This window comes from Engystomops pustulosus, chromosome 4 (assembly GCF_040894005.1).
Source record: "Engystomops pustulosus chromosome 4, aEngPut4.maternal, whole genome shotgun sequence".
Taxonomy (NCBI): domain Eukaryota; kingdom Metazoa; phylum Chordata; class Amphibia; order Anura; family Leptodactylidae; genus Engystomops; species Engystomops pustulosus.
Genome location: NC_092414.1, coordinates 200,398,087 through 200,467,864, shown reverse-complemented (window position 1 = coordinate 200,467,864; position 69,778 = coordinate 200,398,087). Strand labels below are relative to the sequence as shown.

At 43.3% G+C, this 69,778-nt stretch overlaps 1 protein-coding gene and 1 long non-coding RNA gene across 2 annotated transcripts; one reads left to right on the top strand and one right to left on the bottom strand.

Moving 5' to 3' along the window:
- Positions 1–16,808: 16,808 nt before the first annotated feature.
- On the top strand, positions 16,809–30,602 carry LOC140128051 (uncharacterized). The gene is made up of 3 exons (XR_011855108.1): positions 16,809–17,184; positions 17,423–17,468; positions 30,319–30,602. It is a non-coding gene; the product is annotated as an uncharacterized lncRNA (long non-coding RNA).
- On the bottom strand, positions 21,076–60,135 carry LOC140128050 (zinc metalloproteinase-disintegrin-like protein H3). The gene is made up of 25 exons (XM_072149412.1): positions 59,982–60,135; positions 49,826–49,908; positions 46,851–46,927; positions 43,925–44,003; positions 42,352–42,428; positions 40,651–40,822; positions 38,943–39,005; positions 38,538–38,609; positions 35,054–35,223; positions 34,826–34,910; positions 33,931–34,061; positions 32,997–33,174; positions 31,437–31,526; positions 31,152–31,347; positions 29,409–29,511; positions 28,956–29,100; positions 28,255–28,335; positions 28,092–28,167; positions 27,441–27,534; positions 26,817–26,901; positions 25,587–25,655; positions 23,972–24,013; positions 23,666–23,698; positions 23,499–23,573; positions 21,076–23,202 (listed from the first exon to the last, which is right to left on the bottom strand). Exons 1-25 carry the CDS (start codon positions 60,037–60,039, stop codon positions 23,176–23,178), a joined length of 2,361 nt encoding a protein of 786 aa, XP_072005513.1. The 5' UTR covers positions 60,040–60,135; the 3' UTR covers positions 21,076–23,175.
- Between the last annotated feature and the right edge of the window lie 9,643 nt (positions 60,136–69,778).

The following is a 69,778-nucleotide window of genomic DNA, read 5'->3' as shown; positions in this document are numbered from 1 at the left end:
TCTTCCCACATGTACATCACAAAGTTGGCAAGTATGCTCACTAGCGCCTCCCTGCTGGTACACGCAGATATAGCATCATAATGGTGGTCATTTACTAAGGACCCGATTCACGTTTTCCCTACTTGTTACCCGAATATTTCCAATTTGCGCCAATTTCCCCTGAATTGCCCCGGGATTTTGGCGCACGCGATCGGATTGTGGCGTATCGGTGCTAGCATGCACGCAACGGAAATCGGGGGCGTGGCCGAACGAAAACCCGACGGATTCGGAAAAACCACCGCATTTAAAAAAATAATAGTGTCGCAAGACTCATGCTTGCCTTCACTAGGAATAGGCCGGTGAACTTGAGTGCATTTCGGCGGGCCTCGGCGAACTACAGCGTAGCAGCGCCACCTGGTGGACGTCGGAGGAACTACCTTAGTGAATCCCGGCCGGACCCAAGTCCTCCGCAGAGAACGCGCCGCTGGATCGTGAATGGACCGGGTAAGTAAATCTGCCCCAATATATCCATAGAAAAGTGCAATCACTATAAAAATAACACCATAAGCAAATTATATTAATAACATTTATTTATTGTAACAATCCTAGACAAAGAATAGACGCCTCCCTCCACCACCACCATTGTCTCATTGTTGTCTGTAGGGGAAGATTGTTTCCATGTTATTACCACGTCCGCAGGGTCCTCCGGGGATGTTCTACAGGTGTTTGTGATGTTCCCTTGTCACCCATTAGTCAAAGTCATTACCTAATTAGACTGTATCTAACTGTGTGGCATCTGGAGCAGTGATGGAGAACCTTTTAGACACCGAGTGCCCAAACTACCACCAAAACCCACATATTTTTCACAAAGTGCCAATGTGACAATTCAGGCAGTAACTTATTACTCCCTGCTCTGTCACCTGAGGACACCAATACAGTAATAATTAACCCCTAGGCGCACCAGGACGTTATAGTACGTCCCCGGGGCTAGATGCTTAGCGCACGGGGACGTTCTATAACGTCCTGCTTCTGGCACCGGCTCACGAACGGAGCCGGTACCAGAAGCAGCGGCTGTCAGCTGTCTAGTACAGCTGACAGCCTGCGCTAACACCCGCGATCGGAGCCGGCTCCGATCGCAGGTGTTAACCCCTTACACGCCGCGGTAAAACATGACCGCGGCGTGTAAGGGTGTTTGCGCTGTGGATCGGATCCCCCGTGCCGCTTAGCGGGGGATCCGATCCACTTCTGGGCAGCTCCGAGGACTGGCATGTGCCCCGGAGCTGCCCGGTCTCCATGGCAGCCAGACCCCTTCCGGGTCTGGCTGTAAACTGTCTGAGCATGCGCAAGCTTGCTCAGACAGTTTACACTGCTCTACAATAAAATAGTATTGTAGAGCAGTGTATTGAACTTAAACCAGTGATCAGAGCATCACTGGTTTAAGTTCAAGTATGTATAAGTAAAAATATGCAAAAACACTTAACACTACACATTATAATAAATAAAAAATAAATACATAAAAATATAAGCTCCTAAAATGTCACTTTCCCATAAAAACACTTAATAAAGTATAAAAAACACAAAAACACAAAAAACCCCGCATATTTGGTATTGCCGCGTCCGTAACAATCTGTATAATAAAACAGAATCGTTACTGGACCCGCACGGTACACGCCGTAGAAAAAAACCCGCAAAAACGTTCCGAAAAAAGATAATTTTTAATTATACCCTATCAAAAAATGCTCTAAAAAGTAACTTAAAAAATGTTATGCACTCCAAAATAAGCCCACTAAAAAGAACAACTCTTCTCGCAAAAAATAAGCCCCTAACCAGATTTGTCAGCCGAAAAATAAAAAAGTTATGCATATGAAAAGATGGTGATGCTAAAATGAACAAGATTTTCTCCAAATTGGTTTTTATTCAGTACAATTGAATAAAATACACAAAACCCCCACATATTTGGTATCCCTGCGTCCGTAACAATCTGCATAATAAAACAGAATCGTTATTAGTTCCGCAAAGTGAACCCCGTAAAAAACAAAACAAAAAAAAGCTCCAGAAAAAAGATCATTTTCAATTAATACCCTATAAAAATGCTCTAAAAAGGGATTTAAAAAATGTTATGCACTCTAAAATAAGACCACTAAAAAGAACAATCCTTCTCCCAAAAAATAAGCCCTTAAACAGATTTGTGAGGCAAAAAATAAAAAAGTTATGCATATGAAAGACGGTGATGCTAAAATTAACAACATTTTTGCCAAATTACTTTTTATGCAGTAGAAATGGGAAAAAAATAAAAAAATCTATATAAATGAGGTCTTTTTGTAATCGTGGCGACCCATAGAATAAAAATAATATACTATTTTTATGGTATGGTAAACGGGCAAAAAAAAACCCCATAAAAATCTTCCTGAAAAGTGATGATTTTCATTTCCTCCACCAACAAAGAGTTAATAAAATCTCACCAATTAGCCTATAGATTCCCCCAAATTACGTACCAGAAAAGTGCATCTCATGTGGCAAAAGAAATAAGCCCCTATAGGTCCACATTAAAAAAAAAGAAAAAAATTATAGCCTGTACAATGTGACATAGAAAATCTGCTCTGGATGGCGCCTCCTTCCCTTCTATGCCCGGCCGTGCGCCCATACAGCAGGTTACCAGCACATATGGGGTATCCGTGTACTCGGGAGAAATTGGGTAACAAACTTTGTGGAGCCTTTATTCATTTAATCCATTGTAAATGTTTAATTTTCCACCCAAAATGGGTGTATTGTGAAAAAATATTACAATTTGCAGACTGCACCTCCATTTTGTTTTAACCCCTATAAAACACGTAAAGCGTTAACAAACTTCTTAAAAGTGGTTTTTCATACGTTGAGGTGTGTAGTTTCCACAATGGGGTAATTTACGAGTCTCGCTATTATTTAGGCCTCTCAGTGTCAATTAGAAGTTGAGCAGGTCCATCTAAATGCGGGTTTTGGTGATTTTACAAAAAATGCGAAAAATGATACCTAAATTCTGAGCCTCATAACATTCTAGTAAAATATGTGGAATCTTAAAAAACCATGCCAACATAAAGCAGACATTTGGGAAATGTAAGTTATGAATTTATTTGGGAGCTATGACTATCTGCATCAAAAGTAGAGAATTTAGAACGTTGAAAATAAAGAATTTTTCCAAATTTTTTCCAAATTTTGTTTTTTTTCATAACTAAACACAAAAGATATCATCCAAATTTTTAAACTAATTTGAAGTACAATGTGTCACGAGAAAACAATCTAAAAATCCCCTGGATATCTCATAGCGTTCCAAAGCTATAACCACTTATAGTGACACAGGTCAGATTTGAAGAATGGGGCCGCGTCCTTAAGGCCAAAATAGGCGGTGTCCCCTAGGGGTTAATAATAACAACTTTATTCATATAGTGGTCAGAGCATGCTAGATCAGTTAGTTAAGAAAAGGAGAAGTTGGGATTATCATTGTAGCTTCCTTCCAGGGTCCTGAGCTGCCTTGAGTCCTGTTTGGCGAACTCTGTGCTGGGATGAAGGCACGAGTGCCCATACAGAGGGCTCTGAGTGCCACCTCTGGCACCCGTGCCATAGGTTCGCCACCACTGATCTAGAGTGTACACTGTACACCTGCACTTTGGGACACTGGTAACATCTGAGCCGACCACGGGAAGGGGGTCTTTGAGCTAGTTGTGGATTGCAAGGGTGAACCAACATAAATCATGTATTTATGACACATCCTTCATATATATAATATATATGTACAGTTTTTATCTACATAATTTTAATTATAGGCCATAGCCCCATATACTACAAAGTCATTCATGTCGAGAACTCCGAGACTCCATGGAATACGACAAACAATCCTTCAAAAAAATCCAAGGGCTAATGGATACATGACATCAAAATTGAAGGCTGATTGTTTACTTTAATTACATCCTGGTAATCTCCTTCCATCCCGATGCTGTGTAGATGTACATCTTCCCATGTGAATGTTAATAATTAACATCTGTCTTCGTTTTCTGTAGTCATCAATTGTGTCATTAAAGGGATAATAACTGGTGGAAACATAGAGGATTCCTAGCAGACGGCGCGCCCCCAACTTCACTGTAGTCATAAAACTTGACCCTATATTAAAGCTGACAACATAGATGCAATTATACGGGACCAGGCCATTGCCTTATAGGGGTGTTTCAACTACAACCAGTGACATCATATTGCTAGGATATGCCTTTATTTGCTGATTAATAGAATCTGATTGTAGCCCCCAATCGGAAAAATGGGGCCATGTGGTGCTGATTCCATTATCTGGATGGCACCCAACTGGAGAAATGTAAAAAAGATTGTGACCCATTCCTTCTAGAATATCCCTTTAAACCTATTGATCTGCTGCTAATGGCATATCCTAGTTATATACTCTTCCTCCAATCAGACCACTTTTACTCAACTATAGAATAATTCGCTAGTAGGGCTAATAATGAGGACTCTTTGCCTCCTTTGGAGAAGTCATGGTTGGCCTCTGGCTTTAAAGGGATAATCGGCAGACAAATGGAGATCCCACCACTGAGACGCCCAGTTATAGGGCTATAAATGTCAGTCTCAAGTTCCTGCTGAGGACTCCATATCACTTGGCACATGTGAAATAAGCAACAGATCATTATCCTAGCTGGAAAAGAGTGAGTCTCCGCTTCTGGTTGCATCTACATGAGTTCTTTTGTGTGTCTGGACACATAAGACAAGACAAGGCCTCATCTTCCATCTGGCCTCAGGCGGCAGAATGCAGAGCCCTTTAGGAGCGGCAAAATTTGCTGCTCTAATATGGACGGTTAATCGCCCACCGAATAAATAAATTGCACCTGTCTCTTTAAAGGGAACCTTTCACCAGAACACTGTTTTTAGGTTCTCCCACATGCCAACAGTCATTACCAAGCATATCTGAAACCAGTTTTCATTAGATTTCTGGCTTGTTTCTTTCAAGCAATAACTTTTATAAAACTTTACCTGGCTTCCTGCCTAGTCGCCCCCCTGGGTGTGGTCATTGTTTCTCAAAGTAAGTGCCCCCTCCACAAACAGCTCGTCCTCTTAGATTTTGAATTAAGAAACCCCTCCCTCCGCTACATTGCTTCTTGCTCCGCCTCCCTGCATACTCTCGCGGGTGGAGCAAGTGATTCGAGTGGTTACGCTATCCACATCAAATCGCAGACATGCGCAGATAGGAGTGTAGAAGCGATGACAGTCTCCACTCTATCTGCGCATGCGCCAGGTTCAGCACCCGGTTGGTAGTCAGTGAGGGGGATGCAGGTATGCAAACTTCGTTGGGAGTTGTGTAGCCTCTGCAACCCTGTGTTCAATTAATTGAATGAACAGGTCCGTGAGAGTATGCAGGGAGGAAACAATGTAGCGGAGGAAGGAGGGAGGGGTTTCTTAATTCAAAATTGAGGAGGACGAGCTGTTTGTGGAGGGGGCACTTACTTTGAGAAACAATGACCACGCCCAGGGGGCGACTAGGCAGGGAGCCAGGTAAAGTTTTATAAAAGTTATTGCATGAAAGAAACACGCCAGAAATCTAATGAAAACTGGGTTTGGATATGCTTGGTAATGACTGTGGGGACGTGGGAGAACCTAAAAAACAGTGTTCTGGTGACAGGTTCCCTTTAAGACACAGGTGCGATTTACCTGCGGAGCGACACATGCGGCAGATGATGACGTGGCCTGTGTCTCTGAGCGGAGCCGCGGCTGACAGAAGCACCCTGAGGTGTGGGAGAACACTGCCTGCCGGTGAGTATAAGTTTTATTATTTTAGCTGCCCAAATATTGCTGAAAGTGAGGGGAATATATATAAACAGTATATATATATATGGTGGATGGAGACTATTTATACTGGGGGGGGGGGGGGGGCGCTGTATATAAATGAGCTTGTTGGGGGAAGATATATGTGCCGGATATAATAAAATAAATTGGAGGTGGTTATTTAGGAGGATGTATATATATAGCAGGGGAAAAGAGGTAGGCTACTGAAGGATTAAGAAGGGGGGGGGCGCTTTTTAATTTTCGTCTCAGACAGCAAATGTGCTAGAATCGGCCCTGAGACAAAAACCTCTCATGGATTTTTTTTTTGCACAAAGTTTATGAATTTCTTCAAAACAAATTCTGCATCTTTATATTTAAAGGAACATCTGGGTTCCCTTTAAATTTAAATAAAGGGGATTTATGGGTCATAAATCAACGCAACACTCAACGCAAAGGAAGACGAGGAGACAAAATGATCATTTCCTGCCGATGCCGTTTTCGAAGCTGATCCCGTTATTATATAACTGCGGGATAGGAGACAAAGTGATTGGAACCAGACCTGGCTTCTTCCAAAAAAACACACAGAACATGTCTTCCCCCCGTTCCCCATCGCGGTATGATTATTAGAGCTGACACACATCTGTCTGAGCTCATTTTCAGACCCATAAATATTTGCCTCGCGAGAGGCCACATGTTATGAGTCAGCAGAATGAGGGTCTGCACGCAGGAGGCGTCCATGTCACGCAGGATTGGTGTCCTTCCACCACCATCTATAGGCCTTATGTTGTGCACAGCTATACACTGGAGATCCAAATTAGAGAACACCACACAATTTCCTGATTTTCAAGGTCATTGTTTATTCTCATGTAAGTATATCCTAACATGAGTAATAGATCAGTATTTTAAGCTTATTTCATAAATTCTGCAGCACAGAATAAAAATGTAAATGAGATACCATATATACTCAAGTATAAGCCGAGTTTTTAGCACAATTTTTGTGCGCCTCTTCTTTCTTCAAGCCGTATATATACTATATACTACAGAATGGCAGGCAGGCTCTATACTACAGGGGGGCAGGCAGGCTATATACCACAGTGGGAGTAGGCAGGCTATATACTACAGGGGGGCAGGCAGGCTAAATACTACAGGGGGCTGGCAGGCTATATACTACAGGGAGCGGGCAGGCGATATACTACAGGGGGCAGGCAGGCTATATACTACAAGGGGCTGGTGACTATATACTACAGGGGGCTGTCGGACTATATACTTTAGGAGCTGGCAAGCTATATACTATAGGGGGCAGGCAGGCTATATACTACAGGGGGCTGGAAGTCTATATACTACAGGGGGGCAGGCAGACTATATACTACAGGCGGCTGGTAACTATTTATTACAGGGGGCTGGCAGGCTATATACTACAGGGGGCTGGAAGGCTATATACTACAGGGAGCGGGCAGGCTATATACTACAGGGGGCTGGTGACTATATACTACAGGGAGCAGGCAGGCTATATACTACAGGGGGCTGGTGACTATACACTACAGGTGGCTGGTGACTATATACTACAGGGGGCTGTGGACTATATACTTTAGGAGCTGGCAAGCTATATACTATAGGGGGCAGGCAGGCTATATACTACAGGGGGCTGGAAGTCTATATACTACAGGGGGGCAGGCAGACTATATACTACAGGTGGCTGGTAACTATATATTACAGGGGGCTGGCAGGCTATATACTACAGGGGGCTGGAAGGCTATATACTACAGGGAGCAGGAAGGCTATATTCTACAGGGGGCTGGTGACTATATACTACAGGGAGCAGGCAGGCTATATACTACAGGGGGCTGGTGACTATATACTACAGGGGGCTGTCGGGCTATATACTTTAGGAGCTGGCAAGCTATATATTATAGGGGGCAGGCAGGCTATATACTACAGGGGGCTGGAAGTCTATATACTACAGGGGGGCAGGCAGGCTATATACTACAGGGGGCTGGTAACTATATATTACAGGGGGCTGACAGGCTATATACTACAGGGTCTGGCAGGCTATATACTACAGGGGGAAGGCAGGCTATATACTACAGGGAGCAGGCAGGGTATATACTACAGGGGCTGACAGGCTATATACTACAGGGGGCTGGTGACTATATACTACAGGGAGCAGGCAGGCTATATACTACAGGGGGCTGGTGACTATATACTACAGGGAGCAGGCAGGCTATATACTACAGGGGGCTGGTGACTATATACTACAGGGGGCTGTCGGGCTATATACTTTAGGAGCTGGCAAGCTATATATTATAGGGGGCAGGCAGGCTATATACTACAGGGGGCTGGAAGTCTATATACTACAGGGGGGCAGGCAGGCTATATACTACAGGGGGCTGGTAACTATATATTACAGGGGGCTGACAGGCTATATACTACAGGGTCTGGCAGGCTATATACTACAGGGGGCAGGCAGGCTATATACTACAGCGAGCAGGCAGGGTATATACTACAGGGGCTGACAGGCTATATATTGGGACTGTGATCAATGCATTTCCCACCCTCGGCTAATACTCGAGTCAATAGGTTTTTCTAGTTTTTTGTTAAAATAAGGGGTCTCTGCTTATACTTGGGTCGGCTTATACTTGAGTATATTCGGAAATTGTAAAAGACACTGATCAACATTCAAAACACTTTTAGATACATTCAAGTTATTGGTGTTAATCTGGCACATGATGCTAATTTCCTTAATTATCTGACAAACCCTTTGTAACTGGCAGCCTGACTTTCCTGTTTTCACTGACTGAAAATGTTGTGCCGTTCCAAAGTGACTGAAACCCTTCGGCAACAGGTTGTACAAATGAAAGCCGAAGGGGTGACCCTATACGCCATTGCAAGAGAAGTTGGTTGTACCAATTGTTGATTTCTACAATATTGCATCTTTACAACATCACAATCTCATTCAATTCCCCAAAGAAGGCAGGTCGCCCTGGAAAGACAAGAGAGGACATGATAATGCGGAGAATCTCCATGGGTAATCGTTTCATCACTGCACCTGGAACTGCTCACCAGTTTAGCACTGAACAGGGTAAGGAACTGTCTCTTTACAGAGTACAGAGTCTCTTTTACCAGAGTAAAACGCTAATTAGCAGAAAGAAATATTTTTTGAGGAGCATGTTGTGTTCACAGAGGAGTTGTGGTCCACAGTTCATTTAATGGTGAAGGTACACTTATTTGGATCTGATGGGAAACAATGGGGCAGATTTACTTACCCGGTCCATTCGCGATCCAGCGGCGCGTTCTTTGCAGAGGATTCGGGTTCTGCCGGGATTCACTAAGGCAGTTCCTCTGACGTCCACCAGGTGTCGCTGCTGCGCTGAAGTTCGTCGGAATGCACTGAAGTTCACCGTCCTATCGTGGGTGCAGGTAAGCGCGTGTCAAGCGACGCTTTTTTTTTTTTTAAATGCAGGGGTTTTTCCAAATCCGTCAGGTTTTCGTACTGCCACGCCCCCCCGATTTCCGTCGCGTGCATACCGTTGTTGATGCGCCACAATCCGATCGCATGAGCCAAAATCTCGGGGCAATTGAGGGAAAATCGGCGCAAAACGGAAAAATTCGGGTAACCCGCCGTAAAAACGCGATTTGGGCCTTTAGTAAATTACCTCCATTATGTTCGTTCACAAACTAGGAAAAGACTGAACCCAAAGTGTGTGAAAAAGTCAGTGAAAGGTGGTGGAGGAAGTGTCATGGTTTGGATAATGTTTTCTGCAGTGCGAGTTGGACCTCTGATACAGCTACAACACGTGGTTCCTTCATTGAGTTCTTCATTGCTGTTCTCTAATTATCATCATTATCACATATTCTGCAAAATAATAGTTTTATGTTGAATCACTTTGGTAATTTTGTAAAACTCTTACAAAAAATCCATCAAATGTTCATCAATGAAGATTACATTATTTCTGAAATAATCAAGTGAGCGTACATTGTTCTGTAACTCTGATTTCCAGTGTATGGATTATCATTCTATACTAGTACATTGTATAATATTGAAGAACTTTCTAACAATTCAGGCAGTGGTCCCTGTATTGTCTCCTTCTACCCAAATTCCCCAATAAAACATGGACAATATTATCAGCCACATGGGAATAATGACATGGGTGGGGAATAAGCCCTTTCTCAGTACAGGCAGTCCTCGGGTTACGTACAAGATTGTTTCCATAGGTTTGTTCTTAAGTTGAATTTGTATGTAAGTCGAAACTGTATATTTCATATTATTTCAATAATTTTTATAATTGGAGTTTGAAAATTTTTTTCTGTAATGGAACCAAGGATTATCAATAAAGCTTCATTACAGACACCTTACAGCTGATCATTGCAGTCTGGGACTATAGTAAAGCATTCAGAGAGCTTCACCAGAGGTCACAGGGGGCAGTGGGGTCCGTCTTTAACTAGGGGTCGTTTGTAAGTCGGGTGTCCTTAAGTAGGGGATCGCCTGTATTTGGTTATTGTGTTACACTGTATATGGTGATCAGTCCTGGATACATGTTCCATCAATCTCTGATTCTTTCTAGTGGTAATGAGAGAAGCGTGAAGACAAGCGGCAGAACATGTGGTAATATTTAGGAGGTTTATTACTTGATACTGGGGTCCCGGATCCTGGAGGGTGATGTAGGATTCTGCTGTGAATGGCCGCCTCTTCACACCAGTACAGGCCGGAGTTTATGTTATCTACCTCCCACACCGCGGTCTGATGTTACCCATCCGTCTTGTTTTCTTGGGATGATGCGGTAAATTCCATAGCGCATGCTGGCGCTACTACAAGATAAAAATCTGTGTTTTCTATGAATCTATATTCCAGCTCAACTATTTTAGGTATTGTCCCTGGAGATCTGTGTAATCATACCTTTGTGTGTGATCTTCATAGTAGCAGGACTACTGAGTTACAGTGGGTGCAGAAAGTATTCAGACCCTTTTAAATGTTTCAGTCTTTGTTTCATTGCAGCCAATTGGTAAGATGAAATAAGTTACTTTTTTGCTCATTAATGTTCACTCTGCCCCATCTTAAAAGAAAAAACTGAAATGTAGATATTTTTGCAGATTTATTAGACAAGAAAAACTGAAATATCATATATTAATAAGTACACTGCGCTGTGATACTCATGTTTAACTCACATGCTGTCCATTTCCTTCTGATCCTCCTTGAGATGGTTCTACTCCTTCATTGGAGCTGTGTTTAATTAAACCGAATGGACTCGATTAGGAAAGTAACACTCTACTGTCTATACAAGACCTCACAGCTCACAGTGCATGTCAGAGCACATGAGAATCATGAGGTCTAAGGAACTGCCCAAGGAGCTCAGAGGCAGAATTATGGAAAGGCACAGATCTGTCTGAGGTTACAAAAGAATTTCTTCAGCACTGAGTATAGTGACGTCCATAATCCTTAAATAGGAGAAGTTTGGGACAACCACAACTCTTCTTCAACCTGGCCGTCCAGCCAAATTAAGCAATCTTGGGAGAAAAGCCTTGGCGGAAGACATAAAGAAGAACACTGGACCTCAGACTGAGCAGAAGGTTCACCCCCAACAAGACAATGACCCTAAGCACAACTAAAATAATAAAGCAGAGGCTTCAGAACATCTCTGTGACCATTCCTGACCAGTCCAGCCAGAGCCCGGACCTAAACCCAATTGAGCATCTCTGGAGAGACTTGAAAATGGCTTCCACCAACATTCACCATCCAACCTGAGGGAACTGGAGAGGGTCTGCAAGGAAGAGGCAGAGGATCCCCACATCCAGGGGTGAGGAACTTGTTGCATCTTCTTAACAAGACTCATTTGCAACATCCCCACCAGGGCCTGAACTTTTGGGCTTGGGGGTAGCTGGATTCCCTTGGTAGCTGAGTGGCTGGCTTGAGCGCAGCCTAGTGCTCGACTGGGTCACTGTCACTTGTAGATGGAAGAGGCCTTGTCAACGCTGAGCAGGTGGTTTTCAAGAATCCTGCTAAAAATGTTTACTGAAATAATGGGGCAGATTTACTTACCCGGTCCTGTCGCGATCCAGTGGCGCGTTCTCCGTCGAGGATTCGGGTCTTCCGGTGATTCACTAAGGTCGTGCACCCGATGTCCACCAGGTGTCGCTGCTGCGCTGAAGTCCGCCGTAGTTCACTGTCCTATCTTGGGTTGCTGGTAAGCGAATGTCAAGCGACACATTTTTAAAAAAAATCCGAATCCGTAGGGTTTTCGGATGGCCACGCCCCCCCCGATTTCCATCGCATGCAACCCGGCACCGATGCGCCACAATCCGATCGCGTGCGCCAAAATCCCGGCGGAATTCGGCGCAAATCAGAAATCGTTGGGATACCCAACGGAATCCCGCGATTTGGGTCCTTAGTAAATGAACCCCAATGAAATAAAGAGTAGGGGGCGCAGTTACACCTGGATACCTGCAGCCAGTACTTGTGGGGGGATTCTTCCTCAGGACCTCCAGCTCCTCTGTACATTCAGAGATTTTTTTCCTTGCTCCCTTATTTTCTTGCGGATTGTTCACCAGTGCCCCCTAGTGTCAGCATCGGCACATCCCATGATAAGGTCCAACAGTATATTATAACCCTTAAAGGGATTTCCCCATAATAGACGTATGTCCTCTAATATCCTGTGATCCCTACCCTACCCTCTGATTGCAGGGTGTCTTACAGCCGAGACCCCTCAATTGGCAAGTTTGGGGGGAACTGTAATTCCCCTAAATTTCACAGTACTACTTAGGACTTCCCGGATCAGCGTTTACTGCAAACTGTACCAGAAGTCCCATAGAAATCAGTGGAGAGATCCTGTGCACCGCTGACTTCTATAGGATATCTGAGACGGTTCACAGGATGGTCAATCCCACAAATCCTGGGAGTTGGGACAGATTAGGGGGATTTGTGGACAGATTGCTCAGGGTCTCATTTCCTGTGGGTAGTGACATCCTCATTGACAAAGGGAATAGTAACATGAATCTGTCAATGTATCCATACATTTCCAGGAGGAATAACAGAGGAACAATATTGTATAGGGTTAAACAGTGACCCCGAATTATTATGTCATGTGTTATATAGGTAATTATTAAAGTAGCCTTGTCTACAGACATATCCTGTTACCAAACAATAGTAGAATCCAGGCTAATTTTAATAAAAAGTTGTAATTTTGGCTTATTTTTGGGGTGGAACGTGTCTGGGCTAACAGTATTGGTATTTGTTATGTCTGTTTTTACGTTGTTTTCTGTAATGTTATGTTATTGTGATGGGAACCAGAAAATATGTGATGTTTCGTGCCAAATCCTAAAGAACGGTTCCGTATAATTGTCTTTGGCGCTGGAGCGTTATATATGATCTCGGGATAACCCTTACATCACCGCCTCAGAATGTCTTTTTTCAGTCAATTATCTCTAATCAGATCCTTGATGGAAGATCTGGAAAACTCAGGCAGGACTTCTTCATCTTGGTGAGAAAGTTGCAAAAAAAGTCTTGATTAAAACTGACAAAACACTTCCTATAGCCTTACACTGCAGTCATTCCCCTCCCCCCCAATCTATACTCTACTTCTCACTCCATACATCCAAATGTATTTTTCAGACTATAAGGCGCACCGGAGTATAAGGCGCACTATCAATAAATGCCTGCTAAAACATCTAGGTTCATATATAAGGCGCACCGGATTATAAGGCGCACCAACAATAAATGCCTGCTAAAACGTCTAGGCTCATATATAAGGCGCACCAGATTATAAGGCGCACCTGATTATAAGGATGAATGACCAGCAGGTGGCAGACCGGTGCACAGTTTAAGGCAGCTGTTGTCTGTCAGTCCGGTTCATATATAAGGCGCACTGGACTATAAGGCGCACCTTTGATTTCTGAGAGGATTTTTTGTGCGCCTTATAGTCCGAAAAATATGGTACATACATCCAGACTACAAATTGTTTGTGTGTATTCTGTTACCATGGAGACACATCTGTATGCAGCGATCTTAAAACAAATTGAAAGTCAAAGTTTAATTATAGACCTATTAAAAAAAAAAATTACAGCAATTTTAACCCCTTAACGACTTGGCCCTTTTTTTGTTTTTGCATTTCCATTTTTCACTCCACACCTTCAAAAATTCTATGTAACAAATTGTACTTCAAAGTGACAGTATTTAATATTCCATTCACTGGGTAGTGAGAAAAATAATTCCAAATGTGGTGCAATTGGGGAAAAAACACATTGGGCCACTTTCTTATGCCCTTAGTTTTTATGGGATTCACTATTTGCCCCGATTTATACATGTTGTTAATACTTTGAGTTGGTCCAATCACAGGGATAACAAATGTATATAGTTTTTATTGTGTTTTATGTCATTTAAAAAAATTAAAACCTTCTGTGAAAAAAAAAAACTGCATTTCGCCATTTTCTGGTGCTAATAACTTTTTCTTACTTCGGTATATGGAGCTGTGTGAGGTGTCATATTTTGCAGGATAGGCTGACAATTTTTTTCCTACCATTTTGGGGAATGAATGTGCTTTTGATCACTTTTTATAAAAATTTTTATAAGTTGCAAAATGAGGAAAAAGTGGCTTTCAATTATTTGGGTTTATTGCCGGGAGTACAGTGTTTTTCGGACTATAAGGCGCACCGGAGTATAAGGCGCACCATCAATAAATGCCTGCTAAAACATCTAGGTTCATATATAAGGCGCACTGGACTATAAGGCGCACCTTTGATTTATGAAAAAGTCTAAGAATTTTTGTGCGCCTTATAGTCCGAAAAATATTGTAAATGTTATTATATTTTGATAGATTGGAGGTTTGGGGATGCGGCGATACCTTAGATATTTGTGATTTTATTTGTTAATCTTTATATGAGTTCTAGGGAAAGGGGAGTGATTTGAACTTTTAGGTGTTATTATTTTTTTTTTTACTATTTTTCAGACCCCCCAGTGTACTTTAACCCTAGGTTGTCTGATTGATGGTACAACAGTATGGTAGTATATGGGGATTTTGCACATTAACCATATTAGTTTTGATCGTCCCTTCTAACATCCCTTTGGTCGTCATCAGGGTATGGCAATCTGTCCCTATGATGTACCAGCAGCATATTGTAACAGATCTGCATTAATCGCACAGTCTCGGGTCATGGGGACAGATTGGAGTACCATTGATGACATCACAGGGAGAGACAATCAAAACCAATATGGACCAAGATATGATACCATGGTCAATAGCTGCCACATTACTGCAGTGGAGATGGTAAATGGTAAACCAATCACCCTCAAAACAATAACAGGATACCAAGAAGTTTCCATGGTAACTGAGGGCCTGACAAAGAAATCCTAAATCCTTCCTAAATCACGTTCCTCTCCAGCTGGGACTTATCATTCATTCTGGGAACCTTTGTGACCTCCTGGAATGTAAATCTTCTCCTGTACGGGCCGCCTGCTGACTGTTTCTATCTTGCTTCACTAATGGGATAATCCCCATCACTTCCTCATTAAATGAGGCTGACTAAACCCAATAACCTGCTAGGCCGCAATGCTGGGCGCTACACAGTGATATGTACCCTGTAAGAGAGGTTTATGAGGGGATTTATCTTCTTTTTTTTTACTAGGTTGTGTGGTGTCATTTTGTCTTATTTTATGGGGCAAAACCGAAAATCCGATCAGCGGTTCAGTGCATTGGATCGCATTCCAGGGGCATATCTATGCCAGGTTGGACCCGGAGTAGTACTGCCCCATGGCCTACGCTTGATGCGCTTGATGCGCCTGTCCACTCCTTCACGGGCACACCGTTCTTTACAGTGGGGTGTAAATTGGGCTATTACTCAGACAGGGCTACATATTCCAGGTGTAAAAGACATGATAAATGTTGCCTTATTATCTTTTCACGATAAATAATACAACATTTTTCCTGTCTCTCCCAGCGTGGAGATAAACCGATGCATAAGGGTGATGAGAGAGAGACTTGCAATGACCATCCCCAGGGGTGTAACTTGAGGGGGTACAGAGGGTGTGGTCGCAACTGGGCCCAAGAGGCTTTGGGGGCCCATAAGGTCTCACTTTCCCATACGAGAAGATTAGTGCAATAAGCCATACATTATAGTCGGGGCCCTGGCACAAACTTTGCACTGCACAACTTCTAGTTACGCCAATTACCTCCCCTCTAAGTGTCCCCTATTATTATGATCAGTATGGGTCCCAGAAAGGTAACAACCCCATTGCTAGCAACTTTGATATTTCCTCCTTCCCACGGGATGTCTATCCTCCCTATGTCTATCATCTTGAAATTAATCTCTAGTATTTTTACCTTCCGAACAGCAATCATTTCTTGTGAACCATGCAAATTCTGCTTAACCCAATTAATAATGCGGAAATCACTAAGAAATCCTTTTCATCATGACATTTGTGCCAGTCATTTGTTGTAAAGGTTGACTCACCTCGTATTCACACTACGTTGCCTGAGTTTGTGACACCCCAGAAGATATTTTAGGAGTAGGAGCTCTCATGTAATAAGTGATGAATATGACCACTGGGGGGCTCCACTGCTGCTCCACTCATATTCTTTTATCACTCCCTTAGACTTTGGATGGAACAACATTGAAACCACTGCTTTATTTTAACCTCAGAGACCTCAATTGTCTCCTCCTTGTGACTGTTCAGTTTCATTAGTTGTATACATAAGTTACGGTATCTACACGTGTAGAAAGCTCCCTCTTCTGGCGGTTTCAGAATAATAGCTTGATTTATTTATTTCTTTTCAGCAACATTATAGGTGCTTTGTGTGTAAAGAGGTCCCTAAATGTGTTACCCCATTTTTTCGAAAGGATAGCACATGCACCATGTTCCTCTTAATGCTTTAAGTGTGGAATTTTAAGAGTGTGCTAAATCATAAAGGGGGTATTACGTGTGGGGTGGGGGCTCAGGGGTTAGAAGGGAAGCATTATGTGTTAGGGGGCTTCAGAAAAGGGCCAATTCTAGTTGGTTTGCCAAATTAGAACATATGATATACAGTTTGACATTACATTTTCGAGGTAGGCCAAAAAAAGCCATTACAGTGGGGGCCACACTATGGGATCATTGTACCAAATGGGGCAACAAGAAGGAAGCTTTGCACTATGTGGGGACTTATTAGGTGGTGTTACAAAGTGTAGGGGCCGTTAAGGTGGGTATTATTGAAAATTCTAGGGATTGAAGTACAGATCAGAGAGTCAAGACACCTAATCGATGTTTGATACTGATGACCTTTCAGTTTCTGTTGGCCAAAGGACTTCTAAAATCTCCTTCTCGTCGCTGGCTACAGCATTGAATCTGTTCGAGACACGCAGTCGTCGAACTGCTCTTCCTGTCGCTGTAAACAAAGGTACGCCACTGACAGGAGACGGTACAGGGCAACAGCAGCATCATCTTTGGTAAGTATAAGCTCTCTTTTTGTTGTTACCGCCCCCCCCCCCCCCCCCCGGCTGGTTACATGTTTTAGACAAAACCCTTACAACCCCTTTAACTCTGGTGCTGGAACAAGCTTCTGCAACCCTGGAATAGAGGATAGCAGGCTGTGTCTTTTTTCCTACTTTCACTGAACTAATCCACCACTTACCCACCCCACACCAATGCAGAAGCCTTTTTTGTTAACTTTGAGTCTCCTTCTAGGAATGTTCTGGGATGCCAGCCAATAAGAAAGCCTGCTTGCTACCAGGTAAGAATAAATATCCAATATGAATGTTTAAATATGATAATGAACAAGCATTAGAGAAAATGTAAGTACAGACCAGTAGGTGGCGGTATTGTTCTCTCTTGCTTAATCAGACAGGGGTTACATAAATTAAATCACTGGGAAATCACAATGGGAAAGAGGTCACCATTCTCCCTCAAGCAACACCAGAGGAGTTACCCAGAGTAACTTTGTAGGGACAACTCCCTGGGTCAGTACATATGGAGCTTATTGCTTCCAGCTCCACAAATGGTAAGGGACAGCTGAGAAAAAAAAAAGTTGTGAGCCCATCAGAGACATCTGAGACGTGTAGCCACAAACATGAGTGTTAATCAGAGTCATGCAACCATGACGCTGTATTCTCATCTAACATTTGCAACCACAAAGCTTTGTACCTATCTAAAACTTGTAACCACTAAGATGTTTATCCATCAGAGATGTATTACCAGAAGGCTGTGGACCAGAGACTTGTAATGACTAAGCTGTTCCTGATAGAGGCTACAACTACCAAGATCCACGCCCATTTGTGACCGTAATTACGCAGTGTAAACATTGTACCAATACTCGCTCAAATAAAGTGCTGATTCTTTTAGCTTTGCTGTTCCTACAAGACCCTAAAGGGGGTACAGTAATGGGTTCCAGAGCCAGACTTCTCAAATTAACCACTAGGCCCAAGATGCCAGGCCTTACAGTTACACAACAGCTCCCCAGCTATCGTGACTTTACCCCAGTGCAGTGTGGGGGCAGCTGGATTCCCAGGGACTGGAGTGACTGGCTTGTAGTGCGGCCTAGCACCAGAAATATGTCATGGTGGCTCGGTCCAGTAGAATAGGCCCTGTCTATGGCTGTCAGGGCAGCAGGGGGATGCAAGAAGAGGGGGAGGCCGCAGTATAATTAAGGGATCCCCGGGGGCACTCCATGTGTATGTATAGTGATAGATCCCTGGGCAGATAGTGATGGGGAGACCCACGGTGATGATGGCAGTAGCCAGGGAACACACATGGAGACAGAAATCTTGAACAAAAGCTCATATAATGGCGCATAGTGCAAAAAAAGCAGCAGGTAACGGGCTGTAAACGTTCCTCTCTGCAGGAAAACACACGGCGATAGACTAGTTGGCTATTTGGAGTGTACCTAGTCAGGGGCTGGTTATCAGGAGCCCAGATTGGCTCTGCTGCGTGGGCAGCAAGGTGACAATCTCTGTGGAATTATCACATGGAGACACAAGATGCCTTTTTTGTGTGAATTGCGGGAGTTGGCTCACTTGATCCAGCCGTCTAATCAGATAACCGCGCTCTCTATAAACCGCTAAAATTGGTTAGCAAGTGGTGTGGAGAGGGGTGTCTGGCGGATATGAGGCTCCCTATTATACATTTAATATAGAGTTGTTCAGGAGCCAAAAGAGACAGTTCTTTTTAGTAAGCTAATGATCCAGCTCACTAAGAAGAGCCGGAATTCTCATCACTATAAGGCCCCATTCACGCCATATGGAGCAGGGCCGCGGTACAGTACAACGTGTGCTCACCATACCATGCCATCACAAAAAAGATAGATCTTGCGCTATCTTCGGCTGTAGGAACGGCCATGCAGTGCTATTTCCTGCGCGCTGACATATGCTCGCCCAAGCTATGGATGTACCCTAAGGGGCACTTCCTGACCCAGAGCCTTGGAAGGAGCTCCCATTTAGAAACTTTTGCTGAGCTAATTCCAAAAAATGCTAAGCCCCAATTAATGACCAGCCTGGGCTCTACAAATGTCGCTAAATAATCAACACTTAACATTAACCCTTCAGTGATATGCTATTACAGGTGTTATTACTCCATTCTGATAGTAGGTGGCTAACACGTTCCCCTAACAAATCAGGGGAAGGTGTCTAAATCTGATTTAGTAAGGACCTGTCCAGCGGGACATTACACTTGTTTGTCATTATTGATTGCTTACATTACCAGCGGAGATCTGCATTAATCCAATACAAACAGACTTACGGTAATAGTATCATGACAGACAGTATCATTTGTGTCTCTCTTAAGTGTTCAGGATCTCCCCAGATAATTATTTTAGGTAAAGCTGATGATGCAATGATGCAATGGCTGCACCATGGAAAGGTAAATAATGTTACAGGCATGACATAAGAAGCTCGCCAAGAAAGCAAATAAATATTTGTATTCAGTGAGCCAGAAATAAATCTAATTGTCAGGTGCTGAGTGATGTCACCCATAGAAGGATATTAATAGATTGTTGTGATGGATTCTCTTTGGTGAGAGTTAAATAATTGATCTGATTATAATGTTGAAATAAAAACATGGCAGAAGGTACTGAGCAGATTGTACATAGTGTCCTATCTGCAGGCAGCATGTTATAGAGCAGGAGGAGCTGAGCAGATTGTACATATTGTCCTATCTGCAGGCTGCATGTTATAGAGCAGGAGGAGCTGAGCAGATTGTACATAGTGTCCTATCTGCAGGCAGCATGTTATAGAGCAGGAGGAGCTGAGCAGAGTGTACATAGTGTCCTATCTGCAGGCAGCATGTTATAGAGCAGGAGGAGCTGAGCAGATTGTACATATTGTCCTAGCTGCAGGAAGCATGTTATAGAGCAGGAGGAGCTGAGCAGATTGTACATAGTCTCTTATCTGCAGGCAGCATGTTATAGAGCAGGAGGAGCTGAGCAGATTGTACATATTGTCCTATCTGCAGGCTGCATGTTATAGAGCAGGAGGAGCTGAGCAGATTGTACATAGTGTCCTATCTGCAGGCAGCATGTTATAGAGCAGGATGAGCTGAGTAGATTGTACATAGTGTCCTATCTGCAGGCAGCATTTTATAGAGCAGGAGGAGCTGAGCAGATTGTACATATTGTCCTGTCTGCAGGCAGCATGTTATAGAGCAGGAGGAGCTGAGCAGATTGTACATATTGTCCTATCTGCAAGAAGCATGTAATAGAGCAGGAGGAGCTGAGAAGATTGTACATAGTGTCCTATCTGCAGCCAGCATGTTATAGAACAGGAAGAGCTGAGCAGATTGTAATTAGTGTCCTATCTGCAGGCAGCATGTTATAGAGCAGGAAGAGCTGAGCAGATTGTAATTAGTGTCCTATCTGCAGACAGCATGTTATAGAGCAGGAGGAGCTGAGCATATTGTACACAGTCTTCTATCTGCAGGCAGCATGTTATAGAGCAGGAGGAGCTGAGCAACTAGAACATAATTTGGGAGATCTACAATTTATTTTCCTTTTTTGCAACTATTTTGTGCTTAATTGTAATTTTGTATTCTTATTTAGCACCTGTACTCCAATGTGCTACTTTTCCTTGTTTGAACTCCATTTATACTTATATAATCCAGCAGTTTATCTATCAGCAGGCGGCATGTTATAGAGCAGGAGGAGATGGGAGTTAACGTGTTGTAGGTCTGTTCTAGAACCATAAAGCTTGTTGCCTCCTTGTTAGTAATGTTCTACGGTTACAATCATCTGCTGATCTCAGGTGCCCCCTGGACAGTGGTAGCTGTGATCATAGACAAATAACTCTTCATTCTGAGAATTCCTCCATTTTCACCCCATAAACCACTACATGAGTCCAGTTATGGAATATCCAGTTTATTGCACCTCAATAAAAACAATACAGTAACAAATAAATCACATATATCATCTTTTTCCCCTCTACTTACAAAGTATGAGAGAAAAAATGTAAAAAATATCATATAAAACACAGCCTTACAACGTTTTGGGCTGGAAAATACAACCATGAGATTTATAAATATTACAAATACCCAAATCACAAGCAGCACCAAAACCCGTCATAATAGAAATTAAATTAACCCTATGTACACACAGTATATACAGACATGGCACCGGCCTGGGTGCGGAGTAGTGATCATCATCGTAGTGAAGGTGCTGGAAGGAGCCGTCTACACATTGGCCTTTTCTTTTATCCTGTAAAGTTGTAGATGAGCCCTTGGGGGGCCCCCATCTCTTAGGGGGCAGCGATTATCTAGGTGGACTCTCTGTTTCTCTGGAGGACCCAGAACATTACAGCAATGTATTGATTTTAATGAGACTTGTGCAATGCTTCGTTTCACCTGTAGGAGTGCTGCAGGGAAAATTAACACTTTCTGCCAGGTTCCCTAAAAAAGAATACTTTTTCAATGGGTGTCTCAGTAGGAGGATGTTATAGAGTGGCACTGAAATCCATATACAGGCAGTCCCCTACTTAAGGACACCCGACTTACAGACAACCCATAGTTACAGACAGACCCCTCTGACCTCTAGTGAAGCTGTAAGGTGTCTGTAATGAAGCTTTATTGATAATCCTTGGTCCCATTACAGCAAAAAATGTTTAAAACTCCAATTGTTACTGGGACCAACTTTTTTTGTCTGGATCTACAATTATAAAATATACAGTTTCGACTTACATACAAATTCAACTTAAGAACAAACCTCCAGACCCTATCTTGTATGTAACCCGGGGACTGCCTGTAATCAGCATTAGCCTCATGAAGTTATTAATTTGTGGAAGAAATTGGATCCCTGTCGACTTTGCCGGAACAGGGATTTAAAAGGGCATTGTGTCGTCCGTGATCGGATTTTGGCGCAATAGCGCCAGCTTTCATGCGTCAAAAATTGGGGGCGTGGCCGTCGGAAGATCTGACTGAGCGCGGAATTTAAGATTAAAATTGTGTCGCAAGCATGCACCAGGAAGAAGATGGTGAACTCCGGCGGACCTGAGCGGGGTAGCGACACATGCAGGATATTGGGCGCACGATCTTAGTGAATCGCGGCAAGGTGCATTATCATCGGACAACGCACTTTCGGAAACTCCTCCGTACAGGTAAGTAAATGTGCCCCATTGTCTCAGCCGGTTTCACAAGAGGGAGTTTCCGTCAGCTGCTCATTTCTATAACAGTGGCCACTATAGGGGAAATGTGGTATTGCAGGCTTTTTATAACAGCTGTCTAGATGGAGTCTACGGTGGGAAATCTCCACCAATGTGGCCCACACACCATAACAGGGTAAATAGTAAGGGCTTATCAAAATGAGACGGCTATTTAAGGCACAAGGTTAAGAAAAAAAAACCCACACAAATCATCTTCATCTTATTTTACGTAAAAAAAAATTGTGCAATATATTTACAAAATGAAAAAGGGCTAAAACCAGTAAGGAATATACAACTTTCATGAGTTCTGGGTAGTAAGGTGGGGGGTATTGTATAAACCAATGTGCCCCGGCACTATTTTTAAGTGTCAGGCCTTGCTTTGTAGCAAATGACTACGCCCCTAATGCTGCCCCCCATCTTGCTGCAGGTGGTGCTGCCTGAGGCAAGAGACTCGCCTCATTGCTGGTGCACTCCTGATGGAGCCTTGGAGTCTCGGGGCCCTAAGACCAAATATAAACACCACTACAGGGACAAGTTACAAATTTTACATTGGAGCCCAGGAACTTCAAGTTACCCCTCTACTGATACCTGGTCCCTTTACAAATGTTCTGGTTCCCTATATTGGTGGAGGGCATTGATGAGCCCATTCTGAGCTACCCTTCTCAATCATGCATTCACTACTGTTACTGGTTTATTTTTCAGTGCACTGACGACTATAAAAACATATTAAAAAATGTACAAACAACCTAAAACTATACCAACGTCATAACAAAAAGTTCTCGAAGAGAAGAAAGTCCCACCGCTCTTCCCAAGTCTTCCATATTAATTCTTGACGGGGGGTTTCAATGCCTGCAATTAGGATAGAAATGAGGTGTAAACTGTGGTATTATTTATGTTACTATCATATATATTTTATGTAGATCATATATAAGGGTGGTCTTGTTAATAGTACATCCCAACGACGTCCAATGAACGTCATCACAAAGCAGTGGAAGAGTCTTGTCCATTCCGAGTCGTGAACAATCCCTACTATTAGTTGCACCAGCTCATACATCTCAGCTCTGATTCATGATAGATTGTACGTAACTTAATTATTCCATAAATCTGGTAGACATGACAAGACATTGGAGAACGGTCTACCCTACCTTGGGAGGAGCGGTAGGTGGGGCAGGCTTCGTGGTGGGTACAGGTGGTGGGGCATTAGTGGGCCTCTGTATTGCCTGTAACAAAGCAATCACATTACTAATATGTATCTCATACATAATAACATCTCACACAGAGAAGGGGGGGGGGGGGGGTGTTGGTTTCTTACCGGAGATTTTTTGGCAGATTCCACTGAAGTCTTCTACAAAGAAAATAAGAACAAATACAAATTTAGAAGTTGAGATAATTGAGTAAAAGATCACCTTGATCCAATAAAGTCTCAATATAATTAACCTCATAATGCCCTTAATCCTAAACTACTTATACATGTAGTATGTCCAGGTTGTATGTCCAGCCAATGAACACCCAGCCTTTAAGAAGCTTCAAGTCAATGGATGAGACCAAGAAGAACTTTCTCAAAGTTCAGAAATTTAGGTCTACTACATTTTTTTATTCTTTATCTTTCGGTCCTTACCACAGAGAACTGCGGAGCCTGGTATCCATCTCGACTTGGCGGCTACGAAAAGAAAAAGTAAACTTAACATACAGATGGATTAATAGAACACAAGACGCTCACGTGATACACATGACCTGCAGGGATAGGCTTGCCCAACATTAACCCAAAACTTCTGTAGTAGGTTGAGATACATTTATAGGTTCTACTACAGCACGTTTAGATGATTCAGTAGAAGACAACCCTCTTTGAGGCTAACCTTGTGCAGGTCACGTACTACCCAGAACCATGACTTGAGGTATACCAGGATTTTACAATGTCGGTGTATACTTATGATAAGTCATTTATATACAATTTGCTGAGGTCCCACCCCAAAGACCTCCTTTTGAATAGATGCCCCTTACATGTGCTGATTAGTGGAGGTTCTAGAACAGTGGTTCTTTAAGGGCACCTACCACCACAAATCTACCTATAAAGGTAGATCGGGTGGTAGGTGAATCAATGGGACGTGAGGATAGCCCTTTTAAGGGCTAATCCTCACGTCCCCGCACTTTTTTGTAAACTTATTACCCTAATATGTTAATTTACTTATGCGGCTACTGGGGCGTGGAGTAGCCACATCTGAGGTTACACGAGGCGGCTACTCCACGCCCCGGTAGCCACTTTTCCCCTCCTACTCACCATGTTCGGCGCGCAGCTGCTCGTAGCTGCGCGCCCTCGTCCGACGATCCTGCCGTCTGCGCATGCGCAGAACAGCAGGCCCGCGTCTGGGCAGCCCCGGCTTCGGAGCAGTGACCGCGCAGGCGCGGGCCTGCTGTTCTGTGTATGCGCAGACGGCAGGATCGGCGGACGAGGGCGTGCAGCTCCGAGCAGCTGCGCACCGAAGATGGGTGAGTAAGAGGAGAAAAGAGGCTACCGGGGCATGGAGTAGCCGCCTCGTGTAACCTCAGATGCGGCTACTCCACTCCACGCCCCAGTAGCCGCATAATAAAATTAACATATTAGGGTAATAAAAGTTTACAAAACAGTGCGGGGACGTGAGGATTAGCCCTTAAAAGGGCTATCCTCACGTCCCATTGATTCACCTACCACCCGATCTACCTTTATAGGTAGCTTTGTGGTGGTAGGTTTCCTTTGACCTTGTTTGAGGTACCGAACCCACCAGTTTCATATGCACATTCACCGAACCCTTCTTTAGTGATAAATCAAATACGTGTGTGCCTTGACCTCCGTGGCGGAGGCTCCGCCGAACCCCTGAGACCGACTCACCGAAATCCTAGGGTTTGATAGAACCAGGTTAAGAACCACTGTTCTAGAAGGTGGAACCTCCACCAATAGTACAATGATGAGCTGAAGTAAGAATGAGTGATTAAGAGTACCTGGAGTCTACTATATCCTTGGGATCTATTGGACATATAAGGGATTCCAGATTTTACTATGTTTTATTCAGCGTCGGACCATCAATACCTAGAGAATAGACCCTAGTAGCCTCCAATTTGGATTGTCTTGAGATGAACCTGTGGAGCTTAGGTCCATCAGGGGATCCTGTGGTCCTCTGGTGGACCAGTCCAAAACTGGTTGTACTATATTTTGGGCCACTAACCTCATTATAAATGTGTTATAGAAAATAATGTACCTGTGGCACTTGTGGTTTCTTTGGCTTTGCTGGAGGAGGTGGTGGAGGGTAGACATTCTTGGTGCTTAGCTGTTTATAAAAAAATAATTGACTTCATTATTTCTATATTCTTAAAATTCTAGTTTATGCATAGCTATTGTATTGCTTTATGTTTAAAGGGAACCTATCACCAGGAGACCCATTTTTATCACTCCCCCAGTCCCCACAGAGCATAGTACATACACTGCCAAAGTGTTTTGTATTAAAAATTGGTTTTACAGAAAAAAAGATACGTTATATTGTACCCATTTTTAGCACTCCCCCAGTCCCCACAAAGCATAGTACATATTCTTTTGTATTAAAAATTGGTTTTACAGAAAAAAATATATGTTATATTGTACCTTTCATTAGCGTCTGCTGTGTGACTAGGCAGTTGCCCAATGGGAGGGGCTGGAAAGGAGCAGTCCCCCCCACCCTTGGAAAACAGCTTCTCCATGTGTCCTTTTCAAGTGTCCTTCACTTGGGATTGGCTGCAGAGGAGCAGGGGGCGTTGCTAAGCCAAGTGATGGGTGTTTTAATGTATTTGAAAAGGACACATGGAGGAGCTGTTTCCCAAGGGTAGGGGGGAAACTGCTCCTTTCCAGCCACTCCCAGTGGACGAGTGCCTAGTCACACAGCAGATGCTAATGAAAGCAATATAACATATCTTTTTTTCTGTAAAACCAATTTTTAATACAAAAGAATATGTACTATGCTTTGTGGGGACTGGTGGAGTGCTAAAAATGGGTCTCCTGGTGACAGGTTCCCTTTAAGTCATGTTCTTTCAGTTTAATGTGTTCATTATGACCATTGACCATATGGTCTACATGGTAAGAGACCCTGTTCAGGCTCAATCTGTAATACTCAGTTGTCCCAGCTAGTGGCTGGAGACTAGCTGCTATGAGGTCTCCCATATACTGCACTCAGACAGTGAAGGAAAGAGTTTGTCTAAAACTAACTTTACGATTCATGTAAAAGTTGGTGACCTATTAAGGGATTTCATGAAAATAGTTCAGATTACTTGACATTAATGTGTATAAGGGGTCAATCTTATGATCAACTAGGGCAAATGATTTCCATTATCAATTCTCTATATGACTAAAGAGTAAATTAGGAAGTTTAGGTCACACATTTAGACTTTGGACAGGGGATAAATATTGTTATTGGAAACACCTCGGGGCTAATGAGATTTGTCTCCTCAGTTTCTCTCACCTCCGGTGTTGACACATTGGAGCCAGACTTCACTTGAGGTTGGTAGAAGGTCGGATTTGTTGTACCACTTATTCTGTTTGCAGATCTGTGAAAAATGATCCGTGGAAATGGAATGAGATAACATAATCTGAGCACTCGAGGAGCCATTAAAATGACTGATTAAAGTGGTTTGTCTAAGAGCAGTTTCCACTGGATGAAGCTCTTGATGTTGAGGGACACCTATACATGACCGTATTGGCTCTCATATGTTAGCAAGTAGTAATGAAATCATGGCCAAGGTTGTGTTTGTTTCAATGTTTTCTATGGAGAAATCCGGTCCTGCTTAGTTTTCTTGTAGCGCCACCACAATGGGAAATAAGGAATTACATAATACCATAAAAATCTATGGGTTATCTAGGTCCATGACTGGTCCTCCAGCCCACCCTATTTGTAGCCTTTCTACTTTAGCAAAAAGATTAGAATCTTGATCTATTAACTATTCATTTTTCATGTTTCAAGAAAACCACTGATTCTATCCACTTCCCTATGTGGCTCCTCCCCTGAGGATCTATTACATAGCCCACCATATGAATAGTTGCCCTGCGGTAAACATACTCCTTAAAAATGCAGCATTAGCCATCCTACCTCTTTCCACACTTCTTTCGGAACACAAACATTAGGATAAGTCCAGCCACCAGCAGAAGAGCGATGACGATGACCACCACAATGATGACAATATCTGAAACAACAAGATAACATCAGGATTTAGGTTCCTTCTAACTATAATCTAATGTCTTGCAATTTTTTTTCCCTATATTTAAAATTACAACATATTACATCTGAATATGATGCCGCCACTTAAGCAGGGGTGTGGCCTAGGCAAGGCCAGAGCTTGGGCAGGGGCGGAGCTATAGTGAGTTTAGAGAGGTCAAACCTTTGATTTCAAGCACAAAATGTCGATTTTTATCTTGATTTTTAAATGCAATATAAAGATTTGTCTCACAGGGCTAAAGAATTTTGCTCTCAAGGATTGTAGGGAAAATAAAAGAGGACAATGAACAGCAAGATGGATACATCACACATTCATAAATAAACTCTATACTAATGACATGTCATCATCAATAGGTTAAACAGGGTGAAAATATCAGTTTTTTCCAAATGCAGCGCCACTGTTGTTGATAGTTTATGTCTGGTACTGCAACCTGACTATATTAACTTACATGGAGATTCTCAAAAATACCTTGGATAAAGGTGGGGCTATGATTGAATAATATTTAATAAGATTAATAAACCTACTTGTATCTGAGGTGGCATCACAGTTCGGTGGTGCCCATCCTTCCTGGCACTGGCACTGTAGTTCACTGTCGCAAATCTGAGGGCAGACCATATATAAGGTTAATATAGTTTTCTACGATATTGTCTAGTCTATACAACCCTATTCTATGTATTCAGTCCTTACCCCATGCCCGGGGCAGTTGGCAGAGCAGTTGGATGACCGGTAAGCGCTGTTAATACTGATACAACTTCCATCATAACAAACCTAAAGAGAACACACAGATAATCGTCACTGTACACTACATGAAAAATCCAGCATCAAGATATCTGTGACTCATAATACATCGACTTTCCATACTAATATCTATTCTTATTATAAGGATGTGACACAAAACCACTCATTGGGGACATGTATTTTTGTTTTGATCTGTTTTTATTTTTTGGGACTTTTTAGGCACTTTTGCGACTATGCCAGGGTCTGTTGCAGTTTTCCAAAATGTATCTTTCTATGACAGATGTTTTCTTTGTTTTGCAAACTTTTTAGATGCAAATTAGAGACTTTACAGCTGCAAAATGAAGTACAACTGACCCCATGTTTAGTTCTATACATGCACCTAAAAAGTAGCAAAACCCTGCAAATCGGAAATAAAGAAAAAAAATGTAAAATTTTGAAAGATTTATAAAAATGCTACAGTATGGCGACTTAGCCAACTTCCAAAAAATCGCAAAGGAAAACAAATGATACACGTGCCGCATTTGGTGTAACAGAATTCGGTGCAATGCCTCATTTCTCCTGCGGGGGCACTGTAGGACTGCTGAATGGTTTCAGGTCCGAGGTCCTTTCTTGCTTTGTAAACAGATATGTAACGTTTGAGTAGCACTTACACTTCCTTCTGCACACTTTGTTCCGTTTTGAACCATTCCACCTTGAGCAAGGACCCCCCGACAGTTTCTAAATTCTGCGACAGAAGCGTAGATGCTGGGGGTTTCACTACCTCCAAAGCAGTAGAGCACCCCGCACTTCACATCACTGTGGAAAATACAAAGTCTATTAGTATTTTTCTGCTTGATTGAGAAATTCCCATTTTACAAACTCCAGCACTACAATCACAAGTGCTCAGGAGGCGGGGCCATCATGTGTAGTACCCCCCCGGGCTCTCTGCACTGAATACCCCCTATCCTAACATCTTTTCTTTAAGTGACACTTGTCATGGAGACCTTGTACAACTATGTGTGCAGTGTGAACAAGATCCAACCACAGGATCATTTCTGACCATGGTTGACCACCACAATTTTCTGTGGTGGTCGTGTAGTAAGGATCGGGGACCCGGTACTCACCTAGGCTGGCACGCTATATAACTGCCGTCCACCTGCTTACAGTGGCCATACTGGACGCCTCGCTTATTTGTATTGAAGCAGCTGTCTTCTGCCACCACCGCACCTACATGACAAAGTATAACCTGGTGACTACAAGATTTTACCAAGGCGACTACGTATTGGTCATATTGGAGTCCTCTGCAGGTCCTTTAGAGAACACATACATCCGTCTAGAGGTCCTTTTACCCAGGAATATTTATATATGACTATAAGTTACTATTTCAGGTAGTCTGATTATCCCAAGTATTCTTGTATATGGGGCAGGTGTGTGTGTGTGTGTGGGGGGGGGGTAGCTGACGGCAGAAAAACTTTAGGCCAACACTTATATAAACTATATGACCACCTTAGGAGGATGCTATGGCTTCCAAGGACAGACAATGCAAAGACTGCAGAGCGTGTTGGGTGATATGAGGAGAAGTGTGCACCAACTTTTTTTCTGGGTGCACCTTTAACATACAACGTGAGACACAATTCTATCGAGTCGCAGTAATAAATGTGGCACGCTGTCCGAATCAGCATGAGAACGCCCCTTTAGGTGAAGAATTTTGTGGCGTGGTGGACACAACACAAAACTGGTGCAACAGTTTGCATGTTCTTTCAAGTGCAAAGTCAGACAGACACTTTAATAAATGTTGCCTTATGTGTATGTAGTGACCCAGAGAGGGTAACCCCTGCGATGCTGGAGGAGAGACTGATCACCTGACTCCTGCCAGTCACTGCAGGTTAGCTCAGTATATTTTTGTATAAGCCCTGTCTGAATGAGAAAGATGGAGTAACACGGCTACCTGTCGGCCTTTATTTGCACTAAGTGCTAATTAAGATATATTAATATTCATGCTTATTATTTGATTTGCATAATGTCGTTTGGTAGCAGGCAGGTTCCTAATTGGCTGGCCACCCATAACTTTCCAGAAGAAAGAACCAAAAAGTGTTGGAGACAGAAAGCCAGCCTGCACACCTGCACTGCAGAGCTACAGAAGCCTAATTCAGCCCAGTCAGAGGATATCCATTGAACTACAGCCACCAGTGAGAAGGATTAATCCAGGGCTTAGCCACAGCCGGACTACAGTCAATTCTACCTCAGCCCAGTCGACTAGCAAACAGAGTCAGCATTTTTGTTTCTTGTTGCTGTTTTTTGATTTTGAGAATAAAAAAGAAGTTGGATTTTAATGTCTCCACATGTGTCTCTGGGATAGCTGCTTTAGTGTCCAAGGCCTCCCCTCTAATACCAGCCCATGTCAGGTACCAGCCAGGAGTCCCCTAAAGCTGTGCGGCTCCCCTTTCAGAAAAAGTCCATATAAAAATAAAAGGCATATAAAAATAAACAAATAAAATGACAAACATGTCAGGTATTACCGCGTCCCAAAATGCCCATTCAATCAAAATATAAAAATAGTTATCCCCAGCAGTGAAACCCATAATGGAAAATAGCACCCACATGTCCGAACTGACACTTTTTTGCTATTTTACAACACATAAAATCAATTAGCAGGGTGAGCAAAGAACAGTATCTAATATATAATATATCTACGGTAATATAGAAATACAGAACATGACTATTAGCACCCCGTGATTTGTATGTGGTCCTCAGATAGGAGACCAGACAACTTTGAAGCTTTCTAGATAGATGGAATCTCAAGGAACAGAAAAGAATCTTCAGGTTCCTTATATATAAATCTAGTTCAAGTTTGGGGGTACACTTACTTGCTCCCCACAGTTGAGTGCACTGGCTTTCAAGCATGGGGCACTTTCCATTGAAACAGACCCCTTGGCCGTCGTTGCACGGGTGTCCATTGAATATATAGCGATCTTTGGGACATAGTGGAGACTTTCCATCACACATATCGGGCAGGTCACAGTCATCTTTTGCGGGTCTACACACGGACCCCACTTTCTTAATCTACAGAGAGAAGATACCATCAACCCAAAAAATTGGCATTTGCCTTATGTGAAATCTGACTGTATTGATATGTGTGAGGCTTCACTCACCTTGCACTTATCACAGCACTCCCCATCTGCACACTGCACTTCAGCCTTGAACCTACAGGTGGCAGCATCGCAGCAGGGATTGGTGCATTCCTGCAAGACATTAAGAAAACCTTGAGGAAGAAATAATATTTGCATTTCTAAACGATGAGAAAAACTGTGGAGGTCACTCAACTTTTTGACCTTTAAAGGAAATCTAACATCACAAACCAGTATAATAAACCAGGGACATTACTCATAGATCCAGCACTGTGTCTGTGGTAATCTTCTTATATTTGTTATCCATAGCCTCCTGTCTTCTAAAATCCACTTTTTAAATTATGGTAATGAGCCAGAAGGGCTTCTGGGGGTGTTACCAGAGACCCTCTGTGCTGTAGATTCACTAGCTGTTACACTATCTTCCCCTCAGTACCTCCCCCCTCCCTCTGCCCATTGTAATCTCACTACAGCAGAGGAAGTTTCAGCACACTGGGGCAGATTTACTTACCCGGTCCATTCGCGATCCAGCGGCGCGTTCCCTGCGGTGGATTCGGGTCCGCCCGGGATTCATCAAGGTAGATCCTCCGCCGTCCACCAGGTGGCGCTGCTGCGCTGAAGAGCATCTGAACGCACTCAAGTTCACCAAGCCGGACCAAGTGAAGGTAAGCGCGTCCGAATCTGTTGGGTTTTTGCTCGGCCACGCCCCCCCCGATTTCCGTCGCGTGCATGCCGGCGCCGATGCGCCACAATCCGATCGCGTGCGCTAAAAACCCGGGGCAATTCAGGGAAAATCGGCGCAAATCGGAAATATTCGGGTAACACGTCGGGAAAACGCGAATCGGGCCCTTAGTAAATGACCCCCACTGTGGCAGGGAGGAAGTGCTTCTTGCACACTGTGAATCTGCAGCACGGAGGGGCTCTGGTAACACCCCCCCAGAGCCTTTCTGACTTAACAGTTGATTTTAGAAGGAAGGAATCCATGGATAACAAATATAAGGCGATTACCACAGTCACAGTACCTGGATCTGTGAGTAATGTCCCTGGTTTAATATGATGGATTTTCATTCTAACACAGATAGGATGCAGTACCTAAACTGCCCTGCGGAGGCACTGCAGCGGAATCAAAGCAGCTCATCCTCATTATTATTATTATTCTCATGGCACATCATACGTATACCAATAGTAATGGATTATAATCTGGGTCTTTTAGATAGCTGGCAGGGGCTTAGGGGTCCTTGCGTGCTCATGGCTACCCAAAACACCTACCAAGTTTGATACTGCCCTTAGAAATTATAAGGATAGGGACTTCCAGTCCAGAACTCCTCATACATATATGAACCCTACACAAACCCTTCTAGCGCCTTTGAAGCACCTCCAAAGGTCCTTAAACGTCCAGCACTGAAAACCAACAAAAGGCACCACCAACTCTCGATTCTCAAAAAGTGTCAAGACCCAGAATTTTCATAGACCTCAGGGCCCAAGGCAGTCTTAATCCCCCTCCCCTGTATATGTGTCTACCAAATACTGACCAATAGAAAAATGTATGAGTACAAGAACAAGAAGAGTTGTCATGGGGACACACACCTGCACGGTGCCGCAGTCGCACTGTTCTCCCAGCTCGGTGAATTTATTTCCGCACACGGCCGGGGACATGACATATTGCTTCAAGGGCTCGTCCCTCATGCACTGCGGCATTTTGTCATAGATAAACTCCTGAAAGTTGCTGAGACTGCACGAACTGAACAAAAAGGGGGGTTTGTAGCTGGAAAACAAAAGATAAAATAAGTCAGGTATTCCATAAAAACAAGACGTATCCGGATGTTTGTAAGATCCTGATTCCATATGTTCCAAGAGACTGGAATTGAAAATCTTATTATAACTGTATTTGACCATGAAAAACTGTAGAGAGTCTTAGGTACGCAGTGTGGATTTATTTTCCAGGACTGTAGCTGTTCCATGTGCACTGAGGGCTTGTCCTTACACTGCTGTGCCCTGAGTGCTCTGCATTGAGCTTCTCACCAGAATAGACAAATCAGCTCTAAATGGCTGCTGTAGTATTCAACCAGCAAGTTTGAGAGTCTGTACAGAAGCGTAGTGCGAAGAGCTAAGAACACAGCAGTGTAAGTACTCCCAATTGCACTGGAAATGTTTCCTCACACTGCTTTCCTCTTAGCTCCTTGCCATCAGCTGCCCCAAATCCATTCCCCTCTGCTCTTTTATTTACAGCTATAAAGGCTTCTGGTTTATTACTACAGCAGCCTCTAAGCAGCAGGGAAGGATGTGGAGCAGCTATATTCAGAGGTCACAGAGCACAGCAGTGTTAGGGTCGGCTACAATCCTTGAATATAAATGCATTTTCGCAATCCTGTAGCTACTAACAATAAACAGAAAGGTTTGATTACACATTTCTCGAGAGGCAATACCTAACGCTGCCTGAAGTCTGTTTGGTCATAGCTGCTGACAGGTTCCCTTTATACCAAAGATGGATCTGGATTTTGCTAGCAGCTAATGTCCTCACCTCAGAGTCGGAGACATGATGCAGGAATCCGCGGAGCAGCTACACAAACTGTTATCATGACTCATCCCCAGGTTGTGTCCCATCTCATGAGCGATGGTTGCACCAACAGGAATGGACTCCTTGCTGTGATCCTGAGGAAAGGAGGACCACATCCAAATAATTGATAGGCAGGTCATTCACAAAATGTTGCCAATTAGTAACAGATACTTTATTATTGTCAAAAGAATCTTGAAACATTGCAATTTCCATTCTAGTTAAAGTCGGCTTTGCTGTGTAGACTAGGACTGAAAAGCAGAGTCATCTCATCATTGAAAGGTAAGGGAGTTTATGACTCCTAGAGGCTTAGCAGGATGGGAACATTACTAACTAAGAACACTCATAATACTCATTCCCTCGTCTCTGGTGAAGGGTCTTTACTCTGTCACCTGTCACTACAGGTTTTCTGAACTTTCTGAGAGATTGGGGGTCATTTACTAAGGGCCCGAATCATGTTTTTCCGACGGGTTATGCGAATATTTCCGATTTGCGACGATTTTCCCTGAATTGCCCCGGGATTTTGGCGCACACGATCGGATTGTGGCGCATTGGCGCCGGCATGCACGCATCGGAAATCGGGGGGCGTGGCCATAAGAAAACCCAACGGATTCTGAAAAACCGCTGCATTTTAAAAGAAAAAAAAGTGTCGCTTGACCTGCGCTTACCTGCACCCAGGGTAGGATGGTGAACTTCTGTGCACTCCGACGAACTGCAGCGCAGCATCGACACCTGGTGGGTATCAGGGGAACTATCGCCAGAAGACCCGAATCCTCCGTAGAGAACGCGCCGCTGGATCGCGAATGGACCGGGTAAGTAAATCTGCCCCATTGTCTCAATGAGATAATAATACACAGCTTACCTGAATAACCCCAGAGGAGTGGGATTTACTGCACATGGTGGCCACAAATGCCAACCCAACGGTGTTGCCATCAAAGTCTATGTTCCTGTGAGAAAAACAGTTGTTAGTGAGCTCCAGACGTAACCCTGGAAGCCATGGCAGGTCGAATAACTTTGGAGCCCCCCCCCCCCCCCCCCAAAAAAAAAAAGCAATGAAGACCATAAATGTCAACTGAGGGGTATGTCTTACGTGATGAACTGGGCATTGTCATGAGCCTTCCTTGGCAAAAGGTTCTGTGTCCTCCAGGTAGAGAAGAGATCGAGGTTCACGTTGGCCGAGGAGGACACCTGGAACAAGTCTTTCTTCTCCCAGATTTCGATACCAGTTAGCGCCACAAAGGTCTTCAGGGCTTTGTAAACCTTGAATAAGACATGAATTCTAGTTATGTGGACAATATATTTATGTCGGACCCTGAACTGATCGTCTTACTCTGTGCATTCAAGTTACCCAACTAAAGTACTAGAACCGTCAGGCAGGGTATGGGATGTCCCCCGCAGTCAGAAAAATAGGACTCTTCTCCCCTCATTTTCACAAGAGATGAGTCAAGTTTAGTGGATGTAGGGGAGTGAAATCTCAGAAGCTCCAATCTCCTGTTCTATAGCACTAGAAACATGCGTCTTGTGTCATATTAAAGATAAGAATCTCATCTTTCAGCTTCTGAGAGGCACAATATGAGGGGGAGCTTCTGGGAGACACAATATGAGGGGGAGCTTCTGGGAGACACAATATAAGGGGGAGCTTCTGAGAGGCACAATATGAGGGGAGCTTCTGAGAGGCACAATATGAGGGGAGCTTCTGAGAGGTACAATATGAGGGGAGCTTCTGAGAGGCACAATATAAGGGGGAGCTTATAGGAAGCACAATATGAGGGGAGCTTCTGAGAGGCACAATATGAGGTGGAGCTTCTGAGAGGCACAATATGAGGGGGAGCTTCTGGGAGACATAATATGAGGGGGAGCTTCTGGGAGGCATAATATGAGGGGGAGCTTCTGGGAGGCACAATATGAGGGGGAGCTTCTGGGAGGCACAATATGAGGTGGAGCTTCTTAGAGGCACAATATGAGGGGGAGCTTCTGGGAGACATAATATGAGGGGGAGCTTCTGGGAGGCATAATATGAGGGGGAGCTTCTGGGAGGCACAATATGAGGGGGAGCTTCTGAGAGGCACAATAAGAGGGGGAGCTTCTGAGAGGCACAATATAAGGGGGAGCTTCTGAGAGGCACAATATGAGGGGGAGCTTCTGAGAGGCACAATATGAGGGGAGCTTCTGGGAGGCACAATATGAGGGGAGCTTCTGAGAGGCACAATATGAGGGGAGCTTCTGAGAGGCATAATATGATGGGGAGCTTCTGAGAGGCACAATATGAGGGGGAGCTTCTGAGAGGCACAATATGAGGGGGAACTTCTGTGAGGCATAATATGAGGGGGAGCTTCTGAGAGGCATAATATGAGGGAGAGCTTCTGAGAGGCACAATATGAGGGGGAGCTTCTGAGAGGCACAATATGAGGGGGAGCTTCTGAGAGGCACAATATGAGGGGGAGCTTCTGAGAGGCACAATATAAGGAGGAGCTTCTGACAGGCACAATATGAGGGGGAGCTTCTGAGAGGCACAATATGAGGGGGAGCTTCTGGGAGGCACAATATGAGGGGAGCTTCTGAGAGGCACAATATGAGGGGAGCTTCTGAGAGGCATAATATGAGGGGGAGCTTCTGGGAGGCACAATATGAGGGGGAGCTTCTGAGAGGCACAATATGAGGGGGAGCTTCTGAGAGGCATAATATGAGGGGGAGCTTCTGAGAGGCACAATATGAGGTGGAGCTTCTGAGAGGCACAATATGAGGGGGAGCTTCTGGGAGACATAATATGAGGGGGAGCTTCTGGGAGGCATAATATGAGGGGGAGCTTCTGGGAGGCACAATATGAGGGGGAGCTTCTGGGAGGCACAATATGAGGTGGAGCTTCTGAGAGGCACAATATGAGGGGGAGCTTCTGGGAGACATAATATGAGGGGGAGCTTCTGGGAGGCATAATATGAGGGGGAGCTTCTGGGAGGCATAATATGAGGGGGAGCTTCTGGGAGGCACAATATGAGGGGGAGCTTCTGAGAGGCACAATAAGAGGGGGAGCTTCTGAGAGGCACAATATAAGGGGGAGCTTCTGAGAGGCACAATATGAGGGGGAGCTTCTGAGAGGCACAATATGAGGGGAGCTTCTGGGAGGCACAATATGAGGGGAGCTTCTGAGAGGCACAATATGAGGGGAGCTTCTGAGAGGCATAATATGAGGGGGAGCTTCTGGGAGGCACAATATGAGGGGGAGCTTCTGAGAGGCACAATATGAGGGGGAACTTCTGTGAGGCATAATATGAGGGGGAGCTTCTGAGAGGCATAATATGAGGGGGAGCTTCTGAGAGGCATAATATGAGGGGGAGCTTCTGAGAGGCACAATATGAGGGGAGCTTCTGAGAGGCATAATATGAGGGGAGCTTCTGAGAGGCATAATATGAGGGGGAGCTTCTGAGAGGCACTATACGAGGGGAGCTTCTGAGAGGCACAATATGAGGGGGAGCTTCTGAGAGGCACAATATGAGGGGAGCTTCTGAGAGGCATAATATGAGGGGGAGCTTCTGAGAGGCACAATATGAGGGGAGCTTCTGAGAGGCATAATATGAGGGGAGCTTCTGAGAGGCACAATATGAGGTGGAGCTTCTGAGAGGCACAATATGAGGGGGAGCTTCTGGGAGGCACAATATGAGGGGGAGCTTCTGGGAGACATAATATGAGGGGGAGCTTCTGGGAGGCATAATATGAGGGGGAGCTTCTGGGAGGCACAATATGAGGGGGAGCTTCTGGTAGACACTATACGAGGGGGAGCTTCAGGGAGGCACAATAGGTGAGGGAGCTTCTGGGAGGCACAATATGCAGGGGAGCTGCTGGGGGAGTACAGTATGAGGGGGAGCTGCTGGGGGAGTACAATATGTGGGAGAGCTTCTGAGAGGCACAATATGAGGGGAGCTTCTGAGAGGCACAATAAGAGGGGGAGCTTCTGAGAGGCACAATATAAGGGGGAACTTCTGTGAGGCACAATATGAGGGGGAGCTGCTGGGGAGTACAATATGAGGGGAGCTTCTGAGAGGCACAATATAAGGGGGAACTTCTGTGAGGCACAATAGGAGGGGGAGCTGCTGGGGAGTACAATATGAGGAGAGCTTCTGAGAGGCACAATATGAGGGGAGCTTCTGGGAGGCACAATATGAGGGGGAACTTCTGTGAGGCACAATATGAGGGGGTGCTTTTGGGGGGCACAATATGAGGGGGAGATTCTGGGAGGCACAATATGAGGGGGAGCTTCTGGGAGGCACAATATGAGGGGGAGATTTTGGGAGGCACAATATGAGGGGGAGCTTCTGGGAAGCACAATATGAGGGTGAGCTTCTGGGAGGCACAATATGAGGGGGAGATTTTGGGAGGCACAATATGAGGGGAGCTGCTGGGAAGCACATAAATTGGTGTTTTTTGTTTTTTTTTTTTAATATTCTCTGGATAAACAACACATTTCTGTAACATGATCAGCGTTATGCACCCGCAGCCTCATCAGCGAATTCTAATGCAAACCCATGCATGTGCAGCATGTCTACGATAATGACTTTATATCATCAGATGATCCTCACCTCATTCACGTAATTAATCATCTCAAACATCCTCTGTTTAACCGCTTCTGCGCTTTGGTTATATTTTAGAAACTAAAATAATAAAAAAAAAAGAAAATTACATGTATTCAACTTTTTGGAAGTTTTGCTTTGAATTTTATGTCACTGAGCGCCATCTAGTGGCCATTTTTTAGATATAACACAAGACAGAACCACTAAAATTAAAGACAAGTTCCTTTCACAGGATCAGGACCCAGATCAGAAAAAGAAAAGCAAAATAAAGGGGTAATCTCATTGCTGTATAAGCTCATCAGGGCCGGATTATAGGAGGGTGCAAATGGGGCGCGTGCCCCAGGGCCCCCACCAACCTTAATCTGGCCCTGAATCTCATTATATAGTGGCCACATCACTGCTTCCCATACTTACCATGCTTCTATCTGCCACCATGTATAGCTCGATATACTTCTGAGAATCTAGAAATTGCTTTTTCTAGAATAAATTAAAAACAAAAAAACTTTAAAAAAAAGTGTAATGCAAGAGGAAACCAAACAAAAAGATTGTGGGTATTTACAGCATGAAAGCATCTGTTCTGTATAATAATAGAATGTAAAAAGTTACTATTAGATAATGCTGTGTATTATTATTACTATTTTTATAATATTCAAGCTGGCCACAAGGGGGAGCACACGGTATACATAGTTATATCACTCCCTTACAAGCCAATGGGATTATTATAAACCCCTTAATGTCAAATGTCACAGTGTTAACTTTTTGAAAAAACATTTTGCTTTTATTCCCGCAGGACACATAATGGGGAATTTATAAATACTGGTGTTTTTTGCACCCAAAAAATATGGGATCCGAGCCCTGAAATAGGAATAATTCCTAGCAAATGACAAAAGGAGGGGGGTTCAGAGGGGCGGGGCTGGCGGTGCAGTGGGCTGGCAAGGGTCATTCCTGCCTTGTGCCTAAGCACAAATTATGGAGTCTGTTCACACGTTCAGTTTTTCGGATGCAGTTTTCATAGCCAAAAGCAGGTGTGGATCATAATGGATGAGAATATATCATAGGGTGGTGCTACTCCTCCGAAGCGGAGTCTGAAATCTTCTTATATTTGCTATCCATGGCCTTCTTCCTTCTAAAATCAACTCTTACAATTATGCTAATGAGCCTGAAGGCATATTTGCTAACGCTCCTGGAGGCAATACTGTACTGGAGTCCCTTCATGCTGCAGCTTCAAAGCACTGTCCCCTCCCTCTGCCTGCTGTAGTCTCACACAGTGGACAGTGCACAGTGTAACAGCACGTGAAACTGTTGCAGGGAGGGGCTCAGGTAACACCCAGAGGAGCTCTTCAGAGTCATTAGCATAATTTTAAAAGTGGATTTTAGAATGGAGAAGGCCATGGATAACAAATATAAGAAAATTACCACCGTCACAGCATTATTGGTTCATGGATGGAGCTACAGAGGAGGTGTGATTTCAGCAACACTCAAATTTGTCCAAAACATGGTTGCAATGGAGCATTACAATCTTCATGTCACATGAGGAAAGACTAAAACAACTAGATTTATTTAGTCTGGAAAAGAGACGACTACGAGGGGACATGATTAATTTACATAAATATATGAATGGCCCATACAAAAAATATGGTGGTAAGTTGCTCCAGATTAAATCAAATCAAAAGACGAGGGGGCACTGTCTCCGTCTGGAGAAAACAAGGTTTAATCACTAGGGGTGACAGGGCTTTTTTACTATGAGAACTGTCGATGTGTGGAATAGCCTGCCTCAGGCGATGGTCACAGCAGGGACAGCAGAGAGCTTCAAGAAGGGTCTAGATGCCTTTTTACACCTAAATAACATTGATTGTTATGTTATATAGAATTGTTTCCCCTAAATCCCTTCGTCATCCAATCCCTTTCCTTTCTAGGTTGAACTTGATGGACAAGTGTCCTTTTTCAACCGTATAAACTATGATACTATGATATAAACTTTACAATGTGAGTTGGTGACCTGCAGCACATAGGCCTGAGCCCTCAGGTGTTATAGTATGTATATTTCTGTGACTATCCCATTCACATACACAGAGACTACAGTACTACAAGCACAAGACTGCCGGATCCCATCGTCTTTTACCTCGGAATTTCCCGATCGGGAGGTTTTGGAGGTTCTTCCCTCGGTCCAGGTGGTGTTGGTCACCCCGCAGGTCATTGGAGTATCGGGCTTCTCATACAAGGCGTGATCTCCCTCATCTGTCTTGTTCATTGGCTCAATCAAGAATCTGCGGTTCCGCGTGTGGATGAGACCACTGCCAAAAAGAATAGAGACTTACATATACAAAGGCTTCACATAATACCGCCATATAGTGCTGACTATATCCCACGAAATACCGGCATATAGTGCTGACTATGTCCCACATAATACCGCAATATAGTGCTGACTATATCCCACATAATAACACCATATAGTGCTGAATATATCCCACTAAATAACACCATATAGTGCTGACTATATCCAACATAATATCACCATATAGTGCTGACTATATCCCACATAATACCGCAATATAGTGCCAACTATATCCCACTAAATAGCTCCATATAGTGCTGACTATATCCCACGAAATACCGCCATATAGTGCTGACTATATCCCACTAAATACCACCATATAGTGCTGACTATATCCCACATAATACCTCCATATAGTGCCAACTGTATCCCACGAAATACCTCCATATAGTGCTGACTATATCCCACGAAATACCGGCATATAGTGCTGACTATATCCCACTAAATACCTCCATATAGTGCTGACTATATCCCACTAAATACCTCCATATAGTGCTGACTATATCCCACATAATACCACCATATAGTGCTGACTATATCCAACATAATATCACCATATAGTTTTGACTACATCACACTTAATACGGCCATATATCACTGACTATATCGCACAAAATACACCCGTATGATCACCATAAAATATTACAATATAGCGTCAAACAATGTTTTGTATACAAATATTACTCACATAATACTGCCATATACTCATATCATAATATAATACCATATAGTGCCAAATAATGAGCAGTGCAAAATCAATACTTCCTTTAAAAGTGAATATAATGCTGCCATATAATAATAATAAAATAGTTCCATAGAGTGGTTACTATATCACAAATACCGCCATATTTTCACCACATATTGCTACCACATAGTGCCATAGTGCAGTATATAGACAATACAGATATGGTGGGGCATTTATTAATTTGGGGGCACGGTGAGGCAGGAAGCTATATTTCAAAAGTTATATTTCAGTGGGATGTAAGTTTGTGGCGCACAAACAAAAAAGTTTAGAACGGTCTCCCTATAATATGGCCATGCACCATAGACTGCACTATTATATATTACATAGTGCTAGATCCAAACAATATGCACTTAAAAATAATACTGGCATGTAGTCACCATATAATAATACAAATGCATCTTCCATAATTCCCCCATATAGTGCCATGTAACATGCAGCAGGCCCCCATAATACTGTCCCAGTAATACCACTATACATCGGTTATTGTCAGTGGTGGTGGCCCTGGCACACGTTTTTGGCAGCCTGTCTCCGTGGGTTACACAATAATATGATGGCACATGAAAGTGTCCTGATACACAGAAGTCGCCTCTTCCAAAACTCCAACCAGGAACAGAAAACAAGCGCTGAGGACACGGATATTAGCAGTAATTATACATAATTATCACTAATTACCCCCGGGAGGTAACGTGCCTAAATGAAGCCTGGATGGTGGAGGCTGCTATCACTGGGCTGTTGTCACTTACCTGAGCCCATTACATGCACATATACTGAGCGACGAGCCTTCATCTCCCCTCACATGGCCCTGGTAGCAGCAATGGTCCTGCAAGAGATTCATGAAGAGATTAACCCAGGCAAGGGAGGAGATTTAGGGTGTAGCTACAGGTGGTGCACATGTAGCAGTTGTGCCGAAAACCTGGTGCCTAAGGAGAACAATTACAATTGAGGCCTCTGTGGGTTTGTGATCAGTCCTAAAGAGTTGGGACTTGTACAAGGACAAAGGGCTTGATCAGTTGAGCCAAACATCTCTGACAAGCAGAGCACTATTGTAGGCACAGACATACAGTACTGTGATTAGGTCCTGCAGCACCCTAGCAACATAACTATTTCATGTGTAATGGCCCGCTGGACGGGTCCTTTACAAACCTTTTACATATTGAATATCCCAAAGATGTAGGTGAAGTATGAACAACCGGATCCTACACTCTAAGTGGTTTCTAAATGAAGTGGATTTTAATAACTTATCCATTGCCTTTAAAGGAAACCTACCATTTGATTTGATGCATTATGAAGCAAACATACCTTGAGAACGCTCTACCTACACTGATGCAGGGTCATATATTGGTTAATCCCTGTGCTGAGTCATTTTGCTGCTAAAACAGATATAACATTATGATAATGAAGCTCTGTGTCCTCTATGGCTGCTCCAGAGCTTGCTTTCCCGCTTCTCATAGCAGGAGAGTTTCTCTCTGATTGCATCATCATCTCCTGCACTTCTCTTCCTGCCAGACAGAATAATCAATTGCTGCACCATCCCCCAGCTGATGTGTAGGAGTCATTCAGCTCAGGTTGATTAGTGCTTGACTAGTCATGCTTTACATAGCAGCCATTTGTGAATTGAAGCTTGTGTAATGTGTAAGCCAGCCTGTCCCAGCTTTCCCAAGGATCTGAATGGTATAATTGTTTTAACAGCAAAACCACTCAGCACAGAGATTAACCAAGATATGTTTCTGCATCAGTGTAACTACAGCAAACTCACGGTATGTTTGCTTCATACTGCATCAAATCAAATGGTAGGTTTCCTTTAAGGATGTGTGTATTAAACCTTTAGTATTATGCCACCTGCTGGCTGTAGAGGGTAATGGCGTGTCACCATATCAGCCTGAGAAGGGGAAGTTTACATTGACCAATGATGTGTCATGTTTAACGATTGTCTAACCAATCCTGTCACATGGTTCCTGGTTGGATCCTGGACTCTCCACACCCCCAGGTGAAGTTTATATAAAACTCATTGGGACGGGAAAGTTCTAGATTAGAGCAGAGTGTGCAGACTAGATCCCGAACAGAACCTGCCTAATACTACGGCTAATAACATCTCCAACCCAATGCTACTGAACTGGGCTGTGAGAATCCTTGACCAGACATGATCCAACCATGGACCTTGGATCTGGACAGATCGGACCTCTACCTTATCCTGTTGCCATTGTTGTGTTCAAGTTCTGGAATGAAGGAACTTTGAGTTGATGTTCTACAGAGGTGAAGAAAATGTGTCGGATTCCTGAGCGGCGCCCAAATTGTTTTTCCTCTATGATTACATACCAGATCCTTCGGTTTGGTGGTAACTGGGGTCCCATCGTCGTTATACAGGGTCACAGTGAAATCTTCGGTTAATAGATCTCTGTAGATAGAGGAACAGGAGAGGAATCATCAGCACATTCAAGGGTGTAGAAAGTTTCATCTCTGCATGATGGGAAGTTCTGAAACTTTCTAATATGAATCGGATGCTGAAATCCTCAGTGACCTTAAAGAAAATCTAACATTGTTTTTTATGAAGAAACATAACTTGAGAATGCTGTAGCTACACTGATGCAGAAACATATCTTGTTTATTGCCTGAGATGAGTGGTTTTGCTGAGAAAACAATGATAACATTATGATAATGAGGCTCTGTCGCTCCTGTGGCTGGCTCAGCGCTTCTCCCCTCACATTAGCTATGCACTGCTCAAGAGGATGATGTAATCACTGTGTTGTGCCTGACAGGCAGAAGTATTCAATCACTGCACCATCCCCCAGCTGCTGTGTATGAGTCATCCAGCTCAGGTTGATTAGTTCTGCCTGGACTGTTTAGAAAACTCTGTGATGGGAAATCCAGCTCTTCTTAATGAGCTGGTTCATTAGGCTCCGCTCACTAAGAAGAGACGGCTCTTCCGGCTCCTGAAAGGCTCCCTATTACATGTATAATAGAGAGCTGCAGTCCAGCCTGTACTCCCACTCCACACCACTTGTATCGGGTTAAAAGGGGTGTGGTGGGGCTCACTGAGGGGAGCTGGCTCCCGTCGTTCGCGCAGAGCCGACTCGTTTGTGAGCGACACATGACTACTGTGTAATGTGTTTATCAACGGCAGACTAAGTGCAATCCAGCTTTCCCAAGGTCCTGAATGTTATTGTCAGCAAAACCACTCAGTTCAGGGATTAAACAAGATATATTTCTGCACCAGTGTAGCTAAAGCATTCTCAAGGTCTGTTTGGTTCACAATGCATGAAAACAAATGGAAGATTACCTTTAACACCTTGGACTCCTGACTGATATATTCAGTGCACTGGGGGCGGAGCTTGGTTTGCCAGCTTTGGCAGACAGACAGACCAGACAGCCATGGCGCAGACTAAAGCTGAAAATGTCAATGGGTATAGTTAAAGCCTTGCTCAGTGAAATGCAAACTCTGGCTCCGCCCTCAATGCACTTGAAGGATAAAGTGCATTTCAAGAAAAAGCGTTGCAGCTGTATTATAATTTGTAGCTGCGATTCTCAACAAAAAGTCCTAGCCAGAGGCGAGAGAGATCCGGAGTAGTGTAATGAGTAGGTAAACAGAGTAACCTGTACACCCTGGTCACCCCTCACCACAAGGGTTAATCATTAACGCCGCAGATGATAAGAGTGAAAGTGCTGCCAGAGATTCCAGGGAGCGGCAGAGATGTGCCATGTACACAGCATAACAATAGTCACATCTCATCACCCCCTCCATTAGTACAATTTGCATAACTCCACCCCCTCTTTGTTTGTTTTTTACCCTATCAAAAGGTGGGGTAAATCCCAATACATAGCACCATCGTTATTTTATTGCATTATATTATATTTTACTTTATTTTATTTCAATGATATGTCTTTGACATAGACACAGGGAGGAATGGGGGGAGATTTACCACAGGTGTTTGAGGTTAAACTGTTTTAGTTACCCATAGAAACTAATCAGAGCTCAGCTTTAGTTTGATAACCAGCTGAAAATGAAAGCTGAACTCTGATTGGTTTCCATGGCCAACTAGAACAGTTCTGCTCTCAGACACTTCTGATAAATCTCCCCCCGGGCATTCTATAACATCCTGCCTACCTGGAGCCACCAGTAGAGGGAGCTGATTGTTCTTGTTAAAGGGAACTTTTCATAAAGGGAACTTTACTCATATGTGTCTTTGGTGAAAAGTGCAGCACCAGCATCCCAGATTAAATTTGCCAGTAAAATCATTCCCTCAATGTTCCCCGCCTTTTTCTGACGTGGCCACACCCACCGCTGTGTGGCCCCGCCCATCACTGTAGGTGAAATGGCAAGAAAATCTACAGTTTCTCTGCCACTTCACTGCTCATTGTTATATACACCATGCAGTGAGAGGTAGAGCATTCTGGAGAGGTCAGGAAGTGGACAGGGAGAGGATTTCCTGTCTACTCAGTGTGAGATTTAATGAGACACTGAGCTGTCAGTCAAAAGAAGGAGGCGGAGTTCACTGGCAGCCTGGAGAAAGCTTGACTCTTCTCTTCAGAAGCTGACTCATCTCTTACTACTCTGCTGTCATTAAAGTAAAGTGCCTCAGTCGCAGATCATTTTGGATCACATAGGGAGGACTTTTAACCCTTTACCAGCAGGTATTACTGGTGTGAGGGGTAAAATTCTGGTGAAAGGTTCTCTCAATTTGGTACGCTCTGTGTAATCTGTGTGCGCTATATAAATAAAGGAGTTATTGTTATTTAAATCTAATATATAATCAGTATATGCAGTACTGGTCCATCTAGTGGTGACTTCCAGAATTACAACTGTTATATTTTTACATTTACACTTTTTTTCCGGGATTTAAAACTCCTTTTTAGAAAAAAAACAAAGCTCTACCCATAATAAAGATATATTGAGAAATTAATCAGGACATGATATAGAATTGAAATATGCAATAATAATGAAATGTGGAGAGTCCCTTTAAGTAGTCAGGAAGGACATATATTACGTAGAATGTCCCTTGGTGTCATTGTTTCACACACACAGAACTCCATCTGAACTGGTGATATCATGAGGAAATAGCCCAGGGGGTAAGGCTGGTCAATAACACGAGGGATGGTGCCAGGGACGCTATGTAAATGTCTACACGGGATATGTGTCCTGCTGGAGGTGAGCTGCAAATATTGATGTAGTAGTGAAGACAAACACTGCATTCACTTTCCTGGTGGAGGTGGCACCATGTGATGATATGATAATAGGGAGACTCACTCTGTCTTCTCCAGATGCAGGAATAATGGTTTTCCTTCCACGTGCACCTTGTACTGGAGCAGGTCCGGATACTTACTCTGGGTGCAATAGAGAAAAAAAAACAGGTTTTAAAAGTGAAATTCCCCCACCCCCACCTAAAAGGAGGTGAGACAAGGATCCTTCATCATAGGATGACTATGTGATGTCTGGAATAAATAGGTCACACAGTCACATATCCACTTTCTCATATGTTTAGTCACCCAACTTTTCCTCCTGAGTCATGTGAGTAATAGATGTAGGTGCCAGAAGTCTACCTGAGATGCAGAAGCTGCAGTGAACGGCGTTGATTATAACTCAGATGGTTCCCGAGGCAGAGCCTTGTATTGGTGGGACCTGACTGTGGGTTAAATTGTCCACTTTCATCAAGTAATTGCTATTGTTTGTGTAATGAAAGGTTATAAAATTAACTATAAAATTTATAAAATCAATTTGTCACCATTCCCTAGATCTCTGCTTGCTGTCAGTGAACAGGAAGCTTCATTGTTCACTTTGTGTGGATAAAACATGGTCCCTGGTCATGTGATGTCACACAGGTGCACGGTCGTTATATCCCTGGTGATGTGATGTCACACAGGTGCACAGCTCGGTATATCCCTGGTCATGTGATTAAAAACAGGTGCACAGCTCGTTATATTCTTGGTCAGGTGATGTCACACAGGTGCACAGCTCGGTATATCCCTGATCATATGATGTCACACAGGTGCACGACTCGTTATATCCCTGGTCATGTGATGTCACACAGGTGCACGACTCGTTATATCCCGGGTCATGTGATGTCACACAGGTGCACAGTCGCTATATCCCTGGTCATGTGATGTCACACAGGTGCACAGCTTGTTATATCCCTGGTCATGTGATGGCAAACAGGTGCACGCCTCATTATATCCCTGGTCATGTGATGGCAAACAGGTGCACAGCTCGTTATATCCCTGGTCATGTGATGTCACACAGGTACACGGTCGTTATATATCCCTGGTTATATGATGTCACACAGGCGCACAGCTCGTTATATTCCTGGTAGTGTGATGGCACACTGGTGCACGGCTCGTCATGTGATGGATGTCATACAGGTGCATGGCTCGTTATATCCCTTTTTATGTGATGGCACACAGGTTCAAAGCTTCAGTGTTAAGTATTGTCCCTGTAAAAAATGGGTAATTATACCTTTGTGTATGTTGTTAGCAGCAGCAGGTCTGTCAACTATAAATAAATATTCTAGGATTGTAGCTGGACTTGTAGCACTGGGGGCGTTTCCTCACACCGCTGAGCTATTAGCGCTCTGATTTGTATTGCCCAACAAATCTCTCCTCCCCTCTGTTCCAAATGACTGCTGCTGTATCCCTCCAGGAGCCTGCTACAGCTTTTACTAAGAGCAGAGAAGAAGCGCTGCAGAGATTTGCATTGCAGAGTGCACAGCAGTGTGAGGACGCAAATTTGTACAAGATACAATTACGGAAAATGAATGCATTTTTCAGTCCTGCTGCTACTAACATCATACACAAAGATAGAAGTGACAAATAGTCAGCTCTAAAATCACTTCTTTACATGGTTGTCTTGTGCAGGACCCATGGGTCCAATTATCGTGTCACAGGGGACACCCAAGCATCACTTTTGTCAAAAAAACTTCGTTATTTGGAAAAAACCTGGTTAAACTAAATGGGCTTTTGTATACTTTATGTTTCTATTCTTTCCATAGCTCGTCCTGATTTGAGCTGAGAATTTGTTACAATTGTATCCAATGTAAGGTAAACAGCCCGGGGGCTCCTGACTGATAGATTTAGCCTGCGCTGATACATTGTAGCAAAATACAAGAGGTTTGTGTTGTTTCAGTTCTGGTTTACAGATTATTGCAGTGACTGGTTACAATTGGTGCTGACTACAAAGGGTTTGCTTGTTGTCTGTTACTATGGAGACACAGATCTGTCCTATAAAAATGAGTCATAACATAATATACGGGGATACATGACAAAATGCTAATTATTAAGGGTTCTATAATCATCTCTTTAACACTTTTGGGCCGCTGGAACTATTAGTGGTCCTAGGGTAGACACATGACACATAGGACTCGTCAGTGGATGGTCTTTTGGGCTTCCACTAAATTTATCATTTGACCGAGTGCTTTGTGAGAAATTCAACAAAACCTACTGCAAAGAAAAGCGATAGGATAGGTGAGGGTGCGATTTCTGGCAACCCACCAATCAGCTGCCTGTAGATATACACTAGATCCACTTCTACTTTCCAGGTCTGTGTCCATCAGTCATGTGGCCTACAAGCAGGGTGAACCATCCATGAGGTGAGTTGAGCCTCTTGCCTCAGGCAGCACCAATTGCAGCGAGATGGGGGGCAGTCACCTGCTATAAAGCAGGACCTTACGCATAAAAAAGGGGTCTCATCACACCCAGTGTCAGTATGGATGTGAGACGCAGCCACTTACTATAAAAATGTAAAAATTAACCTGATGTATTACTACTGGATGAGGCGCGGGGGGTGCAGTTTTACAAAACTCACCTCAGGCAGCAGAGAGTTTAGGTTCATCCCTGCCTACAAGTAAATAGGACCGCACTGCAATACCAAGCACAGCCACTATACAATATATGGCGCTGTTCTGAGAGAGCACTAAAGAGACAGCAATGCTTTACCATATGTCTCTTCAAACAACAATAGATTTGGGACCCCTATTACCTGAGTTTGATCACCTATCCCAAGAAGAATAACCTATCTTTATCCACAGGTCATAACAAACTCTCATTGACTCTAAACCAAAGGGTCAAAGCAGCAACATCTCAGATCTCAGACCAAGGAAGAGGGTCTCAAAGTCACCCTGTGGGGACCACTGCTGTGAGTATCTATCTACAAGGTCCATATGTAGGAGACAAGGTCCATCGATAAGAGCATCACACATAGGAGGGCAGTAGGGGCAATGTGGTAGAGATTACCTGAGTGTCTCTCTTGTGCTGGGAATGGAGTTTCTCCGGCACCACCACCTCGTATGCCTGACCTTCAGGTAATCCATCAAATGCTGGAAGGAAGGAGAGAAAAAGTTATTATAAGGAAATTATTACACAGTCACTATATACAGTCATAAATCAGTTCTCAGTCATATAATATTCTGTGCAATGTACTGGGAAGCTGGAAAGAACCACTCAGATGCTGTGGTCACATTTTACCACAGTATCTGAGGGGTTAAAGAGCTTATCCTTGATGTTTTATTGACAAGCCTTTTTACTAATTATTTGTAGGGATCCAACACCCACCATACACCAATAGCAGATGTCAGCAAGGGGTTAAAGGGAGCTGTCACCTCTCTCCACTTAAGTAAATAATCACATTTACTACAATTGGAGAAGCGCAAATCATTGACAATTCACTTTGCCGAAGCTTCAACTTTTAAGATTGGATTTTCAAGTCCAAATCTATTTGGTCCTTACAATGTTGTTTTAATCGTCCCAGAAATGTGTATATTATCCCCTATGGTTCTTATGTCTTTATGCTGTGCGTTCCCCTATGATTCCTCCTGGAAAGTGGGTTTTACCAATTGGGGTTGTGACCCTTGCTCAGCACAGACAGGGCCTTTCCCACAAACAGGGCTGCCACTAGGAAGTTTGGGCCCCTGACTGGCAAATATCATGGGCCCCCACCCCCAGGAATGATAATATGGCCCTATGTGCAGGAGGATGGTTTTCTGTGACTTTGGGCCCCTTCCTCTGCTTGGGCCCCCTGAACACAGTCACACTAAATCCCCCTGATGGCTGCCCTGCCCCCCCAAATTGTAGCATCAACTTGGTAAATTTCTAGGAGCAATAAAATCAACTAGATACAATGTAACTTCTAGTTCCTGCAGAAAATTACTTGGTTGCAACATGAGAACTTTGCCCCAGAGGGGTTCTGGCAGGAGCTGGGGCACTTTGTATGGGGGTGCCAGAAATATTGCAACATTATACAAGAAATTATATGTTTCATAAAAAACCCTAAGACATACACCTATAAGACACAGGTAAGTGCCGCATTCCAGGACATCCGCAGCCCATATGCACCCAGCACCCATCGCCTGGGGCCATATCTTCCCAGAACTCAGCTCCCAAACACAAGATCCTAATCTGCATGACATTCCAGGTTACCCCTATACAATCAGCACAATGACTTACCCGCCAGCTATCTGTGTACCCTCCGCTACCCATGACTCACACCTAATAAGAGGCACAGTCACTGTACTGATACTACTCTGTACACAGGCAGAGGTGTCATACCGGAGGTGGACACATACTGACACATCCACTCATGGCCGGATTTAGATTGTAAGCTCTGCTGATGTACGTTCTGGCAGCTCAATACTGTAAAGTTGTGGCTCGTTTCGTGCTGAAAAACCTGGAGGACAAGTCTTGGGCTTGGTGCATTCTGTAGTTTTGACACCTTATTGTGATTTTTTAATGTGTCTTTTTAAGTCTCTAAAATTGAGGACCCAAAATAAGCCAAATCTTTCCAGATGATATACACAGATGGATACCGTAAATACTAGAGTATAAGTCGGAAAAAGTGAGTCAAAAAAAGAAAGTCAATACTCAGGGTCCTCTTCTTACATCTCGTAGCGGCAGGTCTGTTCAATATCACGGTGTATGAGTGGCACACACAATATGGCAGATGTAAGAAGAAGACCTGCGAGGGGCATACTGAGTCTGGCTATATACGGGGGCCAGGCTGGCTGGCTATATACAGCGGCAGGTTGGCTGGTTATATACTGGGGGTAGGCTGGCTATATACTGGCTGGAAGACTGGCTATATAATGGGGCTGACTATATACTGGGGCAGGGGCTGGCTATATACTGGGGTCTATCTGGCTATATAGTGGGGGGCAGGGGCTGGATAGCTATATTCTATGGGTCTGGCTGGCTATATACTGGGGCTAAGGGGCTGGCTGGCTATATACTGTGTGTAAGCTGGACGGCTAAATACTGGAGGCAGGATGGCTGGTTAAATAGTGGGGGCAGCCTGGTTGGCTATATATGGGAGCAGGCTGGCTCGCTATATACTGGGGGTAGGCTGGCTATATAATGGGGCAGGCGGACTATATACTGGGGCAAGGTCTGGCTATATACTAGTGCGCAGGGGTCTAAATAGCTATATACTTGGGTGAGGTTGGGACCAATGTATTTCCCACCCTAGGCTTATACTCGAGTCAATAGGTTTTCCCAGCCTTATGTGGTAAAATTAGAAGCCTTGGCTTATATTTGGATTGGCTTATACCTGAGTATATACGGTATATCCATTTAAGCTCTCTACCTTTAAGTAGCCGTTCCTGATTGGCACCATTACACATGGGGGGGTATGTGATCAATGATTTTGAATCTTAGATGTTTCTCCTGGTGTTCTGCTTCCAGGAAACGTTTAGGGACAGGTAAATCTTTTCTCTCAGAATGAATGCTGTAACGATGTTGTGTGAAACGTATTTTTAAATTCCAAAGTGATCTCTTTGAGATAGAGAAGGCCACATGGACAACTCAACAAATAAATGACACGATCGCTATTGCCCGTCAGATAATATTTGATGTTATATATTTTACCATTGTGTTCAGCCCCACCAATGCTTCCTAATAATTCCAGCTGTCCATCACTCCTGTCATTATAGGTGGAGATAGAAGGAATCCGTGTTACTGACTTCTTCGAAACTTTGGGAGTCAACAAACTAGTTAGAGTTTGTGCTGTAGCCTTTACGTTTGTTGAGTTCCACCACCTTTTTATGGTAACCCCTGTTTTGTAATTTGTAAATTTTGTGCACATGTTGTACATATTGGGGTACATTTACTTACCCGGTCCATTCGCGTTCCAGCGGCGGCTTCTCGGACGAGCGTTCGGGTCTTCCGTCGATTCATGAAGGTCCTGCGCCCGATGTCCACCAGGTGTCGCTGCTGCGCCGAGGTCCGCCGAGTTGCGTCGGAGTTCACTGATCTCTTCCTGGTGCATGTGAGTATGGCCCGTGCGACCATTTTTTTGTTTTAAATGCAGCGTTTTTTCCGAATCCGTCGGGTTTTCGTTCGGCCACGCCCCCCACTTTCCGTTGCGTGCATGCCAGCGCCGATGCGCCACAATCCGATCGCGTGCGCCAAAAACCCAGGGCAATTCATGGAAAATCGGCGCAAATCGGAAATATTCGGGTAACACGTCGGGAAAACGCGAATCGGGCCCTTAGTAAATGACCCCCATTTTGTTCAATTTTGGATGGCTTACTAGTAATTCTTTTGACTTTTAAAAATTGACTGTAAAGTATTGATTTTTATCATCGCCCTAGGATGATTACTTTCAAATTTTACAAGATTGTTAGGATCCGTACTTTTAACAAAATATCAGTTTCAAAGCTTTTCAAAGAGGCGAGTGATGCTATAGCTGGAATTATTGGGAAGCATTGGCTGGGGCTTAATTGTGGGGGTACCCCCATTCCGGAGTTTGTTAGTCCTCCATTTTTCTCCTTTCATAAATCTCACTCTTTGCGGGATATCAGATGTTGGTCCATTAAGAAATTTGAGACAATTGGGCATTTATGGTAGGTTGGTATAAGCCAGCTGTCCTTATCAGTTGCAGCTACATGGGAAAGGGCTCACAATTTGAACACAATGATAAAATATATATGACATCAAATGTTATCTGATGTAGTGTATTTGTTGAGTTGTCCATGTGGTCCTCTCTACCTCGGAGAGATCTCTTTGGAATTTAAAATATGTTTCACACAACATCCTTTTGGCATTTGTTCTGGGAGAAAAGATTTACCTGACCCTAAACATTTCCTGGAAGCAGAACACCAGGAGAAACATCTTACATTCTAACTCAATAATCGTATACCCCCCTTACGTAGAGGTGGTGATAGTGCATGACTACTTAAGTGTAGAGAGTACTTAGATCAGTGATGGTGAACCTTTTAGAGACCGAGTGCCCAAACAAAAACCAAAGCCCACTTGTTTATTGCAAAGTGCAATTTAAGCAGTATATTATTGTTCCCTGCTCTGCCACAGCTTTCAATTGTATCAGCATCCTGAGGACACCAATACAGGAGAAATGTGGTGTATTATTGTAGCTTCTCTCCAGGATCCCCACTACAAGAACAATCAAGGGGCCCAAAGCTCCAATGGTAATTCAGCTCTGCCCGCACCTTCCTGCATCCAGTAGTAGTCTCAGGCGCTCCATGATGTGTGATTAAAGGGAACTTTTAAACTTAACTTTTATTAGACAATTATGCAAATTTACTTATGCGGCTACTGGGGCGTGGAGTAGCCGCATCTGAGGTTACACGAGGCTGCTACTCCACGCCCCGGTAGCCTCTTTTCTCCTCCTACTCACCCATCTTCGGCGCGCAGCTCCGCGTTGCTGCGCGCCCTCGTCCGGCGATCCTGCCGTCTGCGCATGCGCAGAAGAGCAGGCCCGCGCCTGTTTCGGAGCAGTGACCGCGCAGGCGCGGGCCTGCTCTTCTGCGCATGCGCAGACGGCAGGATCGCCGGACAAGGGCGCGCAGCTACGCGGAGCTGCGCGCCGAAGATGGGTGAGTAGGAGGAGAAAAGAGGCTACCGGGGCGTGGAGTAGCAGCCTCGTGTAACCTCAGATGCGGCTACTCCACGCCCCAGTAGCCGCATAAGTAAATTTGCATAAATGTCTAATAGAAGTTAACAAAAAAGTGTGGGGACGTGAGGATTAGCCCTTAAAAGGGCTTTCCTCACGTCCCATTGATCCACCTACCACCCAATCTACCTTTATAGGTAGATTTGTGGTGGTAGGTTCCCTTTAAGGCCTGAGCATGGCACATGGGTTTTCTAGGACTCCAGGCGAAGATCTTGAATTATATCTGGTGAACTCTGTGCCAGGGTGACAGTCTGGGTGCCCACAAAGAGTGCTCTAAGTGCCACCCATGCCATAGGTTCGCCACGACTGGCCAAGATGGATATATATATATATATATATATATATATATATATATATATATAGATATTTATATATATATATATATATACATTAAATCGTTTGAGGCTTTAGGGCCTATATGTCAATTTTACATAGAATTTTATGTAAATTGATGTTCCTTCTCTTCTATCCTGTAATACAGTCCTGCTTAAACTATTAGGTGAAATACATGAAATATTGTGATTATTTGTTACTCATTTTACAAGTCTTTGTGTTGTGACACTGAATCTTTTAACAAAGAGCGTACAGATTTGGGGGACTGAATAATTTAGGGACCCTGCGATCTGAGATCCTCATGGATAAGCATTCTTCACTATCAGATTTTTGATATACAAGATGGATAGATAGATAGGAGATAGATAGATAGATAGGAGATGGATAGATAGATAGGAGATGGATAGATAGATAGGAGATAGATAGATAGATAGGAGATAGATAGATAGATAGGAGAGAGATAGATAGATAGGAGAGAGATAGATAGATAGATAGGAGATAGATAGATAGGAGATAGATAGATAGATAGATAGATAGATAGATAGATAGATAGATAGATAGATAGATAGATAGATATGAGATAGATAGATAGATAGATAGATAGATAGATAGATATGAGATAGATAGATAGATAGATATGAGATAGATAGATAGATATGAGATAGATAGATATGAGATAGATGATAGATAGATAGATAGATAGATAGATAGATAGATACAAAAAGAAAGTCCAAGCAGCACAAACCTTCAGAGAAAAAGAAAAAGAAAATTGGGTGCAGGCAACCTAGGACCGGGCCTCAGGTCCTCCAGTAATAGTATAAAGAAAGCGGGCAGCACTCCGTTGTAGATAAAAGTAAAAAAGTGTCTTTATTCCATAGTGAGCAACTGTGACAGCGACGTTTCGGCTCTGCAAGAGCCTTTCTCAAGCCATTCAACAGTGAAATGGTGGCCATATTTAAATACAACAGGTGATCACATGACAAATTGGGATACTCCCACCATTTTTGTATAACTGTGATATAATGCATATTACATAGTCAAATTACATATCGTGAACATTAAACATAGTGCACAATGTAAAATACATGTATATGTATGTGATAGACATTAAAATTGTGTTATATATAACAAACAGCTTTATTAGTGACACAGATTAGTCCAGCCATTGGTCTTGTCTGTGTAAAGGTGCTCAAGTGCTTCTGTGTTGACAGCAATGCTTCCCAGTTGTTTCCACGTGTCGACCTTCCCTGATCAGCAACAGTGTACTCCGATACATGTAAAAAAAATTTCTTTGAAAAAATTTTTTTGAAAAAAAATTTTTTTTTTGAAAAAAGGAAAAAAGGAAGAAAAATGCTACATGGAACGCAAGCTGAGCGCCAAAATGTGCGCATAAAAAATATGTCGCACGGTGGGACACACACTATGCGCCTGGTTCTGCGCATGTGTATTATGCCCCAGCAAGAGCGTATGGTGCTATGGAAACCAAAAATGAAAATTTATCAGATAAAACATAGATGATTCTGGAATGCAATATTCATGCAATTTACATAAAGGAAAAGTCCACGATGTGTCAGCCATAAATCAGGACCAATTGGCTGTGATAACAACCATGTTGGATGCACGTTGATATTGATTCACCAACGATTGTATAACTCGCAAATATAAGGGACGACCTTGCTGAATATACCCCTAATAATAAACGGGGCAGACGGCATCATCAATCCCCTAAGTTTTTGACTGTACTTGTATAAAAGACAGTGTGGTCCCTGGCTAGACACACCAACCGTAACCTATGAAAGAACAACAATATACAAAATATAAGGGAATGGATGGAAATACGTTTACCATAGCACTTGACAATTGCATGAACGGCGCATCAATTTGCGCTCTTGAAGCACCAAATGACAAAAGAATATTTTGGGAGTTGTGTAGGGAGGCTTCCACGAGGAGACATCTGGGATAGGCTCATATTCTAAAAGAAAAAAAAGACATATAATGTCAAAATTATTATATCACAGAAAGTTACTCATTGCTACTCTGATGATGGACTATACAAAAGGAACTACAGCTGGATCAACAGGATCATAGGGACCAAAGTTTAAAATCCACATTGAGACCCTGTGGTCTCAGTGTGTCAAGGGTATAGATCCAATGTAACTCACGCTTTTTTAGAATAGCTACTCTATCACCACCACGTATAGGAGGTGGCACGTGATCAATGAGACGGAAACTGAGATGTTTCTCTAGATGTCCAGCTTCTGAAAAGTGTTTCGATATCGGGAGATCTTTGCGGTTGGATCGTATCGTGTATCTGTGTTGGTTGAGGCGCGTCTTAAATTCAAGTGTCGTTTCTCCCACATATAATAGCCCACATCCATTTATTACGCTTGGTAAGTTCTTGTTCAGATTTGCCAGTTTTCACATGCGTCTGAACCGTAGCAAAAAAAACGTTATACTCATCTGTGGTCAAAATCGACTTCAATTGTGTGTCCATCTCAGGAAGATTAGTTTCCAATGCAGTGATCTCCTTAATGTGATGAGATGCAACTGTAAGCTGGTGAGTCTTTTGGATTCATTTTCAAATTTACGTATGAGTTCAGCCGTTCCAGGCGTAGTGAGGAAAGTGGAATCACCTGTTAGGCCATGTAGAATCCTTTCGCCGTCCGCATCAGTGTAAGCAAAACTCTGGAATCCATAGCTATGGGTAGACTGTTCCATTGTGATGAAACCGAAGAAAACAAAGAAAAAAGTTCTAGGGTGCACGCTTTTAGCAGCCAAAAAATACAAAAAGAAAGTCCAAGCAGCACAAACCTTCAGAGAAAAAGAAAAAGAAAATTGGGTGCAGGCAACCTAGGACCGGGCCTCAGGTCCTCCAGTAATAGTATAAAGAAAGCGGGCAGCACTCCGTTGTAGATAAAAGTAAAAAAGTGTCTTTATTCCATAGTGAGCAACTGTGACAGCGACGTTTCGGCTCTGCAAGAGCCTTTCTCAAGCCATTCAACAGTGAAATGGTGGCCATATTTAAATACAACAGGTGATCACATGACAAATTGGGATACTCCCACCATTTTTGTATAACTGTGATATAATGCATATTACATAGTCAAATTACATATCGTGAACATTAAACATAGTGCACAATGTAAAATACATGTATATGTATGTGATAGACATTAAAATTGTGTTATATATAACAAACAGCTTTATTAGTGACACAGATTAGTCCAGCCATTGGTCTTGTCTGTGTAAAGGTGCTCAAGTGCTTCTGTGTTGACAGCAATGCTTCCCAGTTGTTTCCACGTGTCGACCTTCCCTGATCAGCAACAGTGTACTCCGATACATGTAAAAAAAATTTCTTTGAAAAAATTTTTTTGAAAAAAAATTTTTTTTTTGAAAAAAGGAAAAAAGGAAGAAAAATGCTACATGGAACGCAAGCTGAGCGCCAAAATGTGCGCATAAAAAATATGTCGCACGGTGGGACACACACTATGCGCCTGGTTCTGCGCATGTGTATTATGCCCCAGCAAGAGCGTATGGTGCTATGGAAACCAAAAATGAAAATTTATCAGATAAAACATAGATGATTCTGGAATGCAATATTCATGCAATTTACATAAAGGAAAAGTCCACGATGTGTCAGCCATAAATCAGGACCAATTGGCTGTGATAACAACCATGTTGGATGCACGTTGATATTGATTCACCAACGATTGTATAACTCGCAAATATAAGGGACGACCTTGCTGAATATACCCCTAATAATAAACGGGGCAGACGGCATCATCAATCCCCTAAGTTTTTGACTGTACTTGTATAAAAGACAGTGTGGTCCCTGGCTAGACACACCAACCGTAACCTATGAAAGAACAACAATATACAAAATATAAGGGAATGGATGGAAATACGTTTACCATAGCACTTGACAATTGCATGAACGGCGCATCAATTTGCGCTCTTGAAGCACCAAATGACAAAAGAATATTTTGGGAGTTGTGTAGGGAGGCTTCCACGAGGAGACATCTGGGATAGGCTCATATTCTAAAAGAAAAAAAAGACAAATTTTTTCAAAGAAATTTTTTTTACATGTATCGGAGTACACTGTTGCTGATCAGGGAAGGTCGACACGTGGAAACAACTGGGAAGCATTGCTGTCAACACAGAAGCACTTGAGCACCTTTACACAGACAAGACCAATGGCTGGACTAATCTGTGTCACTAATAAAGCTGTTTGTTATATATAACACAATTTTAATGTCTATCACATACATATACATGTATTTTACATTGTGCACTATGTTTAATGTTCACGATATGTAATTTGACTATGTAATATGCATTATATCACAGTTATACAAAAATGGTGGGAGTATCCCAATTTGTCATGTGATCACCTGTTGTATTTAAATATGGCCACCATTTCACTGTTGAATGGCTTGAGAAAGGCTCTTGCAGAGCCGAAACGTCGCTGTCACAGTTGCTCACTATGGAATAAAGACACTTTTTTACTTTTATCTACAACGGAGTGCTGCCCGCTTTCTTTATACTAGATAGATAGATAGATAGATAGATAGATAGATATGAGATAGATGATAGATATGAGATAGATAGATATTAGATAGATAGATAGATAGACAGATATTACACTATGATAATACAGTGCCGATACTTTTTGGATCCATGCATCAATTCACTCACAATTTCCTAAAGGCAAGCAGATGTTTCCCTGATTCCTTGCCTCTATACCAACAGCCTTACTTGCCCCAAGAACTCGCAATCAATAACAAATAAAGAAACAAACCCTAGACATAGTGACCACAGCTGTCCCCTCAGGCCATCAGACCAGATAACTTCCCTATCTGCTAAGGAGATTATAGGAAGCATTTACATATCAAAGCCGTACAGTAAATGAAGCAGTGAGAGTAATCTTATCCTGAGGACACAGCCCTCTACCTGGCTCAGGTAACATGATCCCGCACAAGTTATATCTCACACTCCAAACTTTGACCAAAGAGTGAAAAACAAGTCGATACAAATCACATAAAGCTTAGATCCACCCTGTAACATTGTATCATGGGGAGGATTCTGCAGTCCCCCTATATGATATATGTGTATAAGCCAGGGTGCTATGCCAGGTGGGTGGCCACGCTGTGGACTCACCTAGGGTCTGGCTGCCCAGCAGTGCCAGGAGCAGCAGGGTGAGTGCAGTCCTCCGCATGGTCCTCCTGTCACTGGAGCTCACACCTTGTAGGAGAGACTGAGGAAGTGCTGAGTATTGTGTGCAGAGGATCAGGAATTTATAGACTCACATGAGCAAACAGGTTACTCAACTCTGCCCAGAAGGAAGTGCCTGCCCCGACGTGAGGCTGCCCCTGCCCCGCTGTCTGCTCCTCCTGCCCAGGTTACTCGCTGGGCTGTGATCCGGCCATTATGTCAGAAGACAATTACGAGAACTATTTATAGTTGGGGTCAATTATTGGGGTATAAATAGAACCGCCACCATAGATCCTAGGGGGCACCCAGCTTTCTTATTGTCCTGAGCGGTAACTTTACCTTGGTCTTTGGAGAAGCCAACTAATTGTATTAAATTAATGGCTATGGAGCCCAAAAGAAAGAGTTAAAATGGCTGTACCCTTGGCTATAGGTGGTGCAGGGGTAGTGCTTGCAGTGGGGCCATAGTGTATGATCAGGTGCGTAACTACAGGGGTAGCAGCGATAGCAGCTGCTATGGGGCCCACATTGTTAGGGGGGCCCAGCATCTGGGGCATTGGGTGTATTGGGAGTGTATATGCTGTATGTTTGTATATGGTATTGTATGTTTGTGTATATTTGCTATATGTGTGTATATGATGTGTATATTTGGTGTATGCATATGTGATGTGTATACTGTATGTATGTTTATGCTGTATGTGTGTATATGCTGTATGTGTATGTATATAAGTGTATAAATAGTTTGTGTATAGGGGCCACAGAGTCTGAGCTATTGGATGTGTATATGCTGTATGTATGTGAGTGTGTGTGATTTGTATACTGTATAGTGTGTGTGTGTGTGTATTTGTTGTGTGTATGTGATGAGTATATACTGCATGTACATGGGGCAGCAATGGATTTACAGGGAAATATTAGAAGATCAGGGGCAGTACTGGATTTACCGGGAAAGTACCTGCTTTACTGGGACAGTACTGGATTTACTGGGGCAGTACTGGATTTACAGGGGCAGTACTGGATTTACTGGGGCAGTACTGGATTTACTGGGAAAGTACCTGCTTTACAGGGGCAGTACTGGATTTACTGGGGCACTACTGGATTTACTGGGAAAGTACCTGCTTTACAGGGGCAGTACTGGATTTACTGAGGCAGTACTGGATTTACTGAGGCAGTACTGGATTTACTGGGGCAGTACTGGATTTGCTGGGGCTGTACTGGATTAACTGAGGCAGTACTGGATTTACTGGGGCAGTACTGGATTTACTGGGGCAGTACTGGATTTACTCGGGCAGTACTGGATTTACTGGGGCAGTACTGGATTTACTGGGGCAGTACTGGATTTACTGGGGCAGTACATGATTTAAAAGGGACAGTTTTGGATTTACAGGAACAGAAATGGATTTACGGGGACAATGCTAAAGGACCAGGGACAGTACTAGAGTTACGGGGACAGTAAGGGATGTACATGGACAACGCTGAATGTCGTACAGAGACAGTACTGAACGTATGAGGTCAATGCTGGATTACAGGGACATTACTAGATTTAAGGGGACAGTACTAGATTAACGGGGACCAAATTTTTTTCAGAATCGTAATAGATAATTTGGAAATGGAGTAGAGTTTGTCCTAACCTCACCCGCAATGAATAGGTCCACGTATTGTAAGGCAGGGGACCTGGGGTTAGCAATTTAATTCTCCAATTGGTAGGCAGATGTGCAGATAATTATAGGTTACAGGGTCAAGTCTTACAGTCCCAAATTCCTACAACTGATGGGGGGTCCCAATGATCTGATCTTTAGTGAACAGACAATTATATATTATCCTTGTGGATATAGGATTTGATCTGACAACCCCTTTAAAAATCTCAATTGTCAGGGCAAATCCTGTCTGTTTGGGGGAAGGGGGGATTGAAGGGTTAAGATAAATCCTAAATAATTTTTTTAACACATTTAGGATATTACAGTTTTAGATTTCCTCATTTATAAACTTCTAGTGTCTCTTTACTGGCAGGAGTTTTGCAATGTGATCCCGCAGACACTACATGAGTTCTATAATCTGCACATGTCAGATAGAAAGATCCAAGGTCTGTTAGCCCATCATTGTCTTCTCTGTGTCTTAAAGGGATTGTGCAGTAATTAGGAATAACAGCACCACATCTGCCTACAGGTTGTGTGTGAAATGAACCTGTAAACAGGTGTGGGGCTTTTTTCGGAAGAAGGCGGCAATTTTTGTCTAATCCTGAACAATCCCTTTAATGCAGACCATAAAGGATTAGTATAAGTATATCGCCGCAGTATCAATTACAAATTACCCAACTTGCTAGAAATGTGCTAAAGACTGGCTCAAACAGGTGATAGGTGAGGGGCCATTGTGTGTCGGACCCCGAGCTAATCTGATATTGATGGAAAAATTAAGTCACATGAAAAAGAATAAGAATACTGTAGTGCTGACTACAGAACACAGGTTTGGCTTGTAGTCTGTTACCATGGATACCTAAAGGACTACATAAGAGCGACATACTCAAAACATTATGAAATTACAGCACGAAAAGCAAACTAACAAACATTTCTTGCAAAAGTATTCATACCCCCAAAACATTAACCATTCATGAGGACTGCAGATATTTTTTTCGCTGTAATTGAGAAAAACATTCAGTGTGAAAAACAAATCAAGAAATCATCTTTCACATCCGCATCTAGAAATAGTCTGTGTGGGTGTAGGAGACTCTTCCTCTTAGAAGTGGGATGATGGGGGTGCACATGACAAGGGTATAAATAGTAAAATAAACCAAAAATGGAATGTCCCGAAATTTATTTTAACAAATTCACACCGGAAGGCCCAGGTTAAGGGGGTTGGCCACTATACCTCATGTTGTATGTAATGTGTGGGGGGCAGGATATAAGGTAATTTACCATCTATTAATAGTTCTTCTCCACTTTCCTGATATGTGAAGTGAAGCCTCATCTTTTACCTCATCATTTTATCTCATGTATCTTGTAATGTGTGTGTGTAAGTGTAGGGGCCACCATATTAGGTAATTTTTCCAATGTGCATCTATTAATAGTTTTGATTTCTTGATATGTAAAGTGAAGCCTCCTGTCTTTTACCTCCTCATTTTACCTCATGTCTTTTACCTCATCATTTTACCTCATCATTTACCTCATGTCTTTTACCTGATCATTTTACCTCATGTATTTTACCTCATCATTTTACCTCATGTCTTTTACCTCATCATTTACCTCATGTCTTTTACCTCATCATTGTACCTCATGTCTTTTACCTCATCAGCTAGACATTCCTGACCATAAAATGGCTGCTGATGGAGGGTCATGTGATCTGTAACTGTCCATGAACAATCACCCTGCCAGGACCATATGATAGTATTCATGAATATAATATGATCAAGGTCTTGGCATGGTAATTGCTCATGGACAGAAAGAGATCACATGACCCTCCATCGGCGGCCATTTTATGGTCAGGAATGTCTGGCTGATGAGGTAAAAGACATGAGGTAAACAATGAGGTAAAATGATGAGGTAAAAGACATGAGGTAAAATGATGTGGTAAAAGACATGAGGTAAAAGACATGAGGTAAAATGATGAGGTAAAAGACAGGAGGCATCATTTTACATATCAGGAAAGCGAAGCAGAACTATTACTAGATGTATATTGGTAAATTACCTCATATCCTGCCCCTCACATACACATAAATACACCTAAATTACAAAAACATGAGGTAAAGTGGCCAACCCCTTTAAACTCTGGTTACAATAATAAGTGGATGCTCCACTGAGCCCGATAGGAGCCCACCCCCATCACAAGTGCGAAAATAAAAAACACATAGGAAGGGGGTATTAACCCCTTAACGACCTCACCCTTTTTTGTTTTTGTGTTTCCATTTTTAACTCCACATCATCAAAAATCAATAACTTTCTTATTTTTCCATGTACAGAGCTGTGTGTGGGCTTATTTTCTATATAACATTATGTACTTCTGAGTGTCAGTATTACATACTCCATGCCATGAACTGGGAAGCAGAGAAAAAAATTGTAAATTCAGAGACTTTGGTAAAAAAAAAATACAATTTTCTCATGGGCTCTGTTTTTAGGGCTTTTACCCTGTGCTTTAAATGGCACCTCTGCTTCATTCTACCAAATATATATATAAAATTACGTTTTATTGGATTTTAAAAAATGAAAATCTTGTGTACAAAAGAGTTTTGGAATATTCTGAGGCCAATAATTTTTTTATACTATGGACTTCAGCCATGTGTTAGCAGTCATTTTGGGAGGCTCAGGCTAAGGTTTTCATTGCTACCATTTTGGGGACTATACGACCTTTTGAACACTTTTTATTCAAATGGGGGCCATTTGACCTTTAAGGTGTTCTTTTTAATTTTCAAACTTTCATTTTTTTTTTAATATTGGGATATTGCTCTTGGTCTGTAACAATGTGCTGCTGGCACACTGTTAGAGATCAGAAGAAATCACAGGCCCTGAGTCTCTCAAATGAGGCTTGAACCACTGCTGGGATTTAAATGGTTAACACCTGCAATATAGATGTTAGTTGAGGATTTTTGCAGCAATGTGCAGCAAACACCCACAGCGCATAAACCTGCCTCGACATTGTGCTATAATAGTAGAGTGCATTTTGGGAATGCATTTTGGGAAAAGGGATTTTCCAGGGTTAGAAAAATACTTTTTTCTTGCAAATACAGTGCCACACCAGCACATAGGTTGTGTCTGGTACTGCAGCTTTTTCTTAAAGGGGTTTTCCACGAGGAAAAGTTAGACCCTATCCACGGGATAGGGCTTGACTTGCTGATCAGTGGGGGTCTCAGTCCTGAGACCCCTATAGATCGAGAAAACGAGGGGTAGAGATTAATGGAGCAGAACAGTCATCTGCTCCATTAGTCTGAGGAGGGGCGAGGGGTCTGTCTGACCCCTCATTTTCGCGATCTGCGGGGGTCTCAGCACTGAGACCCCTACTCATCAGCAGGTGGATAGGGCATAACATTTTTTTGTGGAAAAAACCCTTTATTTCTCATTATGTTATGTGGACGTCCACCTAGGATCCTCATCTATGAGCCAAAAAGAGCCAAGATATAATAACTTTGGAGGTCTAATAAGTAGCAGAAATATATAATGTAAGCAGATGGAAGAAGACAGCTCCATCGACTGTATAGTGGTCCTGCCAGGTTACTGCAACTGTAAATAAGACTGTCTGAGGAAAGTTGGGCAACATTTATCTACATCTCTAGACCTTGTGACCGGATTAATTATACACAGTAAAGAGCGTGTTCACAGAACTTCCTCATACTTGGTAAAGTTGCTGATTTTTGATCATTTTTTTTTTGGGAGGGGGGGGAAGATGTCTACCGCGGAAATTTATATTACTTAAAAAAGTGAATTCAACAGACAATACCTGCAGCAGGACAGGGCAGTTTCTAGGTAATTTACCCTACAGGGTGCATCTCAAAAAGGTGCCCTCCAAATTAATTTATAACATAAATAGTCCCCCCTCAAATTGTGTACATTAAATGCAGTGCTACCAGATTATTTATAGTTTATGCCGCACCATCCACTGCAATAGCAATCAAAATAGATATTGTCACGGTTACACCCATGATCCTCGGTACGGATCGCGGGTGCACCCATGCCCACATCTGTGCCCCCGCTGCTTTGCCTGCTCCCCCGGGTCTGTACTCACCTCTCCCGGTTCCTGGCTCCTGGCTCTGTTCTAGGCCCGTCTGGTGGCGCTTTTGCTGCCTGACTAGGCCGCGCAAGTCCCCGCTTACAAGGGCGCGCACGCTGACTCTGCAACATTTAAAGGACCAGCGTCCTCCTAATTGGCTCTGGCAATTACGGGTTCCTATATAGCCTGGCGGCTCCCAGCATCCACTGCCGGATCTTCAAGTCATTCTGCTGAAGTGAAAGCCTCCTGAGCGTTTCCATACGCCTCCGTGTTTCCTGTGCGTTTCCAGATGCCTCCGTGTTTCCTGTGTTCCTGCGTTATTCCTGTGGTATTCTTGTGTTCCTGTGGCGGTCCTGTGTTCCTGTGGCGGTCCCGTGTTCCTGTGGCGGTCCTGTGTTCCTGTGGCGGTCCCGTGTTCCTGTGGTGCTCATGTGTTCCTGTGGTGGTCCTGTGTTCCTGTGGCGGTCCCGTGTTCCTGTGGTGCTCATGTGTTCCTGTGGTGGTCCTGTGTTCCTGTGGCGGTCCTGTGTTCCTGTGGTTATCATGTGTTCCTGTGGCGGTCCCGTGTTCCTGTGGCGGTCCTGTGTTCCTGTGGTTATCATGTGTTCCTGTGGTTATCATGTGTTACTGTGGCGGTCCTGTGTTCCTGTGGTTATCATGTGTTCCTGTGGCGGTCCCGTGTTCCTGTGGCGGTCCTGTGTTCCTGTGGTTATCATGTGTTCCTGTGGTTATCATGTGTTACTGTGGCGGTCCTGTATCCTGGTGGCCATCCTGAGGTTCTGCCATCCAGAGGTTCTGCTTTCCCGGTGTCTCTACCTTGGCTGCCACGGCAGGCCTAGTCGCACCCATGGAATGACCTGGTGACTCCCCGCACAGCAAGACCATCCCACTTTGCAGCGGGCTCTGGCGAAGACCAGGGGTCCACTTAGACTCCGGTTGCGGCTAGTACCGTCATCTCCCGCGGTGGTCCATGGAGTCCACAGACTCTCCAAGAGACTCTCCCAAACCCCTGTGTGTGAGATATGTAAACAAATACAGTTCCAGAACCAAGCTCAGTAAATAGATACAACACCAAATTCAGTACATGAATACAGCAACAGAACCAAGCTCAGTACAGAAATACAACTTCAGAACCAAGCTCTATCCAGATATGCAGCACATACATAGTGACCTCCCCCTGACTGCGAATTGATATGTATAAAGAGCACAACCGTAATTTGTAAACATGAATACACATACAATGCCCCTATCATCCATTTCTTCATACACATGAATAATAAAACTTTTCACCTCTCTCACGCTCCCACGTCATCCTCCAGGTTCCTTATCCCGATGGCTTTTGCTGGTTAAACATGTAGAATGAGGACACCATCTTGTACGTCCTGTGCGGTGCTTTCCTTATCAATAGTATATGGTGTCTTAAAAGGGATTTCCCATGAAAGAAAGCTTTCACATTTTGATCCCTTAGTGATGTTTACACAATAAAGATAATTTTTAATCCTTTAGTTTGCAATTATACTCGGTTTTATTGCTGTTTTAACTCCTATCACTCAGTTATGGTCAGTGTAAAATTCCAGAATGTGGGCAGGACTCTCTAAGCAGACACTTCATTATCCCTCTGTGCTATGAGATGCTGTGTGCTGACAATGTGCTTAGATTATCAGGGTTCAAGGTTTATATACAGTTTTATTTAGCTTCTGAAGATTCTACTAATATCTGACACATAGAAAAAGCGAGATGAGACAGATCAGAGTCAGCACTGCTATGCTCCCCCTCCCCTCGGATCCAGAGATTATTTTGTCTGTAGAGCTGCTGATGTCTCCTTATTGCTTGCCTACAGGAAGTGCCTGTGTATGTAGTGCTGGTCTCCTCTGCACACTGTGGTGCTTTCTGCCTCCTGCCCCTCCCCTGCAGTACAAGAGAAGCTATTCACGCCAGAGGAATCTGTCAGACCATATTCAGGAGTTTATGGTTGTATCCAAGGACAACCAAAATATAAACACCAGGATTGATAGAGAAAGGTTGGAATTATATCTGTGAAATGCTGTATTTTTGTTAATAACAGTGAATTAGAGAATGTGTTATTTTGTTATCCTGAGTATATTTAAGAATTTTTTTTCTGGGAATAACCCTTTAAGGATGCTAGTACTATTGATTGTAGTATATTTTGCAGCAAGCCGGTGCCACACACCACATAGTCGGAATTGCTCTGTGAAAGGATATTGTAGAGGTGCATATGATTCGAAGAAGAATTGACTGTCAATCAGGACTCTCACTGTCAATCACTTTGTGTGTGGGCGGAGTAATCAGGATTCTCACTGTCAATCACTGTGTGTGGGTGGAGTAATCAGGTCTTGCACTGCCAATCACTGTGTGTGTGCAGAGTAATCAGGAATCTCACTGCCAATCACTGTGTGTGGGAGGAGTAATCAGGATTCTGACTGTCAATCATTGTGTGTGGGCGGAATAATCAGGACTCTCACTGCCAATCATTGTGTGTGTGGGGTAATCAGGATTCTCCCTGCCAATCACTGTGTGTGGGCGGAGTAATCAGGATTCTCACTGTCAATCACTGTGTGTGGGTGGAGTAATCAGGACTCTCACTGTCAATCACTGTGTGTGGGAGGAGTAATCAGGATTCTGACTGTCAATCACTGTGTGTGGGGGGTAATCAGGACTCTCCCTGCCAATCACTGTGTGTGGGCGGAGTAATCAGGATTCTCACTGTCAATCACTGTGTGTGGGCGGAGTAATCAGGACTCTCACTGTCAATCACTGTGTGTGGGGTAATCAGGCTCCTGTTCAGGTAATCAGGTTTTTTCTCCTTGGAGTCCTGCCTTTGGCTTTTTACTCACTTCTCCAAATCACATAAACTTAAATATCGCAAACCTCAGTTTTCCTTCCGCTGAAATGGGAAGCATAAGTCTACTGACCACAATTTGGACTGATGCTGCATAAAATTGTCCAAGATAGGAAAGTCTCCATACACCTTGGATCTGAACACTTGGAGGGGCATTAATCATAGTGGGTCTCAGGTTCACCTGGTTTGCTCTTCTTTTTGGCTCCTGATCTATGGTGGATCTAGTTCTGCCTTTGTAAATGCACTTTGGAATTGTCTCATGTCCCATTCATTTGCGCCTAAATTTGCGCCTAATTTGTCTCAAATTGTTACATTTCATTTGTGACCAATAATGAAAAGATGAAAGAGATGTGAAATAAAAAAAAAAAATTCTTGCTGAAATTAGCCTTTTCCTTTTTTATTATAATTTACATGAAATGGAGACTGATAATATTCTCAGATCTGTACAATAAGACAATAATCACTCCCAGAGATGATCCCATAGACAATGATGAAGTCGTTACTGGAGAAATTTTACATTTTAAAACTGCTCCCAAGTATTTTCCATGTTGCATAGATGGAATTTTTTATTTGGGAACCTAAAATGTATATTTTTAGTAATGAAAAGGAAAGTTTTTTGGAAGTGCACCTGCTCAGAGTAGGTGCATTTTTGCGCCTTTTTTGCGCCTTTTTAGGTGCAAATATGTGATAGATCCCGTGCAAACATCTGTATAGGAGGCAATCACTATGTCAGATAAGGCGCAGGGACTCAAAACCACTAAGTGCCGAACTTTGCCGTGCGCCACAAATTAACGAGATGCGCCAGATTTTTGCACTAAAAGACGCTCAAAACAGTCTAACAGACTATGATTAATGTCCCCCTTGGTCTTTTAATATGATGTCAGTATCAACATAAAAAAGTTGAAAAACCAGACAAAGCATCTTCCTATTCTAACCACAAGACCAAACCCTCATCGGGCCATGTTACCTAAGTGTCCTTGAAGAGCAGTGAGTCCACATTCCCACCCATAAAGTTCTCCACACCTTGAAATCTGAGCCCTGGAAAATGTGCCATTAATAAATCCCCTGGATCTTTCACAAGATAATAAAATGTCACCATGCTAATAGAGACGATGACAATAGCCGGAGCTGTGATGGCATGACGTGGTCAGTGTGATTAGCATACACTGCCATTAGCTCTGGTCACATCTTCTCT

What these genes read in the sequence shown, in the direction of transcription:
- LOC140128050 (XM_072149412.1), bottom strand. Translation starts at nt 60,039, where the DNA reads ATGCGGAGGACTGCACTCACCCTGCTGCTCCTGGCACTGCTGGGCAGC. An exon ending in TGGTGGCAGATAGAAGCATG is followed by an intron (nt 38,610 to 38,942) that starts GTAAGTATGGGA and finishes TTATTATTTTAG; the next exon opens with TTTCTAAAATATAACCAAAG. An exon ending in CAAAGTGTGCAGAAGGAAGT is followed by an intron (nt 28,336 to 28,955) that starts GTAAGTGCTACT and finishes TGTTCTCTTTAG; the next exon opens with GTTTGTTATGATGGAAGTTG.